Here is a 59,485-nt window from a genome sequence, read left to right as displayed (position 1 = left end):
ATTAGGTCCGAGAGTTTTACAATATGCTCCCTACAGTAGATTCGTCCTCTCCAGATCCGGAGATCCTGATTCGAGGGGTCAGGGTGAAAATTGGGCCCGAGGTAATGTAATCTATGAGATGGAAAATGTCCCAGGCGATGAGATGCTTGCCAAGGACCACGAAGGTAATGGTCCTTGGTTGGTATCTATGCCGGTTTCGGAGAACAAGAGGCATAAGGTCACTTGGGTTAATAGCCGGACCGGGATCAAGAGTAGCTACTTTTCGATTGACCCTCGCAGGTGGCTGAAGCTTGTGTCTCGGCGAATTCACCCCTCGAGCAACACAACTATTGTTACCTAACCCCGAGCATTTGTGGTGGCTTGTGTGATGGGAGGGGTGCCGGAGAATGTGGGGAGGCAGGTGATCCTTGAGTGGAAGGCTTTTCTAGCTAATCCAGGTTCGAGTTTGATATTTCCTTCCCTTATTACTATGATGTGCAGGCGAGCCCAGGTGCCTAGGGATCCCACTGATAACATAGTCAACACAAATGTTGACTTTAACCCACTAAGAGTGAAGGTGTTGAGAAGCCGAAATAAGAGAAGAAAGTTTGATTCTGATGATGATATTGACGATGATCAGGAGGAGTGTGGGGATAGGGCTAGCCCTTCATAGCCTCCGGCTCTCGGACCATTTGAGCATATTGAGACAGAAATGGCAGCCATGAAGAGTATGATATTGGGCTTATCCCGGCCTTCCATAGAGGCTGGTTTATCTAGTGCTGCTGCAGGGTGGAGTGGCTTCACTCCGGATGAGGTAAATAAATACATGGATGCTCAGACAAAGATGTAGGAGTCAATAGACACTTTGCAGGGCGTCTATGTTTCTATGGCTGAGAACCAGGGAAACCTCCGAGCGGACCTTGAGAAGGAGAAGCAGAAGTGGCGGTCTAGGGACAAGTTATTTTCCCGAATGTGGAAGGGCATCAAGAGCCTTTTAAAGGCTTTGGACCCCAAGGCGAAGCTCCCCAAGGTGACCAAGGACGACACCCAGCAATTCTCCTTTTTAAGCCGGTCCGAGCTAGACAGTGACTCTTCCAACAGCTCTGGAAATGGTGGTCATAAGGTGACGAGCCGGAACAAGGTGGTGGCCTATCCCCCCCCCCCCCCCCCCCTCCTTTAAGCATGGTTTCCATCACCCATGTAGGGCCTTTATTTCAAACAATGGTTTATTTGTTTTGGGTTTTTTTGGTTGGATGTTTCGTACAATTTCTTTTATTCTTTTCCGTATTTGTTTTTGGATAACTATGTTTTAGTACTGAATGGCCCATGCCGTCATTGGGCTAGGTGCTTTTATAAAGTAGTTGTGTTTGGAATTTCTTGTTTTTCTTTGAGTTTTGCAAGAATTGTACAGGTTGAGAAAATGTGAAACAAGGGATCAGGTCACTGGAAAATGTTGACCGCTGCAGCGGTGGGTTTCTTGTTATAGTGAATTCGGTGTGGTGAATCAGGCTTCACAACAGTGAGAATTTGAAAACATGAAGGCCCGCTGTAGCTGACTTAGTTCCGCTACGGCGAACCCGCTATGGCAGTGCATACACCGCTGCGGTGAGGTCTATGAATCAATGGGCATTTTTCTACTGCCCAACATGATTGTGCAACACAAGGAACTCATTGTATATCAACGTAACATACATGCATAATTCACAAATCATCGATAAGACCGCACCGCTAGATACCAATTGGAATCGACCAGATACCAATTGGGATCATCCAAATATCAATTGGATTCAACTTAGAGATGAAACCGACTGAGGTAGCACGATGGGAAAGAAAGAAAGATAGTTTCCTACATGCCCCATCACCTCCCGTGGATGGGTACAGACGTCATCGTACCACACCAAGAGACTCTACTAGACATTGCTCTTGTACTCGTGAGACCGGTAACTAGAGCTCTGAAACACACTGTCACGACCCAAATTACAGACCGTAAACCCTCACCAACCAACCCATTATTGAAACTCATTTTTTCATTCAATAGCTGATAATCATAAACATAAAGTGAGAAAACATAAGTGATACTCTTTATAAAATTAGAGCTTATAATTTCCGGACCTAATCTAGACGTATACAAGAGTTTCTACAATAAAGAGGAATAAACATAAATTAAAACGACACAACTTCTTCCTTAGAATGAGATGCACAGAAGATGTCTGCCACTCCGATCTATGAAACCTTAAGTAATAACTTGAAACACATCTACACTCGAAAAGGATGTAGCAAGAGTAGTATCAGTACACAACGCGTACTGGTAAGTATTATAGGTCGACTAAGATTAGTTCACGCAATACGGTATAAAATCAATCAGAATAAACAGATAGGTACAGTCGTAATGCCTTTTTAAATCCTACCCATACTTACACTGCTATGACATAAACATGCTCACATCCCATTACTATGTCAACGCAACACTAGGAAGTAAGGACCAATAGACAATAAACAGTAACATTCAAGACAGACTCCTCGACCAGCAAAAACCACAGCAATTTATGAAGGACAAACCTCAACCTCCATATCAACAGACACAAAGTGGGACCACTAATTCCTACCTCTTTCCTCCTTAATTTAACAGACTCCTAATTTGACAAATAGACACAACAACATGATGGCCCACGTCAGACATTAGCCAATAATCACTTATCAACTACAAGTAATGCTAAGTGTTAACAATATAACCAATGAAGGTATCTCAACCGTACTTCCAGACCTTAATCATGCTAAATGGAATCACTCCGACACCCCCTTCCCATATTAGTCAACGGATCCATGAATTTACCGTAAACACAACCGCTCAACTATAAGAACAAATCAATTATGTAATCACAAGAATGAGTTATGATTCAATGTACTACAGCCAAGACGAGTCTCTTTTCTATTACATGAATGGAAGTAAGTAAAATGTAATGCAACCCTAGTTAGTATCACATACGTACATACATGCTAGATGGTATTATTTGCCCAAATAGCCATGACCTGTTGGGGAACCATGGTGTCTATGGACCACTCGCTCTGGAACTGCCCTCGAATCACGAGCCCTTAGCTAGGCCACATTCTCGCCTCCTGTCAAATGTGTCTTTTCGTATATATATACACATATTCTGTTTCTCATCACAAAGCGTATTTCACGTATCTCCAGTTCATCAGTAATATGAAATATGATCATCCAACAATATCAATATCAAGATCACAAGGCATCATGCCACAAGTCATAACAAGACCCAAATAACTCTGTTCATTACTCATGTCACGACCCAACCCCGTAGGTCGTGACTAGCGCCCGAGCTGGGCACCCATACACACACAATAACAGAAACAGCACACAATAACTTATACATATACAGAGGTCAAACGTCAGACCGTAGTTAGTATAATCAGATCTTACACATACAGAATAGTAATACGTCGCCCCTAAAATTGTCACAAACACATACATACATACCGTAGTCATAACTACCAGCAGAGGATACATATACGAAGATCAGACGCCGTCTCAAACCGACGCACATAGCATACACACCACACATAAGCCGGTAAGGCTATCATAATACAGGGGGACGTCCAAAACACAAACCACACAGACACAACTGTATAATAACTGCCCACAACCCACACATATGTCTACAGACCTCTAAGAGTCATAACAGAATCATATGACGGGACAGGGCCCCGTCGTACCCCTGAATAGATGTATACATATGCATCGGAAGAGTCTGTCCCAAAACATAGGCTCCGGGACAAGGGAGCGCTCCAAGATGTACCGAACAGGAGTCCTAAGCTGGTGGACCATCCAAATAAGTATCTGTACCGCGCGGTACGAAACGTGCCCCCCCCGAAGAAAGCGGGGTCGCACGGGAATATGTACTGAGTATGCAAAGCACGAAATACGAAAAACGAGGTCATAACCGAAGTAGGGAGTACAGAAAGTGAGCATAATAATCAGAATACCAAAGTGTTTGCATCTGAAATACAAATCGTATAGACGAGGTACAAAAGACAAATATAATAATCAGAATGCCAAAATTCTTAGCTTCCTTTTGAAAACATTTCTTGTTCATATATGCAGAAAATAGAACATATCATATTACCGAGGCGTCGGCTCCGATCCATTTAATCGATGTGCGATTCGCCTAAACCAATGTGGGATTCGCCCCACCATTGGGTTTGCCCCACCACCGGCCCTGATATCAACTGATCAAATGGTGTATCATAATCAGAATGTCAAAATACTTACTCCCGAATATAAATCATGCATGTCAATATCACATATCATATGCACACATATCGTGTCCCGGCCCTCTAGTGAGGGACTCGATCAATAAGATCATATCATCATCATATTATCATATCACATACCACATATGGTCCGTAATGGGACCCGACGGACAGAACATGGTCGCCCCTCCTATCTCGGGCGCCATAACACATCATACTTCGGAAGGTTGCATATCTCCAAACACATCATACTCCGTATCACATCATACTTCGAAAACACATCATACTTCGGAAACACATCATACTTCGGAATATAGCATAGTGCGCACGATAACATACCGGCCCGGGACTCGATGAAAGAGGTAATAACAGAATGCACGAGCAGAATCATAAGTAACCATATGCATAAAAATCATTATTACAAACTCACCAGAATAATCAAAGCGAACTATTATTTTAAAACCAAGACAATAGTCAAATCAAGTTTCCTCCGAATGTCACTCGGGAACATATCAAATAGAGCTTTCGAATTCATAGTCATGTATCAAAATCATATACAAAATCCTCATTTCAGACTCGGCAAATAAGTATATAATCATACTCGGGGGTCGGAAAGATAGTCATATTAAACTCTTTTAAAAAGTCGTTAGCACTATACAAAGAAAAGTCGCGGGACCCACGGACGAGCGTCAACCCAATCCGGGCCGGCCTATGAAAGTTAAAGTCATTATACGTTATAGAATCACTTACGAGCATATCAAAGCAATCCGGTTCTGTTTATGAAAGTTACGGACGTTCGTAGTTACAGAATCTTTTACAACAAAATCTCTTTACGCAACTTTTGAAATCCAATCATACTAAGACATAAGGACCATAATCCGACCGTATTAAAATACGAACATCAAGAAATGAATAAGACTCATATGTATGCTCGGATCACAGGAATGGAATTGCCCCAAGACTCGTAACGTATCATAGCTTAACCATATCTAAGACATGCCAAAAGAAGGAAAGGTAAGCTTTACATACCTCGTCTGCTCCCTACGCTAATCCAAATTTAAGTCTCGGACCTTCCAAGATCTACAATAATGTCATTGGGCATCGAACATTAGCCATAGGCACTTAGGAATCCAATTCTAAGCCAGCACTTTATTTACAGAAATTTGGGCAGCACTTCCCCTATAAGTTCAACAACCCCGAGAATTCAACTCGGCCAATATTATCAACAACAATACCAACAACCATTCCAACAACATCAACAAGCAATTCAAAACGCATTCTAACATTAGTAATTCTTTTCCATATAATTCGACGGCATTTCATTTACATTCAAATCAACACATATAATCAATCCAACATCATTACTCACGCGTTCAAATACCAACCCGAAACCATTCAAACAAGATTCAAGACACTTCAAACAATCCGCACAATATTCAAAACAACCCATCCAATACTCCACTCCACCCGAAACTAACCCAAACCCGAAACAACAACACAACACATTTCTTTCTTCCAAATTCATGAACTATACCAATAATTCACACGTTAATAACATTATTCTCATGAATGCAAGAAACTACCTTAAAATTCCATTAACTTCTATGACAAGCCACAAACAACTATAACTTCACTTGAATCATTAAACCTTCATTTTCAACATAGAATCCACAACAACAACAACAACCAAGCATGCTAAATACAATTTGTTCTTCACTTCTACACAACACACACATACACGGCCAAGTCCAACATACCAATCTTTCATGAATTTCATCCTTTTCCACACACTACAACATGCATAAACCATCCATAACATATAAAAACAAGATTAAACCTTACATTTTCCACTTAGTTCTTCACTTGGCTAGGGTTGGTGCTTTGAACTAACACTTGTTCTTGCTACTCCAACAACTACTCCATGTTGATTAGGACCTTCCAATGAGTTGAAAAGCTAGAAGAAAATATTTTTTGCTCAATTTTTCTTGGCTCCAATTTTCAAGCCGGCCTGTACCCGAATTCTCCTCTCTCTTTCTCCATGTTTCTCCAAGCTTCTAAGTGTGGAAAAGATGACTAAATGACTTGCTTGGTCATCTATTATGCCATATATAATTCATCCAAATGTCCCATGGCCCACACATGGCTTGGATGAATTTAATTTGGCCAAGCCATGGGTGGTACCCCACTTGTGCCACATGGCCACTTTGGCTATGTCATGAAAAATAATTAACTTTTCATAATTCACTTTTAACCTCAAATTTTTCCTTAATATTCCATACCAATAGAATCATAAGCAACTTATGCCTTAAAACAAAATCGAAGGTCAAAAGTCTCAACCTCGTATCCCGAAATAGTCTTGTCCTTAACTTTTCATGGTTAACTCGGATTATCCCAAGGTACAAAATACGGGATATAACAACTCACACACATATGAAATCCTCTAAATCACGACACAAATATTCTAATGAAGACACATGAAATTTCTATATGAGTCACCCCGGCCATTGGTACAACAAGCTCTATAATGATTAACTCAGTACATATGCGAATTCCCACTTTCTAACTTTATCGCTCTAAGAACATAAACGCTACCATATCCCCTTAAGATTAACAATTATTCACCTTGGTCCAACTACTCACTCAATGGCGACAAGCTCACGTAATTCAACAATGAACACCAATATATCTAAGGTCCAACCGAACTCCGTGTTCGAAGACCTAATTATGCTTTCTCCCATCAATTCTATAGCGTATATATTACACACTAATCAAAGTCTAACTTAAGTAAACTATAACCTACCTCGAGGTTGAGCAGCTGCCACGAACCATTATGGAGTCTTCATCATTTTCTTCTAAATTCAGAGACCACGACGGGGTAGTCTTGCTCAGGTCTCTATGTGTTCTATCCAAAAATTCTCCCAAGTGACGGCTTAGAGAAAGTTTGGTGGAACAGTGAGATTAATCCCGTAATAGGGTTTTTAACCAGGTATGGTCCGCTCGGACCGCTGCAGCGGTCTGCTTGTTCACTATGGCGGACTAGCTACGGCGATCTAGGCCTGCAACATTTTAACTCCTACCAATTTGATCACGATATAACAAATATGCACGAAAAACTTCCCTGTGGACTAATTTTATAACAAGAAACTTGGTTTTCATACCCGGGCTGTGGAAGGTCCAATAACAACCAGGCGGGTCATTACAGTTTCGTAGGTTTACCAAGATAAAGCCACTCGAGTTCTATGATATGCCTGTGAGGATGCGTACGAGGTTCTTTTTGATTTTCATGAGAGGCTCCACAAGTTGGTGTGGTAAAGTCACACGGTGTTGATTATGTTTCTTTATAGTTGCATGGGGACGCAAAGATATACTGGTGGTCTTATATGGATTGTCGACCAGCTGGGTCACCTCCTTTGATTTGGATTCAGTTTTATCAGATCTTCCTGGAGAAGTATGTCCCCAGGACTCTGAGAGATAGGAGGAGAGATGAGTTAAATGGTTTGGAGCAGAGAGGGATGTTTTTCTATCACTAAGTATGAGTACATATTCCACTCCTTAGCCCATTATGCAGTTAAGTTACTTCCCACCAAGGCGGAGAGGGTGAGGAGTTTTGTCAAGGGGTTGGTGCCTCCATTGAAGCTGGCCGCCTTACAGCTAGTGTCTTCTGGATCTTCCTTCTAGTCTGTGGCTGATCATGTTACTGAGGTTGAGTATGCAAAGATTTAGGCTCATGGTAGAGGTGAGGACAAGAGGATGCACCGGTTTGGAAATTTCAGTGGTCTTCTTCTAGAGTTGGGGGCTATTCTGGCAAGAGTTTTTAGCATCATTCTAGCCACCCTATTCAGTTAGCATTGCAGGTTCTAGCCGATGGTATTTTTGGTTATAGTGGGTTAAGTTCTGGATAAATTTTACGAGGTTCCCATCCTCGACTTGCAGATTGTGAAGGGTATTCAGGTTCTTCTATATCCGTTTCACAGCCCAGGTTGTTCAATGGTTGCTATGAGTACCGAGACCCAGGGAATTTCGCGAGAAATTGTCCCAGACACAGACAGAGTGGGACTCCACAGGATTTCTGATTTCAGACTCCAGGACCTTCGGTTAGTAGAGGCGGTTCTTCAGGTGGGAGTGGTGCTCAGCCTAGTAGAGGCGGCTATCAGTATGGAAGAAGTGGTCACCAACCTGGTAGGGGCAGTCCTCAAATAGCGAGAGGTAAAGCTCAGTCAAGTCAGGGTGGTCGTGGAAGCACACAGTCTGAGGGCGGAAGAGTTCATTGTTATGATTTCCCTGGCAGGCCAGAGCAGAGGCTTCCGATGTTATTAGCACATGCACTATTTTAGTCTATCATCGGGCAACGTCAATATTATTTGATTCCGGCTAAACTGTCTCTTATGTGTCTATATATTTATCTATGGGTTTGGATATGATTTGTGATTTACTTGACGTGCCTATTTATATGTCTACTTTAGTCAGAGATTTTATGGTGGTAGATCGATTCTATCGGTCTCATACAGTTACTTTTATGGGTTATGGTACATGGATAGACTTGGTGATACTCGATATGTTAGATTTTGATTTTATCTTGGGCATGAGTTGGTTGTCTCTTTAGCACACGATTTTAGACTGTCATGCCAAGACAGTCACGTTAGCTATGCCTGGCATTCCGAGATCAGAGTGGAAGGGTACTCCTAGCCCTGCTCCTAAGAAGATTATATCGTTCCTTTGGGCGAAGAAGTTGGGTGTTTGGCTTACTTGGTACATATCCGGGATACGAGTGCAGATACCCTTCTTTGGAGTCGGTACCAGTAGTTAGTAAGTTCACGGAGGTCTTTCCCACAGACTTAGCTAATATGCCACTTGATCGTGATATTCATTTCTATATCGATTTGGAGACAGGCACTCAACCTATTTCTATCCCACCGTATCGTATGGCTCCAGCAGAGTTGAGGGAGAAGAAGGAGCAGTAGCAAGACCTGTTGAGTAGGGGATTCATTAGACCTAGTGTTTCCCCTTGGGGTGCTCTCGTTTTGTTTGTGAAGAAGAAGAATGGTTCTATGAGGATGTGTATCTACTATGAGTAGTTGAACAAGGTTACCATTCAGAACAAGTATCTGATACCCCATATTGATGACTTATTTGATCAGGGGTGCGTCAGTCTTTTCTATGATTGACTTGAGATTAGGCTACCACCAGTTAAAGATTTGAGCCGAGGTTATTGGTTATTATGAGTTCTTGGTGATGTTTTAGCGATTACCAATGCCCCCGCAACGTTCAATTTGATGAATGAAATTTTCAAGCCCTACTTGGATTCGTTCATTATTGTCTTCATTGATGACATTCTGGTGTACTCTCGTAGTAAGGAAGACCATGAGAAGCATTTGAGGATAGTTCTTGGGTTGCTGAAAGTGAAGAAGTTTTATGCTAAATTTTCTAAGTGTGAGTTCTAGCTCAGTTTTGCGGCATTTTTGGGACATGTTATGTCTAAGGATGGGATTATTGTTGATCCCAAGAAGATTAAGGTAGTTAGATATTGGGCTAAGCCTACTTCGGTGATTAAGATTCAGCGATTTGTGGGCTTAGCGAGTTACTATAGTCAGTTCGTGAAGGAGTTCTCATCTATTGCTTCCCATTTGACTCGTTTAACTCAGCAAAATGTGCCCTTTCAGTGGTCCGATGAGTGTGAGGAGAGCTTTCCAAAGATCAAGTCTTTATTAACTTCAGCTTCGCTGTTTATTGTGATATTTCTCATATTGGTTTGGGTTGTGTGTTGATGTAAGAGGGTAAGATGATCGTGTATGCTTCGAGGCAGTTGAAGGTCCAGGAGAAGAACTACCCCATTCATGACTTAGAGTTGGCGGCGGTGGTATTTCTTTGAAGATTTGGAGAGATTACCTTTATGGAGTCCATTGTGAGGTATTCACGGATCATCGTAGTCTTCAACATGTGTTCAATTAGAGGGATCTAAATTGGAGGCAGCGTAGGTCGATGGAGTTGCTCAAGGATTATGATATCACCATTCTTTATCATCCGGGCAAGGCTAATGTGGTAGCTGATGCATTGAGCCGTAAAGCAATGAGTATTGGTAGCTTGGCGCGCTTGATTGTTAGGGAGTGTCCCTTAGCTATGGAGATTCAGCTTTTGGCTAACAGTATGGTGAGGCTCGATAGTTCAAAACCTGGCAGGATTCTAGCTTGTGTTGAGGCGAGATCATCGCTTTTGGAGCAGATTAAGGCCTAAAAGTTTGAGGATATTAAATTGTGCAAGATTCGAGATAAAGTATTGAGTGGAGAAACTAAGGAGGCTCTTCTTGATGACGAGGGTGTTCTGAGGATAAGGGGCGCATTTGTGTTCCTAGCGTTGGTGGTCTGATTAAGTTGATTTTGGAGTAGGTTCACAGTTCCAGATAATCCATTCATCTTGGTGCTACAAAGATGTATCGCGACTTGACACAACATTATTTATGGGGTAGGATAAAGAGGGACATAGTGGATTTCATTTCCCAGTGTTTGAATTGCTAGCAAGTTAAGTATGAGCATCAGTGATCGGATTGTGTGACTCAGAGGATTCCCATTCTTGAGTGGAAGTGGGAGAGGATAGCTCTGGATTTCGTGGTCTATCGAAGACTTTGGGCAAGTTTGATGCTATTTGGGTTATTGTGGATAGGTTGACTAAGTCCGCGCACTTCATTCCAGTTCAGACAACCTACAACTCGACATGTTGGTGTGGTGGCTTATGAGTTGGCTCTGCCACCAGGCTTAGCGGGTGTTCACCCGGTGTTTCATGTTTCTATGTTGAAAAAGTATCATTTTAACGGGTCTTATATCATCCAGTGGGACTCGGTGTTGTTCGATCAGAATTTGTCCTTTGAGGAGGAGTCAGTAATGATATTGGATAGGCAAGTGAGAAAGTTGAGATCAAAAGAGATAGCTTCAATGAAGGTACAGTGGAAGCACCGTCCAGTTGAGGAAGATACCTAGGAGACCGAGGCCGATATGCGTAGTAAATATCCTCGGCGTTTTACTGATTCAAGTACTTTCCTTCTCCATCTCTCTTTCCATTTGAGGATGAACAATTGTTTAATTGGTATCTGATGTAACGACCCATTTGGTCGTTTAGGCTTTTTTGACCCGCAGGGGTGGGTGGCATGGTTCCTGAAGTAGTCCGAAGCTTCTTGATGGAATTTGAGGAACTTAGGAACCTTTTAAGTTGAATGAGAGTCTTGAAGGAATTTCAAGAATTTAAAAGCCTTTAAGTTAAATAAGTGGAAAAGAGTTGACCAATAGTTGACTTTTGGGTAAACAAGTCTTTTTGAGATTTTTGTCGATTCTATTAGTTCCGGAGGGTTGATTATAACTTGGTAGGGTGTTTGGTTTGGTTCCTGAGGCACTCGAGAATCACAATACAGGAACCATACCACTGAATATCTCGTCGAGCAAACAACTTATCACTATAGAGACCTCTCGCACAACAGTTCCTTCTCAAATTTGTACTAGGCTCATTGTATACCATTATTCTGTCCAAGTAACTGTTCTCAGAAAATATCATCAAATCCACTAGGAAATCCTAACAAAGCTCGGTAAGTTATCTTACCTCGAATCTCAGCCGAAACGCATCGAATCTTTAAATATCTTCCTAGAAATATAACCATAGACCATTAAGCTTAACTCGAACCATGCTGACCCTGAATAAATGCACAACTCTCGAAAACCACCAATAATCATTAGAGCTGACTTCGAGTTTTGAAACCAATCACAGCCATACCACGCATAACAAATCATGTCCATCACTTTCGACTCCACAAGTAGAGTCCTATCCCAATTATCAACTTAGTACCGAAGATCTTACGATGTCGAACATCATGTTTCTAAACTTTTACCTAATACGCGAATCTGATACAACCCCGAACTTTTCGGTGCACACCTTAAGCTTCATATAGTAATTATATAACCATCGAACCTCTTAAAGTATCACCTCGATATGCTCGTAAATTCCCCAAAGGTACCCAATCCTACACTGCTACTCGAAATCTCACGCAATTTCCCCCAAGTCTTTAAAGCTCTTACCCAAACTGTCCAGTCAATATTACTTGCAAGCATACTGTATTACCACGAGCAAGGTTCCACCCGAAAATATAATTTTGGTCCTCACCTGAGAGGAATTCCATAATCCTTTCTCTTAAAGCACGCAGACTTATTAACTGTAGAAGGTTATGAACTTTCCCAACGGTGTACTACCAAGTCATTTCTTATAAGCCTTAATATGTCGGTCCACTGAAATTTGCTTCTCACTCGTCGCTGCTCACGAACCTCACAGAACTCTATCATATCACATAGTCCATTCCTGCAGACTTCCTTCTTAAGCTCAAGCAACAATCACATCCCAATTGGAATGTGGTGGAAATGACACCACGATCCATACTGGCCCAAGAAATCTCGATTCACAATCAACTATACTTTTCCTCGACTCGTCAATTTCCCAATTTATAATCAATTCACGATTATCAATACCGTAGTCAATCCTCGAATCCACTCAATCGAATACCGTATAATCATAAGTTCTGCAAGCTAGCCGAATCAATCCGGGAGATAGGGTCATACCACACACTCTGCACATTAGAGTTTCCTTAACGCTTACAACTCAAAATTGAACACTCTCTAAATCTAGCGTATCACACAACAATATTACTAATATCCTTATGTATCTCACTGGAGCTTCCTTGCCCGAATTGCCTTACTCAATTTATGAAATGTTATCCCGAACTTAACTCAGTCAACCCATCGTCGATCTACCTTTTCAAGTATCTAGGTTTACTAATCCCTTACCCAAACCCTTAACATTGCTAGTCTTCGAAGAATCACCTCAACTATCGAATCTGAATACCTTTAACCACTTTCACGATTATATTTTTTTATTGAATCACCTAAGCCGAGTAATAACACCATTAGTAGAGGGATCTAGCCAATTTTTACACAATGAAAACAAGGTTCCCAACCTTAGTCCACCATTGACCTCTTTTAGTCTATGACATAACCGAACATACCAACTTATCCATAAACTCTCAAGCCCACTCTACACTGTAGAATCGCAACCAAGCTCTCACAAACCTTAATCTCCTGAACCCGATAGCAAGATGCCTCATTGTAATCCTTCAGTTCCAGTATTTCATTTCAAAACACTTTTATCACTATCAACCAACAAATGCTCAATTCCACTCGATCCTCTAAACTAATCGTCCATTTAAGCCAAACGAACCCCCCAAAGAATATCCAATTTCCTCAAATCTAAGGGAAACAACCAGTAACTCCTTAAGTCATTAACTCATCACATACGCCCATATTTGAAGTCATTTCCATCAGACGATTACTAACTCCTCAGAATTCTACAACCCAGTCAATTTACCGATCAAACGATGTGTCTATAGCATTCACTTAATAACCAAGCAGTCTTTTAACATCATCAAGCTTATATCAAGAAATAACTTTTTACACCAGTCGCAACCTTATCCCGACAACCATACCAGATACCAATTTTTTCCTTCCCAATCTCTCGAAAAGTACTCATGTCCAAGGTACTCTACGAAGTCTTGCTTCGCTACGTGTTTTCCACCAAAGTCTTCCTTCATGTCCTTATTGTCAACTTCTTTTCTTTATTACACGCGATCACAATACGTTGTCCACATTCGATGTCATCACCAAACTTACACTTGTTCTCACATACCAAAGTCTAATACTCTATTGCTGCTGAATCATAGATCCTTCACTGGTACACCTGTGTCACGCGCATCATCATAAAATCTTGACGAAGCTAAAGTCAAACTGATCATATCATCGAGCAACCGACTATTGTTAAGCCATAATGGTACTTTGTCACTTCCGAGCAACCCAACGCTGGAACATGGAGACCCTGTAACGCTCTAAACTATCTTCCCATTTCTCACGAACTCTCACAATAATCGAGTCTAATCGCGACTCCACATAGCAATCGAGTCTAATCACGACTCCACACAATCAAAACCGCAGGCCATAACTAGTGACTGAACTGGATCACGCGTCTGAATCAAGATAACACATCTCGTACCATACCACGACACATCATAGATGAACCATTCACGTAAGAACTTAAGGACGGATTTTCATCTTCCGAGGAGGAACAAGATAAGAAGGTCCAGATACCAATTGGAATCGACTAGATACCAATTTGAATAAAGTCGCATGAGAGAATGAAAGAATTTGAAGTTCCCTAAATATCTTATAGCCTCTCGCTGATAAGTACAGAGCTCATCATACCGATCCACGAGACTCTACCATACGCGCTCTTGTATTATATACCGAGTAACTTAGGGCTATGATACCAACTTGTCACGACCCAATTTGGCTAAGCCGTGCGGGCACTTACCTTTCCCACCTCGATAAGCGAATCCTCAACCCAATGATAATAGAGACGTAAATAAATAAATCAAATAAGAGGAAGGGAATAAATCACGTAAGTCTGACGGTGGTAATATAGAGTAAGTGCGAAAATAAGAAAATACACCCAGGGACTGGTATAATCCATACAAGAGCATTTAACTAAAATCTACAAGTCTGATTATCAATAATACGTTAAATCTAAGTATGTCTTAGAATAGAAAATAAGACATAAATAAAGAAGAATCTTCAAGGCGGCGGATATCCGTGCTCACCCTGTGGACTCTAAGCAAATCTCGAAGCGACTATCGCCCAAGAAACAAGTAGATCTAACACGAAATTCTCGCATTCATAAAAGAATGTAGCAAGTGCGGATACGCACAAAATCGCCCAGTCTTTGGTAGGTATCATCGGCCGACTAAGTATAGCTAACATAATTCAGACAATAAAGGTGATAAGCAGATAAATCAACAAGTATAAGTCAATCACTATCAGAATCAAGTACACGTCATTACTTAGGTTGAAGCATCTAAACCCAAGTGTGTCAAGTCTCAATATATCCAGTCCGAAACCAACAACACAAGTAAAACACCAGATCATCACAATATAAGCCATAATGCAATGCAATGCAAAGATATAAGAATGCAAATGCAATGAAATGCTGTGTACACATGTACTCCAGATGGAAGTATCGACGTCCTAATAGCACAACCAATGGGGGACCCGCGAAGTGCATTTACTCACTCAATCCACGATTCCGGGACAATCATCGTACATCGAACTCTCACATCACTCCATACAATCCACGATTTCGGGACAGTCATCGGATATGTCACACCCCAATTTCTGTTAGGGTGTGATGGGCACCCGACCCTTATTTAGGGCCGAACGAACCCGCTGACTCACATAATACTCATAGTCACGCTGGCTTTCAAATCGTGACACAAATACATAACGAAAAATTTTCGAAGAATAATGTGCTTTTTAACTTTCTTGAATCAAATAAAATCTATAACATATGAAACTTATAATACAATGCATAATAATACATCAGCTTACATAGCCGCTTACATAACTGACATCTTATACCCACGACAATCGTTCGCAAAGTCTCTAACACGAACATGCACCCACAACACAATACTCCGACTTGGCAAAAGACTTGTGAGAAATGGAGCTCGCCAATCCCGCCGGAACATCTTCGGCCAATATCTTCATCATCTAGGTGTGCCGGCAAGATGAAAGCAACCCCAGAAAGGGGGTCGGCACGTAATATGTACCGAGTATGTAAAGGTGTGCAAGAAATTTAATCATAGTCGAAGTCACTACCGAAATAAGCTGATAAAGACCAAAAAAATCATAAGACTTGGCCTCTTTGAAAACACTTGTCATACATATGCATATATCGATGCAGGTAAAAACATATCATAATCGTATCATCATGTCCTCGTACATATATCTGCATCCACCCTCTAGTGAGGGACCGATGAGTAAAATCATCATATTCGTACACGTATAGTGCCCGCCTTCCGACGAGGACGCAAGTAAAATCATATCATCATCATGCATGCATATACATATACATATACCGTGCAGAAAGCCTACAGTGGCTGGGACCCTAAGGAATAGCGTGTCCCGGCCACATTGGAGTGAACTCGGTAAATAATCATACCATCACATACACATCCGGGCCCTTCGTGGACTCGATCGTGCCGGCCCTTTTGGGACTCGGTGAGTAATCATATCATCATATATCGTACCCGGCCCTTTCGGGACGCGTGAATAACGCAAAGAAATGTGCACGAATACGTGCCGGCCGGGACTCGGTGAAGAGGCATACCGAGCTTACACGAGCAGTGAGAAACCATATGCACATAAATCATTCCATGGACTCAATGAAGTAATCAAATCGAAGCATCATTTTGAAAGTCCGGACAATGGTTATATCAAATGGCTTCCGGACATTACTCGGAAATATATCATATGTCATAAGCATATCAAAGTGTCGTAGAGATCATAACCGTACATCAAATCAATCGGAGCCCGCCTCGGAAGGTTTCGAACATTATTCACTTTAGGACCTTTTACGAACAAATCGAAGCGATCCGAGCCCTTATGTGAAAGTTACGGACGTTCGTAGTTTCGGAGTCGTTTAGGACTATACAACGTAAACCTCGGGGCCCACGGATGTGCACCATACCAATCTGGCCCGCACATGAAAGTTAAAGTCATTACGAGTCGTAGAATCATTTGTGAGCGTATTAAAGCAATCCGATTTTGTTCACGAAAGTTACGGACGTTTTTAGACATAGGATCTTTTAGGAACAAAATTCTTTATACAACGTTTGAAATCCAAACATACATAAGACTTAAGGACCATATGAAGAATGTTACATCATGAAGCAAATAAAAATCATATACATACTCGGGACGTAAGAGCGGAGTTACCCCAAGCACAAATCATATCATACCTTAATTGCGCTAAGACATGCCAAAGAAGGAAAGAGTAAGCCTTACATACCTTAGTCGCTTCCTACGCTAATCCAAACTTGAGTCTCGACTTCTCACGATCTACAATAATGTCATTAGGTATCAACCATTAGCCATAACACTTGAGAATCCAATTCCAAATTAACACTTTGTCTACAAAAATTCGGCAAAGATTTCCCCATAACTTCAACATCCCCAGGAATTCAACTCAAGCCAAATCAACAACAACCAAACCAACAACCATACCAACAATATCCATAAGTGATTCAAACGCATTCTCGACATCAATAATTCCTTTCTACACAATTCGACAACATTTCATTTATATTCAAATAAACTACATATGATCAATTCAATACCAATGCTCTCAAGTTCAAATACCAATCCAAGGTCATTCAATTAAGATTCAAGAACACTACCAACACCTTTCTTTCTTCCTCATTCATAAATTATGTCAACAAATCCATACATTATCATTATCATTTTCATCAATTCAAGCAACTATATTAAAATCACATTACGTTCTAAATCAGCCCACAACAATTACGACTTCCATTTGGATCATCAAACCTTCATTTTCATTACATAATCCACAACAAACAACAACAAAATTTCGCATAAAATTTGTTCCACACTTTTACACCACACTATATATCCACCGCCACCCAACACAACACCCTAACTTCATGAACTTCATTCTTTTCTACATATCACAACATGCATAAACACCCATAAAACATGTAAGGAAGATTGAACCTACCTTTTTCCCTTCAACTTGTCTCCTGCTAGTGACTACCATTTGCAAGAACGAACGATTTTCTTGTTCCAACAACTGCTCCACGTCGACGAGGACCTTCCAATTAGTGGGAAAGCATGAAGAAATTTATTTTTCTTGAGCAAGACTTGAGGGACCATTCGGCCAGCCCCCTTGGCCGACTCTCTCTTCTCTCTTTTCTTCATGTTTCTTCATTTTTCTAGAGGGACAAAAGATCTACTTGTCTTATTTTTTTCATCACATGTCCATATATATATATATATATGTAGGGGTGGCCGGTTGTGCCCCTTGTATTTTTCTCAACTTTTCTTCAATTTTCTAGAATTAACTTAAGTGGCCCAAGGATGAATTCTTCTTGTCTTGTATGGTCTCAAATTATATACATGTGTTCATACATGCCCTTCTACAAATATAAAATGAAACATGGCCCCTTGATGGCTTGAAACCATTGGCTAGCCATGTGTGGGTCCCGGCCACATGGCTAGTTGTGGCTATTTTATGAAATAATTTATTTCCACTCTTGACCCTTAATTTTCCTTATTCCAATTTACCCATAACGCTCCATACCAACAAAAGGAATATGCAACTTATGCATTCTTAACAAAACCGGAAAAAAAAATGACCTTGCCCTTAACTTTCCGCCGCTAACTCGGAATATCCAAATGTACAAAATGCGAGGTATAACAGGATATTGGACTACTCACATCACTCGCACATAATCCACGATTCCAGGATAACAATCAAATATTGAACTACTCACATCACTCTAAACGCAACTCATTCTCAACATCACAAACAGCTTCATATCAAGTATCATCAATGTATCAGCAATATATCATGAGAGATGTGAATGTGTGCGATGTATGAGTCAACATGAATAATCAGATCAATATCACAAGTACCAAGCATGGGTACGCCAACAATATCATAAAAGACTACGCAAGTCATATGGAATACTATCCTTGTAATCAATGCTAACAAGTGAGGCATCACAATATCATGAACAAGATATCTCAATAGTCTCCAATATACTATCACTATGCGGCATCAAGCCCACGGCAATAGAACAAATCAATCACACAATGGGGTAGCTAGCCCCAATCACACAACTGGCCCAACCTAAGACAATATCCAACCCAACTTCATACCCGAAGGTTTACATGCTTTCTCCGATAATATCATTTAAATATATGGTTCGCTATAAGAAGTCTCACCAAGGGTAAGCCATAACCTACCTGGATGGCCGAACAACAATGACACCAACAATCACTCCTTAGCCTTCCCTTTCCGCTGAGCCTCAAGATCAACAAAGTCTATTTATATTCAAAATCTAGATTAGAAATCATAAAGATCGATACCTATATTGCTATCATTCAAATTGGGTCAAAACTAACCCTAGAATTTGGGGAAGCCCACAAGGGCAAAACGGGAAATTCGGGGGAAAATTATCCAATTAAACACTAACTAATCAAAACTCATCAACCAATTGCTAAATTTACTCAAGGATTCATCCAATTTCGAAATCCAAGCAAAACCTCCAATTTTGGGTAAAAACCCTAACTCTTAAATCTCACAAATTTGCCACAAATAATGAAAGAATCATGTTTATATAGTTACTACTCAACAAATCCATGCTTAATCAAGCTTAATCCACTAACAAATTAGTGTTTTATGATTAACAACTTATTCAAGAAAGAAACCCAAAAACCCTCTCTTATTCTCCAAGTTCTATGGAGTTACTAGCTTGAATTCTTACTTAGGAAAGGTAATGGAAGAGATTGAGATTAGAGAACCTACCCTCAAGAGAAATCTGACCAAACCCTTCTCAAATTGCCTCCAATATTCTAAGGAAATATAATATAAGGAATGGGAGGACATAAGGGTTTCCAAAGGCTTTTAAATCAAAAAACGCCGTCGGCCGTTTTTGTGGTCAATAGGCCGCCATACAAGCAATTGGGCATACCGTACACCAGAAAATTCTGGTGTCTTCCAAACTTGAAATCAACACCCAGAACCTCCCGGACATAAATCAAATATGCAGATATACATAAAAACGTGCTACGAACGCACTCGTGGTCTCAGAATTCCCAACAAAGATCTCGTTGACCGAGTCAACCCCCGATACCATAATTCCAACTTCCCAACCCAAGTCCCAAAATGCATTCGAGTGCATTGGGAACCAAATCAGATATGCACACAAGTTTTATTTGACCATTCGGACCTCTTGAAATCGACGAATTTTTGAAAAAGGTATGTTTACCCAAAAGTCAACTTTGAGTCAACTCTTTTTCGCTTTAAGCCCAAATTTTACAAAAAGTCCCCGAATCAAGTTTAAACACATGTCAACGGTCCCTTCGAGTCAAAAGTGAGCTAACTAAACTAGAGAAAGGGTCAAAAAGGCCAGAAATGCAATAATAATCAAACGGGTCGTTACACTGCAACTCCAGGTACCCACTTCCTTCCCCATTTGTTTTCTTTTTAGGTGGAGGTATTCGTCTCTCTAAAATCTTCGGAGGAGGGTTCCACAATTCTTCAGTTGACACCGGAAAGATTGGGTCTGCATATGCAAGCATGTATGACTCTACCTAATAATACGAAGAAGAGTACTCGTAAATCATCTTTCCATATTTATCCCTGAATTTATTTCTAAGCTATGCCATAGCATATGAACAAGGTATTTTGTCCAAGTCAAACTCTCGACACGAACATGTTTTTCTTCGTAGATCGGCCATTGAGATCTCACTTTACCCGGTGATGGTGAACGTGTTTTTATCTATTCGATGGACCAATAACTTATTTCCCAGATTCGTGTTAGTCATTATTTTCTTTTCAGCTGAAGGGACAAAGATAGTTGTTAAGTTGACGTATGTCAACCGCCTCTCATGGAATATTTCTAACCATCTCATATTTATAGCATCGAATAGGGCAGTAATTGAGTTAACAGACTCCGCATATTTGAGGTTAATACATCATACCTGAAATATAAAAGCAAAAAATTATCAAGAATCTAGAATACAAACGACTGCAGGCCCCCAACAACTATTGCAGTTGTGGAACAAATGTCTTTAATTGTCCCATAACTACTGCAGTTGCCGGAACAACTGTTGAAGTTGTCGGCACAACTGTTGCAGTAGTTCCAAAAACTGCAATAATTGTTGGGGACCTGCAATATTTGAATTTGAACCAGTAAGATAGTTTACTTGTTCCCTGGGAAGTATGCTCTACTCCATTTATGAAAGCCAACATTCTCAAGATAATCAACGCCTTATGATATATCTGATTTGTTCAAAATGGTCATTGAACACATCTCTTCGGTATGATTTTGTTGCATGATAAAAATGTCCAAGGAAATATCCACAACGAAATTCTCTTCTTGCATTTTCAGCAAGATGCCTCGTGCAACATCTGTGGTGTACATAAGAGTAAATCTTTGATACCATTTTTCCTATGCTTGGATGCCTATCATAAATGATGCACAACTCCGCAGTATGGGGGACTATGTCTAGTAATTGCTCAAAAAAGTATTCATATGAAGCATCACACTCTTTATCTACTACACAAAATGCAATAGGAAAAATATATGATTTTTATGTATCTTGTACTATAGTAGATAGAAAAACACCCTCGTAAAGACCTCTTAAGAATGTCCCATCAATGGCTAAGACTTTTCTCATATGCACAAATCCCCTAATCCAAGATCCATAAGATACAAAGAAACATTTGAACCTCCTTTTGTCATCAACCTTCAACTATGTCTTGCTTCCTTCATTTACAACCCTAAGTATATAACAGTAACATCTAGAAATACATACCCATGGGCAGGTGTCCCTCTTGTCATAGCCTAAGATCTTACTAGCCTTTAAGGACTTCTAGTAACTAATCTTACAACCTAGTTCAGCTTGAGTTGTATTTCTTATTTCTTTTATGGATAGACCTTTTCCATTCAAGAACCTATGGCCTATGTATTGTACAATGACGTCCGCTGAAGCATGTAGATGATGTATTGTAAGATGTTGAGCCTCACATGAGTGAATGTTGGGGTAAATGACAATTTCAAATCTATCACAACTTTTAAGCTTCGTAGCTCGCAACCACCAATCACAACCTGGATCTACACATCTAACACAATATACATCTTGATTATTCTTCACTGGTTTGAATCTTTGATCTTTCTTCACGGAAGCAAGCTTCAACAAACTAATTAATTTGTGTTTGTCCTTGAAAGTTTTATACTTATAAAAACCCGTGTTGTCATCATCTACGTGGCTGCCTTATGTTGGTATAGGATGTTGTGTAGCTCCTTCATTTATCAGAATATCCATTGTCACAAGATGCTCTTCATCATCTGTCATATTTGGTTCCACTTGCACTGAATTTCTTCCCGCTACCATCTTTTCAACCACAAATAACCTTAGAATGGGCTTGTTTGGATCATAAAAATAAAACCTCAAATCAAGATCATTCCTTATTGAAGCAGGACCTTCCTTTTGCTTTTCAGCAAAGCCGAGCATGTAACTAATGGAAAAATCATCTTTATCACAACTTAACCCAAACCTAGAAACGATTACCTCAATCAACTCATTATACATAGCATCCATGCTTACCTTTATCGGTACTATCTCACGACTTTTCGAATGCCAAGTATAACGAGTAGGATTCTCCACCCATGCTCGATGTAAATCAGCTCCTATTATTATTTGGTCTCCCATTGATGGTCACAATACCTAAGATATCACAAAAACACATATTTCAGTGGTTTTACAAAAGAGAGATTCATCAAACAACTTCAGCATTAGTAAAGAACTTGATTACATGTCCCTACACCTCTTTAGTTGTCCCACAACCATCGACAGTTGTAGGACAACTTTATTAGTTTTGGGGGACAACTTCTGTAATTATTCAACTATTTATTCCAACAACTAATAAGCTGTTCCACAATTTTACTAGTTGTCCTAATAGCAAATCAATTGATCAACAACTAAACACAATTGTTCCAACAACTAATAAATTGTTCCACAATTTTACTAGTTGTCCTAATAGCAAATCAATTGATCAACAACTAAACACAGTTGTCAGACAACTTTAGTAGTTGTTGGGATAACTTCTATAATTGTCTAACTATTTATTGCGACAACTACAAAAGTTGTTCCACTATTGAATTAGCTATCCTAGCAACTATTCAGTAGTCCAACAACTACACACAGTTGTCGGGCAACTGTAGTAGTTGTTAGGGAAACTTTTGTATTTGTCAAACAGATGTTCAACTGTTTCTTGAAACAACTTTTATGGTTGTCCGAACAACTACGAAAGTTGTTGACAAAAACAACAAGATTGGGTTCGCTAAATCCAGCTAAAGAATGGAAAAAAATTAATCTTTTTCACGTACCAATAATTAATGAATGGTCCTTTCAAGTAATTCAAGCTCAAGAACAAAGCAAATGCAGTCCAACAGACCCAATAATATTTTGATATTCTTTTTCCACAATTTTTTGTCTACAAATCTTCTCAACAAAAACACAAATACAATCTTGGATCTACTATTTAGAAATGTTTGGGAGAGTTAGATTCCTAAAGAAGAAGAAGGAGGAGGAAGATAGGATGAACATCAATGGCTTGAGACATGGCGGGTAGGTTTGTTTACATGTTTTGATAATTTTAGTTATTTTGAGGTAATAAATGTGGAGGTAAAAGTATAAACGGAAAAAAGTTTGAGGGTTGCTGAAAAAAGGTTTCTTAATGAAGTTTGACCTCATTAACATTAATTATTTACTTGTCACTTCTATCCAATATTTAAAACTTGAAGGACTCCCACTCAATTGACAAACTCATTTGTCCCTTTTAATTCAATGTCCCGTCTAGATGTGCATTCTCAAAGATGGGGGCTTTACTTGCCAGTTGAGGCCAAGTTTGAGTGACCATCCATGTATTATACCGAACAAAATCTCTTCAACTACCTCTACTGCCCAAGATATCTATGCCATAACCGAGTACAAAAGTTTGTGCTTTTCCAACTTATTGTCCTCAAGACTTGAACGAAGGCTAAAACCTGCATCAGGACGAAAAATTGATGACGCTTGGCAATCAGTCTAGCAACAGTTTTAGTCATTGTCGCTAACATTACTAGGTTCATACATTGGTCATGCCCTGATTAACTGTATATTAAAATTAGACTAACAAGTCATTGGGCCGTGCATAGATGTGCATTCTCAAAGATGGGGGCTTTACTTGCCAGTTGAGGCCAAGTTTGAGTGTCCATCTATGTATTATACCGAACAAAATCTCTTCAACTACCTCTACTGCCCAAGATATCTATGCCATAACCGAGTACAAAAGTTTGTGCTTTTCCAACTTATTGTCCTCAAGACTTGAACGAAGGCTAAAACTTGCATCAAGACCAAAAATTGATGACGCTTGGGCAATCAGTTTAGCAACAGTTTTAATCATTGTCGCTAACATTACTAGGTTCATACATTGGTCACACCCTGATTAACTGTATATCAAAATTAGACTAACAAGTCATTGGGCCGTGCATAGCATGGGCAACATCCCACTAGTTAAGTTAATATTATTAAAGAAGCGGATGATAGTGTTAAAAATCAGACTTTATTAGATGATAGTGTTAAAAATCAGACTTCATTATATTATCGTTATTTTTGCCTACCAGATACATGTGTACAAAACTAACACAGCCTTAAATGAAGCAGTATGAATAGTAGAAATACATATAGTTAATCTCAACTTAGTCGACAATGAAACATACTTGATAGTTAGATTCATGTATACAAAATATAACTTAGCTTTAGTATCAATGTTTCTCAACAATCAAGCTACACATATAAAAGTTTGATTGTCAATTTTTAAAGTTTCAAACTTGTCCTAAATAACCCCAAGTCTCTCGAGTCTCAAGTATTCAAGTTTTCCAGGCACTTTTCTATATAGTGTTAAGATCACTTTCCTTCACGAATATCCCATGAAAACCATAAGGCACGCGACGAGGCAATTTCACAACCGCCACAATTTCAAGATTTTGAGATTTGGCATCCATCACCAAGAAACTCGATTCTCTTGTGCTCTCATTATGCATATAACACACCACATAGCCATCATCTTCATCAGCTGATTCAAATTTAAAGAAGTAAATAGATGAACAAGCTAAAAGAATTCAACATATAATATATATACATTAAATAATTTATTTGATCTATCTATTAGTATAAATGTTCTGATGAAGGGGTGTCAATTGACTTCCTTTGGACAAATGTGGCTCCCCTACTATCTCAATTACTTCAACGTGACAAAAATAGGTGTGCATTACTATTACAGCGAATAAAATTAAGTTACTTTAGTTAGACGAGAAAATGATATTGCAGTTACTTTGTTGTTATATAGTGACTAAAATAGTAAAATCCAGTGACCTTAGGTGGCATTAACCTGAATATAATAAATAAATATAATGATTGATTGTATAACAAAATTTTACCGGCGAATCCATTGTTAGGGTCCTTTGCCACAAAGAAGGGCTCGCTACTAAAACAGTCTGGTCCAAAAATTCTTGTGGCCACTATGCAATCACGATGATCAATATCTGATATGGATAAATCCAATTTTACCACACCTTTTGCCTTTGGCGAAGGATTTCCAATAGCTGCATACATGTACCTTAAAATAAGGAAAAAATTGCAGCTGTTATAAACATCATCCAGAAAAACAACAAGATTTGAATTGTGGTGTATAACTTTATAGACAGAGTATGTTCTCGGCCTCTTAAACTTATCAAGAATTTTATTTAGACATTCAAACTGTGAGCAGTTTCAGTTCCGATTGAGCACTTGAATACATGATAAAGTGTAACACTTTTCTGCTCAAATTTTTGAAAATGATTTTGTGCGTTTTCTTTAACTATCCATTGCAAAGATAAGTTAATCACTAAAAATATGTCACCTCATTTAATTATACGTATTAGCCTCAATAAACTGTAAAACCTCACGTCTGTTACAATTGAGGCTGATGTGTATAATTAAAGGATGTAATATATCTAATGTTGTTAACTTATCTACTTACTAGGCGCTTGAAAACACACGCAAAAGCTTTTCCAAAATTTGAGGCGAAAGTGCCTAATAGGAACACTTTATTATGTGTTCAAGTGCTCAATTGGAACATACCCTCGTTCAAGTTATATCTAAATAAAATTCACTGGCAAGTTTAAGGGGTTTTCACTCTTTTTTTTTTAAAAAAAAAGACCCCTAACTTAGAGAGAGTTTAACTTTTGTACGGTGACAATGTATAAATTTGATTAGAAAATAGTACCCCCTCCGTCTTAAGTTAAGTATCTTAGTTTGAGTAGATGCAAAATTTAACAAATTAAGGAAGAATTTTAGATTTTATGGTCTTAAACAAGCCACGTAGAATCACTACAAGAAAGTATAGAAATTGCAACAGCTCTTTTGGCAACAAAAATAATATAGTTGGCAAAAGTCAATATTTGGCAACAACTTAGTTTTATTGTTGGCATATATGATGAATCTTTTAAAAATGAATTTTTTTTGTTGCCAAAAATTTAATTTTGTTGCCATATAGTATTGACTATTGTTGCAAAAAGTACTTTTGGCAACTAAAAAAAAAGAGTTGTTGCACGTCGTTGCAATAACAGCCGTTGGAAAAAGTTTATGCAACAACAACAAAAAAATATTATTGCCAAAAGTATTTTTTGCAACAATAACCTATCTATGGCAATAAAAAAAAAAAAATGTTGTTGCCAAATGTCTTCTTCCTTGTAGTGAATATTAGAATCAGAGAGTTACCAAATATACAAAGAGAAATTCTTATTGAAACAGATTAAAAGAAAATTAAGACCGTTAAATTGAAACGTAGAGAATAGTATAAAGTTGAGGGGGGAAATGGGAAAGAAAAGCAAAACAAGACATCTTAACCAGATATAAATAAAATTTGAGAGAACATTTCCTGCTATACGTCAACTTAACTTTATAGTTTATAAAGCTAGACTAGATACTGCGAACCAAAGCTAAATTCTTTTTCTTTACATGGATGTACACTGAAGTTGTAAAAATATATACTCCTTCCGTCTCAAAAAGATTGTCCTCTTTTGACTTGACACAAAGTTTAAAAAATAAAGTAAGACTTTTGAAATGTGTGGTCCAAAATAAGTCTTAGATATTTGTGTGACTGTACATCATCTCATAAGGTTAAATTGTTTTTAAATTTAGAAAGGGGACAATCTTTTTGGAACAGACTAATAAGGAAAGGAGGACAATCTTTTTGGGACGGAAGGAGTATTATATTATCAGTGAAGAGTAATTGAAAAGAATGTTCATCCTCTTGATTCTTGAATGTGGTCCGGAAGAAATATAAATCATAAATTATTAACTGTACGTACTTGTTCTTTTTCCCAACATAAGCCGGGTTGATACTTGCCAAGTCAAGATTCCTCGTCGACACTGGATATCTTCTTACCATTCTCGTCTTCAAGTCTATCTTTACTTTTTCAATTGATGCATGGATCAAATCCAATCTTTCCATAAAGTGGTCTACTGATATTGTGTTCGGAGCAATCACTACTATTGTATCACCATCATCTTCTTCCCATGCATTAATTGCATGTATCATATTAAACCCTGGCACTTCGAACCACTTCATTTCTGACTCATCCCTCGCGTAACGAGGAATCACCCCCAGGCGAGGCACTTTTTTCGAGTTGTAACCCACCGGTGAGCCACGGGTAATGAGGGCACAAGGGTTCATTTCTATTTGTATGTCAGGAAATATGGCATAATTTTTTGTGATGGCAAAGTCATGAACAAAAGATGGATTTGTCATGGAAAAAATTGGTACATCGCGACTTTTGGTCCCGTTAGGGTCAATTCTAAAATAAGTTAAAAATGGAGATATTGGACCGTAACGAAAAGCAAAAGCCTCGCCAGTGTTTGGATCAATTTTGGGATGTGCTGTCATATTCATAGAAAGATTTCCATCAAAATCATGGCGACCAATTGTTATGATATCACCGTTTGGGGCTAATTTTATACCATAAGGAAGATCAGATTCACAAAGAGCAAATAAATTGCCTCCAAATAGAGCCAAGCTAGTATTTGCAAGGCCAATACCATTGCTGGGATCGAATTGACCAAATTTTGTCCTAGCTATAGACACTGCTCCACGAGTCACAGAGGAAATACGGCTATTAAAGTTAGAAAAGAGATTCGGAATGATTGAAAGCCCAGCTTCTTTTTCTATCAAGTACTTGTAAGTTTTGACATAACGGCTACAAAATATCGCTTTGCCTTGAGAAATTCTAGTAGAGTGAAGCATTCCATCACCATCAAAGAAATGAAGAGGTCCACGAGGAAGATATTGTGGATTTGGACCATTTCTAATGTAAACTCCGTCGAGACACGATGGAAGGGAGCCTTTTACCACCTCGCATTCTGTCGGAGGAAGTTCGTCCACAGGAGCAAAGTTGTCAGAGAGAGTATATTTTGGACCAACGGAAGGATGGAAAGGAGGATCGATGAAAGTGTCGATGAAATTGTCGCATGCATTCAAGATAACTGCGGGAAATGAAGGTTTCAATAAGGGTTTTCTTGGAGGTTTATTATGTTGTTTAGATGATGAACTTTTTGTAAAGGCTTGCGGAGATGTGATATATGAAGATGTTTTAGGGTTTACTGATGAAAAGGATGGACTATTAGGAGAAAGCAGAGTTTTGGGGTGTGGTAATAATGTACTAGAAGTGAAGGCATTCATAGTTTGTAGTCTATTTAGAAGATCAAAGGATAGTAGTAGCAGAGGAAAAAAAAAAAGGCAAGAAAAAAGAGTGAACTTAGAGTAGCAGTATATTACGTTTTTTAAGACTTCCTTTGATAAAGGAAATTAAGTCGCATGATAGATTCTACATATATAGGGTGAGGTGTAAGATGAAGAAAAAGACTATTCATCTAAACACCAAATCATGGGAACAACTATCTGATAAATTCTACCCAAAACAGAAAACAATATTAGCATCTGCCAATTAACTTACATATAATAATACTGTAAGTTTTTACATTATCAGTAAAATTGTACTTACTGTAGTAAATTGTTACTTTTGTAGAAGCTAACTAATTATATTCCACTTATTGTATACAATTATTTGTCATTATCGACCAAGTAATAACAATTACACTATCAATGCGGAAATTAAACTCTAAAATTTAACCGTTGTGTGTGGTTGTGAAAATAAAGAAATGTCGAACCACCTAAATTTGTCTCGACTTGTATGAGTTTGTTTATTCATTCAAATGAATTAATGATCTGTTAATTCTGGTCTATCTGTGGCAAATTGGAAACTATGGAAAAAGTCAATAAGCACAGAGAAATTCAACCACTTAAAATTTTGAACAGATGTTATGAATCTATATAGAGGCCAGCATTTTACTTCCTTCACTAGAAAGCAATGTCCTTTTTGTTATACTAGTTTTAGCATAAGTGCGTTACACGTGTCAATAAATTATAAATTCTATATAAAAAAAATATATAGTAAAATAGCAATGAACGTCAAAATAGATGCAACATTCATTTAAATGACAAATTATTGTTATTACATTGACCCAAATGTTGTGTTTGACGCATCTAACCTAATATCTCTTTATAGCTATAATTTAATTAAATTGTGTTAAAAGTAAAAAAGATAACTTTGTAAAATTCAAAACATAAATAAAATAAGGTTAAAACCAATCCCTTATTTTTGTTTGATAAACAACAAAGATAGGTTTCGCGTGATAAAAATAGTTAAAATGCTAATAAGGTATTCTCCTCTTTTATTTACTCTAGGAGATTTTGGACCTAACAATAATTTGATTCCTTCTAAAAAAGATAATTCTCCCTTCTTCTTCTTTTCCTTTTTTGATAGATTTCTCTCTTATTTAACTTAGAATTTAGGAATCGAAGACAATTTAATTCCACTTTGAAAAATTATTTTTCATTTATTTATGATAGGAATTTTAGCACTGTATTTTCTTACTTTTTCTAAATTGGTTATTTCTACTTTAGAAAAATGAGTTCGCCAGCTAACTTTTTCAGACATAAGTTCTTTTATTTAACTTAGACATAACTTACACTTTACTATATTTACAAACATGTGTTTTACAAAATAATATGATATTTTATTATTTGTAGAGAGAAAAACTCCTACACTAAAAATAAATGGGCAGGGATCAAAATTTGACCCCTACACAAAATAATGTGCCATGTATATTATCAAAAGCAATAATAATTATTTTAATCATATATTATATTACATAGTTCAAATATTTAGCTGAATTCGATGTCCTAAATATTAAGGAAGTAATTAATTTGGATTCCTGATTTTTATTCCCAAAACCTTGCATTTAAAATGAGCTAGTATTTGGATACATATTTTTTGCTAGAAAATAAAGTACCCCAATCTTTGTTTCTAACTCGGAACCAGAACAAATAACAATTTTTCAATACTTATCTACAAATTTTAGTGTTATCCTTTGACCCTGAACATTTTCATTCATCTGCAAGAATTTTTAGTTATTTTTTCTCCCTTAAATTTGTTTTCACCCCCTACAACCTTTTTCATTTATGCTTTTTGAAATATTAAGTTTCAATTTCCTTTTCATTACTTTACTTGGTACTGTTTTTTATTTTTTATTTGTATCTGACACTATTAGGTAAAATGAATTCTTTGTTTGGCCCAAGTTGCCTAAGTGAATTGATATAATGAGGTTAATATCTAGTTTGGGAATCGGAAACAACCCTTCTATCTCCAATGATAGGGTAAGGTCTACGTATACTCTATCCTTTTTAGATCCTACTTGTGGGATTAAACTAGGTATTTGTTTTTGTAATATCTAGTTAGGGTGACAATTTTGTAAAATAATTAGTTTGTACTTTGAAAATATCTTACCCAAAAACAATTGATTTGAATACGTAGGCGATTACGATAAAAAAGTAGTAACTAACTTTAGACAAATATTTCTAACGATTTTGAAAAAAAAAAAAAAAAAAGCTCTAACCTTTCTTTACCTTCAACTTGTGATATACTGATAGACAAGGCCTTTGATGTAGCAAGGTAGGAGAAAATCAGCCGGACGTGTTAGAAAAATTATCCCATGAACAGCCAGATCTCTGGAAAAATAAGAAACAACAAAATCATCAATGGCACATCTTCCTACCATGTCCTTAATTAACATATGTAAAGTATAAAATAATTGTATAATTCAAAAGAATAAAATTTAAAAAGAGAAAACTATTGAGATGTGTAGCATGTGTATACCCTATGCTATCAAACCTCTTATTAATTCTTGGGTGATGCCCATCAAAATCATGGCCAGTGATCTATGGTCGTCGCAACAATATCCGATCATCTTCACCAGATTTGGATGTCGAAGCTGCCCCAAATAGTTCATTTCTGCCTAAAAAGAGAAGTTAAAATAAGAGTTTTTGCACATATTCACGGCAAACTTTAGTAGCGACTTAAAAATTGAAGTAAACCTCTTACTAATTTTTGGGCGACGCCCATTAAAATCATGGCCAGTAATCCATGATCGTCCTCGCAGTAATATCCTATCAGCATCATCAGATTTGGATGTCGAAGCTGTCCCAAATAGTTCATATCTTTCGGGAGAAAAAAAAAAAAGTTAAAATAAGAGTTTTGGCAATTTTGCTAGCATGTTCACCGCAAACTTTAGTAATAACTTAATATTTTGAGTATTATGTATTCTAGCAAATCTGGTAAAAAAGACAAACTAAACTAATATTCCGTCATGCTAAGCGGATGGTGAGGGTAATTATCTCAATGTTTTCAATTGATGTAACAAATCATAAAGGAACCCAACAAATAGTTACAACACAGGCCATATTCGTTTTTCCTTGAGTTATAAACCCACTACTAACTGAAAATAGTTTCCAGCCAACCTTCCCACTTCTTCCTTTATCGTTTTATCCCTCTCTTCCCTTTTTAGTTTGCATACCTTAATTTTACACTTCTTAAAGGAATGCTTGCGCCGTAATATTACAATTAGTCGTAATAGATTCAAATAAGGAAAAAATTTAATGGCAAATTAAAAGACTCCTAAACCTAAAAGGATTTGAAGTATTAAATAATTAAATAATAATTGAGGAAAATAGCAAATGACGATTTTGTCTATTGTGGAGACTTTTAATGAAGGGTAAAAAGTTCAAACAATATTTCTAAGGCCCTTCGTGCTTTTAATATAGTATAGATTTACTAAAAAATGTTATTTTCAAATACTTGTTGGTTTAAGGAATTGAAAAAGAATTATTTATCTTTCTTCTTTAGCAATAATTGTTCTATACATAAGAGGTACGTAAATAAAGTTCACTTTATCATTGAAAATAGATTGATATAGCCTTAAATTAAATAATTAATAAGGATAAATTAATCAAATCGTTCTGGTTATTTATATATTTTTAAAAAAGCATGTAAAAGCTTGCCATGTCAACCAAAATGAGAACGGAGAAAGTAATTTTACTGTTGTTAATAAGAGAAAATTGGAGTGGGACAAGGATAATTCCTAACTCTTAATTTTAGCATTTGGGCTCCCCTTTTTACAATGTTTTGGCAACATCACGACAACAAATATGTTAGGTAAGTTTCATCAAAACTATATATTTGAGTTGGCCAAAGGGGATGAAAGAAAAATGAAAACTTTCTTAATTATTCATAACAACGAAAAATGTATGGTTGTGTGAAATTTTCCTATAGTTTGGCAAGGAAAAGGAAGTAACGTCAAGAAGCTAATTTAATACGATATGATTTTGTCAAATGCGTATTAGGTTTTAACTTTCGGCGATGCTCATTGTCCCCATTAAGATATAGCATGAGATAAGACATAATTTCATATTTTTCTTAATAGTGATCGCTACGCATTAATTAATTTATAGAAGCTATAATTTTGAATTCAAATAGGGTAAAGTCTGTGTACATTCTATCCTTCTTAGATTTCATTTGTGGGATTATACTGGGAATGTTGTTGTTGTTGATAATCTTGAATTCAAGTATGTTTGGTATGAATAAAAATACAGTCATCAATCTTCTCTAGACGATGTCGTTTGTCTAGATATTTTTTTGTCGTTATTGCGGATATTATAGAGACCATGAAAAATCGGTTCCCAAAACAAGACCGTTATAGTGAAAATATTGTTATACAGAATTGTTATTATAGAACAGTTTGATTGTATTTAAAACTTATGAGTGACAGCTACTTTTATAAATACTAATAATTTCATAGAACTCCTCTTAAGCTTGGCTTCATAACACTAACCTCCCTGTGATTTACAATATTGTGCTTACCTTCCTTATATTAATTTTTTTTACAACAGTTCTTTTAACTTAAAAATATTGATATTTGGCACAAATATCGATATTTAACGTCACCTTACCTCTTGTTCTTAGTACTTTAATCGCATTTTCTATGATTGAATAGTTATATCCGTGCTTATGTTGGGTTGTTTTGTGTGTCTAGGTACAATGAGGACAAATGATAAGAACCGGAGAAATTTTGGGTGAATTTGGAGGTAATTATGTGTGCACGAGTCAATGAGAGGATCTCGCAACACTTAGAAGATTTTTTGGACAACTAAAGGAAGATGGGCGTTAGGCCCGCGTCGCGCAGAAGGCAAACATACGTTAGACCCGCGTCGCGGGTAGTAGACGTGAAAAACAGCTGCAGACCAAAGCAAAATCAAAAATCTCAGAGTATACCCGTGTTGCACATGCGACGCAGGTGTAACGCGAGCGGACTGGTAGTTCTCCCGTTTTGATTAGGATTTGGTCTAATTATTTTTTTGTTTTAAACCCTAGACTATAAATAGACGTTTTATTAATTGTTAATGACGTGCTGGGATTTTTGCTAAGACTTGTAAGCCGTCATCTTTACTTTCTCTCTAGGTTTATTGTATTTTCTTCTTTTTAACCCCAGATTATTCATGAATTCTTCTTCATCTAGAATCATGAGTAGGAAACTTCTTACTTCTAGGGTTGTGGCGAAAGACATGATAGTTGATTTGACGCCAATTTCTATCAATTAAATTTTCATATTTTGGGTTGCTTATTTATTCTTGTGCTTAATTGTTTAATTACTTGATCACTAATTAGACACTATTTGTGGTGCGTGATTTGGACTTGAAAGAGGGAATTGACGTACGTAATAAGAATAAATAGAGTTTGTTCAATTTAATCGTTTCGCTACTGAGGATAGAAATATACCCTTTAGCCCTACTTAGTTGGTGATGGAGAAGTAAATGTATTTTTGTTACCTCTGGCGACTATAGAAATATAGGCGTTATAATAGCATCTACAGACTCGTGAATAGTTCGAAAGAATATCATAAAGTTATAATTAACCCATCAACTAATAACCCAGGAAATGAGATAGGTAGAATTGTCAAAAGATCAACTGGATTGTCAAAAGCCATGACCCTGAAACTTTCTCTCATCTGATAAACCTTACGGTCTTCGTCACGAGTTTCTCAGTCACAAAAACACTCATATTCAATTTTTACTTTCAATTTTAGTTTAGTCACAACAAACACTTTGATTGTCATCTTCTTGAATTGTTACAACGAAATTTGAATTAGTTGAACAGTATAAATGTGGGTTTTATTTGAGTTACTAATATCTATGAGCTATAAAACTTATTAGACCATTGAATACTAATTTCAAGCTTGAAATAATATGTTAAAAGACAAAAAACTATGAAAAAGCTTATAAATTACATTATAAATAAATATTTTTATGTATACAATATTTTTGAAATTTATACATGTAATGCCAGGTTGGTTTGATTCGATTTGACTTTTTTTAGTTAAAACCAAACCAAACCAAACCAATAATGGTCGGGTTTTTCTTTTTAAACCTAAATCACTAGTCGGATATTTTTCTCGATTTGATTGGGATTATCGACTCGGTGCGTTTTTTCGGTTCCCTTTATACACACCACTGGTCACCAATAACTAAACCCAAGTAAAAAGCTTATGATGTCAACTAAAAACCCGCACGTTAACTAGGTTTTGCTCTATAGGTGCATGTTAAGTCAAGGTTTCCTAACATAAGCCTGCCACCAGCAAAATCAGAAGATATTGAACAGTTTGTCCTTCAAATAGCTGGTCTTTAATTTTTGCGCTTCAAAATTGAACTTACGCTTAGCTGGGCATAAGTTCTTTAAGGGCCCCGACATAACTTATGGGATATTATCATCCGAAAATATAAACTTATGCCCCACAAAAAAGTTATTTGTCTTGAAGGGCTAGTACAAAAGGGCAATTCGCACAAATGCCCTATTTCGGGAGTGGTCTTTAATTTTTGCCCCTCAAATTGCTGGTCTTTTATTTTTGCCTTTCGGCACTTTAAGTGGCCGAAAATACCATTGACATTCCAAATCCCAGCAGAGTAAAAAAATATATATATATATTCAAGGCGAGATTTCATGAAAACTATGTTTATTCGGACAAAAGTTATGCCTTAAGGCAAAGTTATATAGTATGCCTTATGGCATGGTTCTGTAGAAATTAAAGTATGCCTTGTCCAAGGCATAGTTTCTATGTAACTACATACAAACTATACATTGTGACATAGTTCTGTAGAAATTAAGTTATCCTACAGCAATGTTTTAAAAGGCGAGGGCGTAAGGCGGGGCGTTTTACGTCTGCCTCAGTGAGGCGTAAGCCCCGAGGCACGGGGCGTAAGCCCCATGGGGTTTTAACTTTTAGTATTTTATAAAATGATATAATTATAATAAATACATTTAAAAAGGTGAAATAGCGTAAAATTGAAGAAAACTATAAATAAGTGATATATATATATATATATATATATATATATATATATATATATATATATATAATAGTTCTAATTAGGGCGGAGCCTATATATATATATATATATATATGCTCCACCCTCACAAAAAAACTAATTTAGAACAATCTATTATACGCTACTTACAAGTACAAGCGACCGTCTGTTACTTTTTGAGATAGAGGAAGACAAGATAAATAATTGGAAAAGAATATATTTTAGGCATTCTAGCAATAAAAAAAGGTCTTGACTTTTAAATTTAATGCTTCCTCCTTTTTAAAACATTTGAGTAATTACATGTTGACTTTTGAGAATTTGGGCATTATATTAAGGACTTATTTAACAAATTTCTTTTAGTTTGAAGAAGTTTTCGGGCTTACGCCCCAACACGCCCCAACGAAAAACTCGCCCCAAACGCCGGCGTACGCCCGAATTGTCGGCCGTACGCCTTTGGGGACTTTCGCCCCGACCCATCGCCCCGGGGCATTTTTGGTACGCCCCGCCCCAGGGCTCGCCCCGAAAACGCCTTTTAAAACACTGTCCTACAGAACTATGCCTTAAGGCATAGTTTCTTTGTAACTACATTTGTCCGGCATAGTTATGTAGGATACTACAAAACTATGCATTAAGGCATAACTTTACCCCGAACAGGCATAGTTTGATATGAAATCTCGCCTTGCGATTTTTTATTATTATTTTTCTTTTGGACTTTGCTGGGATTTTGACCAACAAATTTTTATTAAATGAGAAGTACGGCCAAAATTTAAAGACCAGCGATTCGAGGGACAAAATTAAAGACTAGTCCACATGTTTGAAAAAATGGCACAAAAGTGCAAATGGCCCGCAAAATGACCCGGAAACGTGACAACCCACCGGCCCATCGACAGGGATACTTTTCTTCAACATTATTTTATTAATGCTTAGAAACAAGATTATTCCAAACTAGCAGGTCAGAAATGCCAGTATATCATGGTATATAATTTACGGAAAAGGCTCAAATATGTTATCGAACTATCAAAAATGGCTCATTTATGTCACTCATCAATAGTTTGGCTCATTTATGCCATCAAACTATCGAAAATAGCTCATTTATGCCACTCATTAATAGTTTGACTCATTTATGCCATTGCCGTTACCAAAATGACTCATCCATGCCATTTTCATTAACGCCTTTTTTTTTACCAGGTATGACATGTGGCCTCCAATTAGAGGTCTACGTCGTTTAATTAAATCAACCCAATTTTAAATCCCAACTTAATAAAAAAATCCGACCAATACACCAGACCCACTCACAATCATCTAATTGGAGGTCACGTATCATATCTGATATTGTAAATCGTCGTTAATGAAAATGACATGAATGAGTCATTTTGGTAACGTCGATGGCATAAATGAGCCAACCTATTAATAAGTGACATAATAAGCCATTTCCGATAGTTCGATGGCATAAATGAGCCAAACTATTAACGAGTGGCATAAATGAGCCATTTCCGATAGTTCGATGGCATATTTGAGCCTTTTCCGTATAATTTATACACTTGGTGTGTTCCAAAGGAAATTTTAATTATTGCACACCATATAGTAAAAGTAGAATGTAATAGACCTCTTGAACACCAATAAGAGCCTCTTCACAATATTTCATATGGACAATACAAAAAAATATATGCCGGAACTGATCACCATAAATTAAACTGGCTAACACATCGTCAATGGCCAGTTGTAGGAATTGTTTACCCCTCTATAATCTATACTTTTTTCCCTCTGAAAAAAACTGATATCACTTCATTTATATACGAGGACAAGGTGCTGTTCATGGAAATCCATCTGCACATATAAGATACATTCTATGTTATCCAAATAACAAAAAGGGCTAATATATGCAACCGTGATAAGATCCCAAAACCATAGTATTTTTAAGTAACCATTAAATACTTGGATAAAATATAACATCAAGGGAGTGTTCGGTAGGAAGGAAAATGTTTTCCTGAAATACTTTTTTGAAAGACGGAGTTTTCTGGTGTTTGGTGAGTAATTAGCAAAAATTATAGTCCCAAGAGCATTTATATATAATCTAGCAAAACACTATACAACAACAACAACATACCCAGTGAGTCCCACAATGTGGGGTCTAGGGAGGGTAGATTGTACGCAGACCTTACCCCTACCTTAGGTAGGGAGGCTGTATCCGGAAGACCCTCGGCTCAATAAAAAGCATAGGAAAGGTTAGATACGGGTAAACAATTCAAAACAATTATGAAAGTGAAAACAACGAAAGTGAATAAGCCATGATAAACCATTCTGTGCAAACAGATACTCGCAGAAATCAAGGGACAAGAAACTAAAGATCAATGCGACTACTCGCAAGAAAGGATAAACGCGACTAGCCTACTAGCCTTCTACCCCGATCCGAGTCCTCCATACCCTCCTATCTAAGGTCGTCCCTGTGAAGTCGGGCGAAGATGCGCCATGTCCGTCTAATCACCTCTCCCCGAATCACTTTTTCGGCCTACCTCTACCTCTTAAATCGTTCCATAGCCAGCCGCTCGCACCTCCGCACTGGGGCATTTGTGTCTCTCCGCATCACATGCCCAAATGACAGATTTAGGATGGGGATGGTGGGGAGGGGGCAGGCAGGAGTGGGTATCAGGAGTGGGAGGGGTTGGGTTGGAGGGTGGGAAGAAGTCAATCAGCAACTTGTTTTCTCACCAAAACATTTTGACCAACCAAACATGGCAAAATTGAAAAACAATCTCCATACCAAACACAGTCTGATACCATCAACTCCCATAAGAAAGATTTTGTCATGCAAGTAACATCAAACATTCAAAAATTGCAGAAACTCATATAATTCAATTTCATCAACCCATGCTTCACTGACCATCTGAATGAAATTTGCATGTTGCTAGTATAAGAAGAAAATTATCTGATTTATCTTGCAAATACATACCAAATAGCTAGTTAGCTAACTTTCAATAATTCATACTACACAGTACACACCCAGCCAATAGTAGCTACGGGTTTTGCTAAATCATTTCGCCGGGAAACTACTCAAGCAAATTTCAAAGATACATATAGGTATTAGCATGCCAGAACAAGTTACTAAAATGATACACCAAATTTGGTTTTGTGATTCCAACAACTTAGCAGATACTCTGTTGTTCTCATTAATAAAGTTCACTTCATGAAGCCAAACTTTTCAAAGAGGAATTTGTAATTCAGCCGAAGTGATACCTTCTAGTTTGACATGCCTTTCCAGTTCCAAGATAAATTTGTATCTCCATAAGGCCTGCATAAAGGGGAGCTCAAATCAAAGTCCCGACTAAAGGCTGCACAACAATGATTTAATGGGATGTATAACCTCTTAGTATCAGTAACCAGAGCAAGGTTAACAACTCTGAGCACATTTTACAGAAAAATATACTAATTATTTGCAGTGAGGAAGATTTAAAACCATCTTGATGACATGGAAATAAAAAAACTAAAAGCTAGCAATATGTTTTTTTTTTTTGCAGACTAAAAATCTAGCAATATGTTAAGTTGTCAGCCACTCAGCAAGCAATATTCTTTATTGAGCTGGGACTAGTAAATTGGCAGCCCTTCTCCAGCATACTGTAATTGCTTGGTTCTTCACGGGCAACCAATAGTTACATATATGCAAAATTTTGTTTATTGTCACAGAAGGCAAATTTTAACGAACTTCAAGTTTTACCGATCGTATCACTCAAATCAATAGTTTGTACTGAAAATCCTATAGAGGTATTCAGGTGGGTTACATATAACGAAGCTGCCACAGAATTCAGATTGGATATGGTCTTGTTCTCTGCCAGACCTAGTTCATCACTCAAATAATTAGTATTTATACTTTGTGCAAATGCAATTGGCAACCCAATAAGGTTTTTGCAGCCACAGCAAATGACTCAAGTTCTAAGGCCGGGCCTAATAGTAAAGAAATTTCAACTGGTCACAAAGACATGGGCAAACGTTTTGGCAAAAAATGGAAGCAAAAGACCGCCCTTCCCTCCACCCCTACCCCCCAAAAAGAAAACCATCATGCAGCACATGAAGTACAATTGCTTAATCCATACTATGAAATCCCTACAGCGGAACTCCAGCTTTTTCAAAATTGTAATTATTAAATCAGGTGTTCCGAGCAGAAGTCAAGGCCTTAGAAAGGCTGTAAATCTGCATGAAGATCGTCCATGGAGAACTCATAATGAGGGTTGTTGAACCATATAATCTGCGATGGAAATTTGAACTGCTGGAAACATCTTCTAACCCTCTGAAAATGAACATCCATTTGCTTCAGTGGTGGACCAACCGTTTTCCAGAAAATGAGCTTGGGAAAAAAACATATCAGAAGGTATACCCACTTAAAAATTTCAGCACTGGTTGTAGACTTTCTATCATCAACGTGTTAGTTCTGAACTTTGGTCATAATAATGAAACCCAATGCAAACACTCATCCCCCTGCCCCGACCTCAATTTTTTTTTTTTTTTTTTTTTAAAGGTACCCCCACCTCAAATATACAATTATGATTCAAAGTTTTGGGTAAAACCACGATATATCAGTCATAAGTACAAGGTAAGCCTTTTCCCTTTTTATTTATTTTTTTCTTTTGTGGATAACAACATGTCATCTTGCCCTTCTGATATTATTGGCATAAGGGTGGCCGAGTAAGTTACCTATAACTTTATCTGAACATATAATATACAGAATAGAATCCTAAAAAAGAATTCATCTTTTTTTTCTAGATCAGGTAAAAGTATTTTCATTCATAAACATGGTCAAAACAGCCGTTTACAAAGAGTATACCAAAATGTAAAGATCTACAAAACGAAATGATTCTCTACAAACTCCACCCAATCGTCTATACAAGAGGGAACTTTCTCTGTACACCAAAAGAAAATAAGGGAACGGAGACTAGTCCTCAATTGAGAGAAGCTCGACTCCACTCCTTCAAAAGCTCTCCTATTTCTCTCTCTCTAAACAACCCACATTAAAGCAAGTGGGACCACGTTCCAAGCCTTTCGTCTTCTCCTCCTACTCCTGCTCTTCCAGCTAAACATCAATTCTTTCACAGTTGTTGGCATCACTCATGGAGTGCCAAACCACCTGAACATATCCCACCGTAACCTCATAGTCCACCAGCAATGTAGAAGAAGATGATCCACGTCCTCGCCCGCCTCTTTGCACATATAACACCAACTGACACAAACATCCTTCCGCTTTCTAAGATTTTCCGTTGTCAGAATCACCCCTCTAACAGCTAGCCAAGTGAAGAAACACACCATCCTCGGCACTGTTGGAATCCATATAGCATTACATGCAAAAACATGCTCCTCCCTAACCAAAAGTTTCTCGTGGAAAGACTTCATGGAGAACAATCCATTGTTCACTAGATCCCACCGCCAAACATCAGGAAAATCAGACAAATTGACTTGCCTATGTAGTAAGGCTAGAAGTCTCTGCAACTCAGCCACTTCCCAATCAAGGAATTCCCTTCTACATCTCAAATCCCAAAAAGTCTCTCCACCTTGTGTCCTCCTAATTTGTTGAATTGTCAAGTAACTCTGAAATTCATCTTTCAGAATTAAGTCCCCACACCATCAATATCCCCAAAACTTTATTATCCTCCCGTCTCCGACGTTGAATGAGATGTTTTCGAAGAAATCATCCCATCCCTTCAATATATTCCTCCACAAACCACAACCAAAAGGCAAAGTAATACCTCTAGTTCTCCACCCTCCTCCCGTAATCTCATATTAATCTGCTATCACCCCCCCCCCCCCCCACAACGCTTGTACCTCCACTGCGAATCTCCAAAGCCGTTTGCCCAGTAAGGGATTATTATACTTGATTTTAGTTCCAAGATTCATTCCAAAAGGTGGGTGATGTTACAACTGGTTGTTGTTGAACATAATCTCTCTTTAACAGCTTGTTTGGATGGTTGTTACCTATTGTATTGTGTTGTTAGGTTAAAAACAATGTTTGTTTTGATTGTTACTTAAATTTTAATGTATCCTCTCGTTAAAGCCCATCGTTATGTAACGATAAAAAGTCCAATTTTATGTAACGACCGATTTGGTGTGATCGCGTTATTACCTTTTTTTCTGATTTGTCTTTCCTTATTGTCTATTAATCATAGTTTATCGTTTACTGTATCTTTTTATGATAGCTCTACACCGCACCCTACTTTTCTTGTAGGTTTATCTTTCAAATTACTGATGTCTAACATTATGTAATGACAGGAAACAATAACAACAACAACAACAAGCCCAGTATAATCCCACCATGTGGGGTCTGGGGAGGGTAGAGTGTACGCAGACCTAACCCCCACCTTGAAAGGTAGGGCGGCTGTTTCCGAAAGACCCTCGACAAAAGAGAGGAAAACAAGACAAAAGGTCAAATAGGGCCAAGCATATCGAAAACAATATGAAAACAAGGAATAACAAAAGCGACAAAGTCAGTAGAACGATCGGAAAGAAAGGAGGATTAACTACTATAGATAAATAAGATAATCAAAATACAAACGGCCCAACAAATATAAGACAATCAAATGCGTAAATCAAATGGCAATAAACAAATGAGCAAAACTACAACACTATAGTGAAAGGATAAGCCACCTAGCCTTCTATCCTAATCCGAGTCCTCCACAACCTCCTATCTAAGGTCATCTCCTCGGTGAAATGTAAACCCACCGTATCCCGCCTAATCACCTCTCCCCAATACTTAACCGGCCTCCCTTTACCTCTCCTAAAACCGTCCATAGCCAACCTCTCACACCTCCGCACTGGAGCATCTGCGTCTCTCCTCTTCACATGCCCAAACCATCTCAGCCTCGCTTCCCGCATCTTGTCCTCCACCGATGCCACTCCCACCTTATCTCGGATATCTTCATTCCTAATTCTATCCCTCCTAGTGTGCTCACACATCCACCGTAGCATTCGCATTTCCGCGACTTTTATCTTCTGAACGTGAAATTTCTTCGGGCCAACACTCCGCCGCCGTGATCAAAGTCGGTCTAACCACCACTTTGTAGAACTTGCCTTTAAGTTTTGGTGGCACTTTCTTATCACACGGACTTTCGAGCGCGAGCCTCCATTTCATCCACCCTGCACCAATACGATGTGAAACATCGTCGTCGATATCCCCATCTCCCTGTATAATAGACCCAAGATACTTGAAACTTTCTTTCTTTTGAATGGCCTGGATACCAAGCCTTACTTCCTCGTCGACCTCGCGGCACGCCACCGAACTCGCACTCCAAGTATTCTCGTCTCTTGGTCCTACCACAATTTAAATCCTTTAGACTCCAACATCCGTCTCCAGCCCTCCAAACCTCATCGTTAACTCGTCATGTAGTCCGTCAATCGTGACTATGTCATCCGCGAACAACATACACCAAGGCACCTCACCTTGTATTTGTCGCGTCAATTCATCTCTCACCAAGGCGAATAGAAACGGCAAGAGCCGATCCTCATTTAACCCCATCGAATGTGAGAAAGTGCTCCGAGTCTCCTCCTACCATCCTTACCCCGGTCTTAGCTCCATCATACATGTCCTTTATCGCTCTAAAGGTATACCAGGTACACCTTTAGCCTCCAAGCATCTCCACAGGACCTCTCGGCACTTTGTCGTAGGCCTTTTCTAGTGTCAATGAATACCATGCAAGTCCCTCTTCTCGCTCCCTATCGCTCCACTAATCTCCTTACAATATGAATGGCTTCGTAGTCGAGCGCCCTCGTTACGAATCCAAATCGGTTCTTCCGAAATAGACACACCTCTCCTCACCCTCATTTCCACCACCCTTTCCCACACTTTCATAGTATGACTTAGCAAACATCTTTGATACCTCTATAGTTGTTGCCTTTGAATGTCTCCCTTGTTCTTGTACACGGGGAATATTATACACCACCTATTCTTCCGGCAGCCTTCATTGCTCTTGAAAATGACATTAAACAACTCAGCCACTCCAAGCCTACCCTGCTTGCATTCTTCCAAAATTCCCCAGGAATCTCGTCAGGACCGGTCGCTCTTCCCCTACGCATCCTACGAAAAGCTCCCTTAACCTCCTCAACCTTTATACTCCTACAATATCCAAAGTCGCGACGCCTATCAGAGTGTTCCAAGTCTCCCAACACAATGTCTGTGTCCCCTCCTTCGTTCAAGAGTTCATGAAAGTATAACGCCATCTCTCGTCTAATGCGGGCTTCCGTGCCTCAACACTTGGCCATCCTCGTCCTTGATGCACTTCACTGATCCGCCGCGCGTGCCTCTCTCTCTCTCGCCTTGGCGAGCGAAATAGCTTCTTATCCCCACCCTACGTCCTCTGTTCGCATAAAGGCGTTCGAAAGGCGCAGCTTTTAGCCGCCGAAACTCGCCAACTTCGCCTCCTTTCGCCATCTTATACTTTTCCCCGTTCGTCCGCTTCTTCTTCGTCATCCTTGCTATCTACCAACTTCACATACGCTCGCTTTCGCTTCTACCTTCCCCTTGGACTTTCCATTCCACCACCAAATCCCCGCCGGTGCACCACGGCGGCCTCGTGAGACCCCAATAACCTCTCTAGCCGCTTCACTCACGAAACCGGCCGTCCCCATCCCACATCTTGCCGCATCCCCCTACTATCCCACGCTCCCATAGCGATCAACTTCTCCCTCATCTCTAGGGCACTAGACAGAGTCAAACTCCCCCACCTAATCCTCGGTCGGTCATCCACGACCCTCTCCTTCTTCTTCCTTCTTATCTCTAAATCCATCACCAATAGCTTATGTTGGGTCGTAAGATTCTCACTCGGTATGACCTTGCAGTCCTTACAGAGGCCTTCTTATTTCCCGCCTTTAATGACAGGAAACAATACAATATATCCAAATGTTGTATTCATCAAAACAATACAGGACAATACGATACAACACAATAAGATATAATACAATACATTATGAAACAATATGTAACAACCATCCAAACAAAGTGTAATCTTCTAGTAACTTAACAATCACTATTCTAAAATAATGTGTATGATTGGCTTTTCTTTGTTGCAATTAATATCCCAAGATCAATTTGATGAACGTTAAATTTGCTACTGGTTGTTAGTTAACTTAAAACACTAAATTCAAAGAGAACAATATATTTCAAATCTTTCCCTCTCAATCACTTTACATCCTTGGAACCTTCATCGAAACTTTTTTTCTCTAGCTAATTTATGCGTGCTCAACCCCCAGGAAGGTACCTCCATCGCATTTTTACGTAATACGCTTTCTTTTATAGTGTGTTAAAAAAAAGAATGGCATTTTTCTCTTTTGGAAACTATTTAGTAGTATCTCAATTTTACCCTTAGTGACATGACTTGGTGACATAACATGGTGGGATCCAACTGATATAAAAGTTTATTCTTTTATAAGGAGAGAGAAAATGAAAAGGCTTGTGGAAATCTCACCATCACTCATTTAAAAAGATAATTTTGATATTTTGCATATATTTGGCTAAGTTGTTAAAAAGTCTCTTTAATTTCTTAAACTTCGAGCCCAGTAAAACACTTAACACATAAAATGGGATGGAGGAGTGATCAACCATTTTCTCCTGGGTTGATCAGGGAGAAACCACGATATGTTACTGCAATTCTTCAACTAGTCTATGCTTCTTAGGGGAAGAAAAAGGATAATTTATAACTGTTTGTGATGCTAATAGAACCTTGCCTGCAAAAAAGTGGTTGAATTTATAACCAAGTTCTTCATTTTTTTCTGGACCTATCTGTAAGTTTGGGGTGGACAGTCATATCTAGTAGAAAAAGGGTGAAAGACACCAGGAACTATACTAAGAGAAGCGCCTGCTGTGAGAAGTCAAAGGGGCATACGCTCCTAGAGGGACTGTTGGACTAGATTAGGTCAATGGGTCAATAGGATATTGTGTTTCTGCTTCCTCTATAATTACTTAGCTAATCTCAAATTCTCAACAGTAGGCTACTCTAATGTTCTTGCTAGTGAATGAAAGTCTTCTCTCTCTCTCTCTCTCTCTCTCTCTCTCTCTCTAACTCTATCTTCCCCCACTTAAACTCTCAAGAATAGAAACTGACAAATATTACCAAGAAAGTTGATTTTACTAGTATAACTGGCAACCAGTTTCTTGTTATTGTGCTTCAGATACATCTTAATGCAAAACAGCATTCTCTGCAAATTTGCTTCGTAGATAGTCAAGAGGAAAACATAGAAATCTGTTTTTTCACATTTCCTGCAGGGAAGGGGCAGGGAAGAGGGGTAGGAAGGGTGCCTTCACTGTACAGCATGAAGCATATATGAATAAAGAACAGAATTTTGGCACATATATGAGGGTCTCATGAAGAATTAATTTGTATATTGGCCCACATAAAGGTTTACCTTGGATTTTTCACATGAAGTAACAAGAAGACAAAAGCGAGGAAGATAAATGAAGAACCAACAGCAACGTAGGACATCCCAAGGAAGTTATTCCGACCTCCCAGCCAGCTGGTTGTTGAAAGAACAAGTTTCTTCCTTCCACCGAAACTATACGTGTTGTAGTTGTTAACAAGATTCACCATAATTAAGTCATCTTCCTCTAAGTCCACTTCAATTCTTCCATATAACTTACGGAAGGTAGGAAGAGCAGCAGTACGCATCCATACAATGAGATCCTCCTGATCACTTAGCTGATTGATTCCATCAATCCATTCCAAAGAGGAAATAAGATCCATGAAAAAGGACACATTAGAGAAAAGAGTTAAATAGAAGTCAAATCCATATACTTGAAAGAGAAGACAAGAGACACAATGTCAAAGTCATAATTTATGCTTAAATCATTGAAACTAATCCGTAACAAACAAAGTGCTAAAATTCCAATCCTTAAAAAAGGATTCAGAAATCAAAACAAAAAAAGTGATATAAAGACTCGGGTCATGACCGCAACATCTCAAGGACCACATCTAAGAATGAAACCTAGCAAGAATTTTCAAGTTCAGTGTTATTATTTTTGTACTGTAAATCAAGACACTGCATTAGACCAAACAGAGATGTGAAAATTTTACTAAGCAGCCTCACAACAAGCGGCCGGGAATCTAATATAGAGAGCATGAGAGCTTTCAATGATCAGTATTTGGTCTTAGTGGTGACTCATGTACACGTTCATCCAGGAAAATATTCAAATTTATCAAAAATGATTACTTATTTTCAATTTTTCAGTTTTTGTCCATCTTCTTTAGTCTAGGATTCAAGAAGAGATATCGACTCTAAAATGAAGTGCCGCTCCTTAATTTGTATGCCTTGATTTAACTTTCAATTTTATAAGCACTTTCATATGTTTCATTTAACAGTAAAGAATAATCAGAGTTGCTGCATCTGTCAAAGGCCTTACAGGAATGTTAGGGTCCAATGTTGCACCACCAATTAGAGACCCGCTCTGGAAATTGAACGGATAAACATTTTTCCCAAATTTGTGTTCACGATCACTCCTCCAAGCAATATTTTTCCTGTTGACTTTTATAGCATCTGCCCCACGGAAGAAGGAATATGTGTCGTTAAACAAGCTCCATGCAATCAAACCACAAGGAACAATTGGGAGACCATTGTTTTCTCCTTCGGGATTGCAAGAACTCGTATCATTGTATGTTAATCCGTGTAAAAGCTGTTTATCACTTCTGCTTTTGACATACCTGGATTGAAAGGACCAAGCTAGGTCAGGAAAGAACAATTTGCAGTGATCGATAACAAAATGGACTTCAGACAGAGGAAAAAGTGATGCTAAATGCAAACAACACTCCAACAACAACATACCCAGTTGAATCCCACAGTGTGGGGTCTGGGGAGGGTTAAGTGTACGCAGACCTTACCCCGACCTTGGGAGGTAGGGAGGCTGTTTCCGAAAGACCCTCGGCTAAAAAAAAAACAAGGGAAAACAAGGGAAAAGAGTCAGATACAGACAAGCAAATCAAAGCAATGCGAAAATGAGAAATAACAAGAGCAAAGAAGTCATGAAAATGCAAACAACACTCCAAAAAAAAAAAAATGAGGAATAGAAACTAAATGGTACAACTAGTACATAATACGATAAGAATATGACATAACTGAGAAAAGCATCTATATTACATACATATAAAATAAAGAGAGGAGAGAGGAACTTATAAATCTTGAGATAATCAACTAATTAAATGCCAGTATTTCCAATCTTTCATGATTACCAGCGAAAATTGGTACTTGAAAAAGAAAAATAAAACCAAGGAGTTATTACCTTCTGTGGTTCTGGTAATAGTTATCGAGTTGATAATAGATGTAAATTGGAGCTTTCATATTTTGGGGCACCTGCACAAAGACAATTTCAAACACAAAACAAATCAATGAAGAGGATAAAGAAAAAATTTCAACTAGAGATGATCGCTACAATCATGGAAATTCGATCACAAGTAAAAGCAAAAGGCAAAGTTTGGCCGTGTCTGCAGAAAAAAGATGGAATGATGCAGTCAGCAGTATACTGCTGGATGAGCGATGAACAATATACAGATTGAATGGCACGATGTCAACAAGGAATAAACTCTATCCCCAGCGATACAAGTGAGAAGAGAATTTTCTTTTAGTAGTTATCTTCTTTTTATAAGTAAATTTAGAAGAATTATTTGTGTGATGCACAAAACTCAGTTCAAGATTCAAAAGATGGTAGAAAACATAGTTTCACAAAGTTTTGAACTCTGTCCAAATGTATGTCAGAAGACCTGGTGAAATAACATTCCCAGATGCATAAGATAGGTTACCTCACGTTAACAATGCAAGAGCTGGCTCCCTTAGATTTTAATAAGGTAACTGAAGTTCCATTTAATCTAATTTGTTTTAAAATTTTCATAATACATATGATGCAAGCATGCACTGACATGTGAATGTATGATAACATAAAACATATATGTTATTTGTAAAAGTCACTTTTTTCGAATTCAAAATTTCTTATGGAAATGTAAGCTTACATTGAAGATCTAGCGCAACTGATTAAGATCACCACCACAGTGCTGTTTTAGGTCAAATATGATTTGCCAGCAGTTTTCTGGATATTTTATTACCGAAAAGATTTCCTATAATTTGAAACCAGTGGTTCCCTTTTTCATTGAAAGAAATTACAAGAGTTTGGGTTATATATTTCAATTAGAGGAAAAGGACATCCAACTCTTCCTTGTTCAACAAAGAACTTCCATAAATTATACAGTTTCTTGTTTTATTTTCTTGTGGTATGTAAAGCTCTTTCAAAAGGAAAAGAAAAAAGAAAGAGCATTTTTTAAATACGCACTTTATCATACATCAGCTAAGAATGCTGCCATTGATGCTTTTTCTGAATAACTTTGTGTTTATCTGTCACATAACCTGATTGCCTATACAATAATATGTTATTATTTAATAAATGACAATATACTGTATTTGCGTAGAGTTGTCCCATATTTTCTTACTTTTTAATCCACAAATCAATAGTTTGTACTGCACAACTTAAAAAAAATATGATCTCAACCCTACCATAAGAAACCTCTGATATTACCTTCCATGATTCTTATTTTAATTTTTAAGCATACGTGTGTGTGTGTAAAACAAATATATACTAGGTTAGCATTGTTTGTTTTCTTATAATTAGTTTAATTATCACACAAAACTCATAAGAAGATGTTTATTAGTTTTATATTATATTTTGACAAAGTTTTTCATGGGTTTTGCCGATGGGCTCAATTAGGTCAAAATGGACTGAGTTAATAAATGAGCGGGTCATTAACCTGCTCAAACTTGAGTGGGCTGGGCTCTGTGTGTGTGTTTTGGTTGGGGGGGGGGGGGGGGTATCATATTACTTTTGCCACCCTACATACACACACACATGTTCTTTGTACAGAATCTATGGGTAATTCTGTAATGATTTCTCAATACTACTATTATTTGACAAATACCAGATAGACTGGTACCAGTTAGATGAAATATCACAGGTGAATCAGTTTGAACAGGGGTTGTATAAGATTGTCTCAAGAAATATTATCCCCTTTAACATTTAGAAAATTCATATCAGAATTGATTTCCTATACACAGAATTAGAAGCCAGCAGATTACTAATGCTGTCTCAATAGCCAAATGAAAGACTGTGTGCTATGTTAAACGAAGGGAAACAGGGGTTGATACATAAACAGAATATCAAATACTCTTATTGAGGAACCAAAATTTTCCTTTTCCTTTAGAAAGAAAGAAGGGAAAAAATAATACTTCTCCACGCTTGTCATCCAGAATTTCCCAATAATAGTATTTCATACTATATAAGGTATTATAAGTAAATTATTATGATAAACTTTACTGATAACTTCATAAAAAGTAATACTAACCCGTCATTAACAATGTAAAAAAAAGGTGGATATTAATCAAAAAAAAAAAAAGAAAAGAAAACTATGTAATAAAAAAATCATAATATCCATGTATAAAACTTAAATCCAAAGCATATATATACCGCCAGGGGTGGATGTAGCCTTTTGACCACGAATCATCTGAACCCATAACGTTCGGTATGGAATATAAATATATATGTAAAAACACTCTCGAAATCTCAACATTTATTAGATTCGAATTCATAATTTTGATAATACAATGAGTTTAATGCTGCGAATCATGACGTTGAACCCATTAAATTTAAATCCTAGATCGGCCTCTGCCTACCGCTCCCCTATGCAGAACAACCCTAACTTTTATCAGAGAAAATCACTAATGCAGGCAACAAGGAACATCACTGAAAACGCTAATACTAATCAAGACGAGAAAAAGTTCCCAGTCTATAATATCTCTTAGTGAGCAAAGTTTGATAGCTAATAAGTGCTTCCACCCTCTTCTCAACCCCAACAAGTTTAACTAATTCAGTGACTCTTTTTTTCTCACGCTGTCCCAGTTCCACAGGCACTGGAAGTGTAGCCCTCCCTACCACTACCTCACCCGTAGACGTTCCTGGATCGTCATAGAAATATTCGCGAACCACCATCAACTTCAATTTCTGACCAATAGGATAGCTACTGAAACAGATCTCAATATCCTGATTCCACTCTGGCACTGGCTTTCCAATTTTCCTCCTTGTGCTGAACTCTCTCCCGCTCCCATCGCTCACGATCACGATATAAATCCCCTTCGAAGAATAGGGGAAAGTGTCGTTCAGTCGATTAATACATGAAGCTTCTTTGATTGAAACCTTAATCACATACTCTTCTTCCCAATTACTGTTGTCGCCATTGTAGTAGATGTTATCGTTGAATCTTCTACGTATAGCTGTTATATCATCGTGATCGAATGTTCTTGGATGGTATAAACTTCCTCTTGAAAAATCCATGAAGGAATTATAATTAATCGAGAGAGGAGAAAAGAAAGAGATGGAGAGAGACTTCTTTAGGTATTTGGTCTATATATAGTATTGGACTTTTATAAAGGAAAGGTTTTAATAGTTAGACTACGAATCCAATTAAGGTAATAAGCCTGTCTCTTAAAAATGAGTACACGTCTCAGGATGTGGAGACGGTTTACAACCAGGGGAACTGGAGAACCAATATATAATAAGAGGCATGCTTGAATGTGAACTCATAACCCATAATGAAACGTTACCTTTAAGTAACGTGTACAATTCTTGGAAACTGAGCTATCTTTGATGTAAGCAACTTTTTGGCTCTTGAAACTATCTGGCACACAATCTGTATCATATCTGTCAACAATCTCAACAACCTGCAAATGCTTTTCTGATCAGCCTTTATGCCAAACCTATAGATCAGGAACGGAGGAACAACAGATTATGCAGACAGATTAATAAATTCTCTAATCAACAGAAATGCAAAATCTTACACTTTCAGAAGCATAAAGACAGAGCAGTCCAATTGGAATAAAAACGACGCCAATCAAGAAAAACATTGAAATGACCTGTTAAGAGGATGTCGTCAGAGAAGTAGAATGCCCTGTCAATTTAGAAAAGAAATGTGAATTTCAGATAAAGACTTCTTCTCAGTTAGTTACCCATGACGGTGTCAGTACAGGTTTACACGCTGGGAGATTTTGTTGTGTAAACTGATATACAGCTGCAAATGTGAGAAAGAAACATGCCAATATTTAGCCTCTACTTCTGAATTTTATAGGTTATGAAGCAGATAGAGCGCATTACACTCAGCTTGAGAGATAATCTTGAGAGAAATGAAGAAGATCAACCGGAAACTGCTGATAATAACAATTATAATATTAACAACAACAACAACTACAAAGAAGAAATCAACTAGATGAGTATCAATCAATATAGAACAAAAGCTTAACTGAAATAATCATAACTTGATATTTTCATTAAAGATGCATCAGTTATCCCAATGTCACAATCACTTAACCAATTCTATTTCATAGAGAGATGGCATAATGAACTCCTAAACTCACATATTCCCCGCCTTATATGCTTATTTTAAAGAAACAGACATACCAAAACTCTAGTGACAACTGACAACGGCAATACCTTAAGTATGTGAAGTACAACTGGAATCTATGTTTCAAAGAAGGCTACTAGAGGGTGTTTGGATTGGCTTTTATTAAGTAGCTTATAAGCTAAAAGCTAAAAGCCATCCCCAACTTTTAACTTTTAGCTTATTTTCGTACTTTTTTGGCCTAAAAGTAGGTGCTTAAATCACTTCTCACATTTCCCAAACACCATAAAGAGTTTAAAAGCTATTTTGGCCAAAAAGCACTTAAAAAAAGCCAATCCAAACACCTTCTTACACTACTGAGGAAGCTTATTTAATCCCGTAAGTTGACCAAAAAACAGAATTTATAACCAACAGATAGACACACCAAACTCTTTACTTGGAAGGGACCACTACATCTCGCATCATGGAAAATCACTCTCACGTGCTCGTATTCCACTGACAAAAAACAATTACTTTGAGTTTATGTCTTAACATTATTGTAAAAATCAAGCAAGTCCTCTGGTATAGACAATGAGCTTCAATTTTCTTCACCTAACTACTTATTAAATGTGTCCATACTAGTAATGTTACTTGATTAATAGTTTTTCCTAAGGTCTCTACAAGAGTTGGATGAACTCCCATTTTAAAGGTCTTGATAGATACAAGAAGGATGGCATAAGATCACCACCCTAATTCAGATTGATCATATCCTCATAAGTCCTTCCCAGCTCATCTAAGGTTCGATCAATTCCAGAAATAACTAATAGCCATCCCAAACCACAACCCTAAACAATGCTGAGAATTAATATCTGTCAAGACCACCCAAAGTACCATCAGCATAACATCAGCAACACCCACAAAAGAGACATTTCAAGTATTGTGAAAACACAAGAAGTAATTTTTTCTAGTTTAACAACTGCAGTAGCAATTACTATTTTCTGATTATTTTCTTCAAATCTACTCGTTAAAGAACCTAGTACACTGAGAGAGAAAATTCTATCCATAAGAGCTTTTGCTTCTTCTTTGTTTTGTTGGTTTTATTTTATAATATTCATGATGGCAACTTATTCTGATCTATAATATCATCAAGCTCATATTTCATCTGCACTCTCCACCACTCATAATGAATAAACTTGAGGACTTCCCCAGTTTTTTTCCTTGCTGAGATCTTTACTGTTGCTTTTGAATATCTTTGAAAATTATAGTAGCTGCAAATTCTCTCAACTTGTGTTATATCATATTATCCGGTGTATTAGTAGCAAAATTCTCTTTTCCATTATGGATAGCAATAGTTTGGCCGATCATTGTGGGTACTGGGTATAATGGTCGATGCCTGTCACCAAGTTATTATTAAATCTTTCTGCTCTTTGTTGTCATGTCTTACTTGAATCAAAGGAGCTTTCTTTCCTCAATAATCTTGATTAGTAATTTGACCTATCATATACCAATTCACTTAAACCCTTCAGCCAAACTCTTCGCAGAATTTAACTATCACAGAAAACCTGGCTCATGGGATTAACTGAATCGTTCTGCACTTTGAACTTACCATTATTCAAATGTCGCCGAACTGGACGGGAACGAGATTCTACAGATTGTGCACCATTTCCTGACAAAGTACTGGCTCCCTCCACATCCATTCGATCAAATTATAAAGGAGCGTCCAACCAATGATTGAAACGCCAGTAGATTCTTTACTCAAGAACCTGCAGCTGGGGCAAAAAATCTACACATAGTAAATTTTACATTCGAATTTCCACTAGGGTGTGTTTGGTATGGAGGAAAATACTTTCCAGAAAATGTTTATCAATTTTTCATGTTTGGTTGGTCAAAATTTTTAACATTTTCTTTAAGAAAACAAGTTCCTTAAAAATAAGTAAAATGACTTCCCTAGTGAAAGTCCTCCCGAGGTAGGGGTAAGGTCTGCATACACACTACCCTCCCCAGACCTGGCACGTAGGGTTATAGGGATTATCTTTGGGTATATTGTTGTTGTTATTGACTTCCCTAGTGAAAGTAGGGACAAAAAGTTCCATAGTGGTATTCCACATTGATTGTCTCTTCCCACCCTACAACACATCCCACCCCCACCCCCCATTAGCCCCCACCACCCCCACACCCCTACCCCTACCCCTATCCCCACCCCCACCCCCATCCTCCATAGTGTTTGCCTAGATTATATATAAATGTTTTTGCTTACATACCAAATGAGAAAATAAGAAACCCACTTATTTTGTAGGAAAACATTTTCCTTCATACCAAACACCCCCCAATCTCGAGGCATCATTTGGCTGCTGAGAGAAATCCATAAAGGGTTTAAGTGAATTGAGCAAATTTACAAATCCAAACAAATATTAACTACACTAAAGAGTGAAAAAGTTGAATTCTAATAGTACCAGTTTCAAAAATAGAAAAAGAGTGAAAAAGTTGAATTCTTGGAACTCGTCTGTTATACCCTTGGTGGGCAGAAAATAGAACTGTGATCCAAGCATTCAAACTGGGACTTCTAAATTTACCAAACAGCTAAATTCAAAAGAACAATTATATGATATTGAGCTACAAAATCAAGATTCTAGTTCAATTAAGGTCGCGCTAAAACATAGTAGGAAAATTTGAACATTGCAATTGAAAGGTGTTAAATTTCTTAGCTGTGAACTAGGTATTTGGAAAATTGAACTAATACAATGTTTGAATAACTCTGAATTCAAATTTATATGGGGAAACATTAATCACATTAAAGAGTAAAAAACGTTGAATTCGTTGGACCCATCTGTACTATCCTTGGTGGGCAAATTGTGATCCAACCATCAAGCTGAAACTTCTTAAGTTTTACCAAAAAAACTAATTTCAAAAGATTAACCATATACTATTGAGCTAAGAAATCGTGTTTCTAGTTCAATTAAGATCTCTCTAACACATAGTGGAAAAAAATTGAACATTGCAATCCAAAGAAGGTGCTAAAATTCAAACAGCTAAATTCAAAAGATTAACCATATGATATTGTGCTACAAATTCAAGATTCGATTGGAAAAAATTGAACATTCCAATTTAAAAGACCTGCGAACTCGGTATTTTGGAAAATTAAACTACTATAATGGTTGAATAACTCCTAATTCAAATTTTTATGGGGAAAAATTAATCACATTGAAGACTTAAAAAAGTGGAACCCATTTGTTCTATTCTTAGTGGGTAGAAAATAAACTGTGATCCAAGAATTCAAGCTGGGACTTTTGATTTACCAAACAACTAATTTCAAAAGATTTAACATATGGTATTGAACTACAAATTCAAGATTCTAGTTCAGTTAAGATGGATACAAAACATAGTGGGGGAAAATTGAACATTGCAATTAAAACAAGGTGTTAAAATTCTTACCGGTGAACTTAGTACAAAAAATTAATCACAATAGAAGTGTGATCCAATCATTCAAGCTGGGACTAAATTTACCAAAACAGCTAATTTAAAAATATCAACCATATGCTATTGAACTACAAAATCAAGATTCTAGTTCAATTAAGATCGCTACAAAATATAGTGGAATGGAATGAAGGTATTAAAATTCTTACCTGAGAACAAAGGTATTTTGGAAAATTGAACTAGTAGTACAATGGTTGATAACTGCGATTTTTCGAATTTATAAGGGGAAAAAATTGGATGATTTTGAATAGAAGTTTAGTAGTAATTGAGGGAATGTGAGAGATTGCTTTTGACAAAAGAAAAGCACTGTGACAAAGGGGGGTAATACGCATTTATACGTTTCGACCAAAGAGGTGTTGTAAGTCTCCGATTCAAAGTCTTCCTTTCCCGTCCTATTGTTTCCAAAAGGAAAAGACATAAGGGTAAACAACACATTTCAACTATCATCTACACTCTTCATTTTATATAAAAATATTACCAAATATTATTCACATGGATAAATAATATCATAATGATTCCTACATAAAAATTAAAATAAACTATTTGTTTTAAAAAAAACTGAAAAATAATATTTTTTGTAAAAAATATCAAAAATTATAGAAAATAAAAAAAAATAGTTTAAAAAATGAAAAGTTATTTAAAAAATAATAAGAAGAAAACGGATTATTTAGTTTTCACATTTATTTTTTTTAAAATCAACTTTTTCATTTTTTAAATCATTTTTTTTCTGATTTTCTAAATTTTTTTATATTTTTTGACAAAAATTATTTTTTTCATATTTTTTTTAAAAATGCTGATTTTTTTAAAAAAATTAATGCAATTTTTTTACAGGTTTTTTATAAAAAAAATATTGTTTTTTAATTTTCATGTAGGTGCCACCATAGCATTACTTATGTCATGTGGACAATTTTTACAATTTTTTTGAGAAAATTTCAGCTTCACTTGTCTTTTGAAGAGTGAGTATACACATTTAGTTCAGGTGTATTTTGCAAACAAGATAGTGATAGTTTAGGTAGTTTTCTCAACCTTATGATAGTTTAAGTATAAAATTAAAAAAAAAATGATAGTTAGGGTGTGTTTTTGACCCTTATCTCAAAAGAAAAAGTCATTTTTCCAAAACTTATTTTTTTCTTCCTACTCGGTGTCATATGATAATATTCGTGTTTTTCTCAAGAAAAATTATACCATTAAAATCAGATTAAATGCACTTATCAAATTCTCCCACACTTAAATCTTTACCCGACCTCGAGGAAACAATTTAAAAGATTGACGCAAAAATAAACTTCGCTCCCTTTTTTTAATATTTTATTTTCACACATTAATAACTTTTTGAAAATTAAGGACATCACCTAACATTTCAAATTCTTTTGGACATTTAAGAGCTTACTGTGTTTACACCTTCATTTTTACTCTCCAAATATTACTGCTAGAATTCTTTGATGTTCACAAAAATAAGAATGTTAGAATCAATTATTTACAATAAATCATAGGCTTGCCCTTTTTGTCAATCTCCACTAAGGTAGATAAATGCTGATTTCGAAATCTTTTAGGACTTTTATTGGCTTGTAATATTAGGCTGCGGGCTGGTAGGATATAGGAATATCTTAGAGTGACTTGAGTTTGCTTGATTTTTTTTTTTTTAAAGGATAACTTTGTGTAAGGGTCATAGTCGATCACGAGGGTTCCAATTGCCATCCATCCTTTTACTGCAAAAAAAAAAAAAAAAAAAAAAGGAGTACACATATATTCTTCTTGTTGCTATTTTTTTCTTTTTCAAATACACAAATATATGATTATTATTTTTTATATATTTTTTGCTTTTTTTTCTAGAGCTTCATAGGTACCCCAAATCTTTTCGCATCATATATCGTCCATTCTGTCATTCTACTTCTAAATTTTAATTCAAGCTAGGAAAAACAACGGAAGGAATGTGAAATATATCTCTAATGAGAAATATCTCTCTCTCTCTTTTTTCTTTTTCTTTTTTTTTTTTTTTTTTTTTTTGTATCATACAAAGTGGTGTTCGTAATGACGAGATATTTATATATATATTGGCTTTGGATTACGAGCTTTGAATGAAAATAAAGGGTATTATAGCTCAAAATTTGGACACTGTGGATAGTATTCATTTGGTGGGTATAACAAAGGCTCAATCGGTCCAAAAACAGCCTAATTCATTTCCCAAAATCAACATTTTTCTAGGATTTCGCCTCGACCAACAATAGGGGCAAGTTCTAGTTATTTGTTGTCTTGATTCTCATATGTCTTAATTTTCCAAATGTCAAAGATTCATTTCTGTAGAATATTTGCATTTGCAAATATAGAGGCATAAAAGTAGAAGTCTGCAAAACTCCAATAAAATTAGAATGTTCACATTGTGTTTGTCCAAAACTTATGATAGTTATTCATGTGCAAGTATTTTGTAAAGTACTTTTCATATAGAACTTCTTTTTTTTTTCAAACAAAGACAACAATGCAAGAAAAAAATATAAAGACAATTTTTTTTGCATCTGCACTATTAAGTTTTGCATTATCTTATTTGAAAGCTGAAGACACCAACTGAGTACTTTTACATCTGCACTATTAAGTTTTGCATTATCTTATTTGAAAGCTGAAGACACAAACGGAGTACTTTTGCATCTGCACAATGAACAATGCTAAAGATGGAAGAAAAAATTACCAAGTGCAGATGGATTAAAGTTTTTTTTATTATCACTTTGGAAAACTGAACACAAACATAAAGTTTTTTTTTTTTTCTGCACATTGTGTGATGCATCATCTGGAGATGGACAAAACATTGCATTACATTTAAAACTTACATAAAAACATAGCTTTTGATAGTAAGAACAAACAGATGAGATTGTAACTTATTAAATGCCAAAACATTCCAATTAGATTGTCTAAAATATTTGCATAATATGTAAAGTTTTTTTTTCTTTTCATTCCAACAGTTGAAAGCCAAAACAAAATCAAGCTTTGGACAATGAGAACAAGCAGTTGAGCTTTTAACATACTGGAAAAAAAAAAAAAAAAGAATGCCTAAAACTTTTACACGCGTCACTATCGTCATGAGAGTCTGGCATTACATAATGAAAACAATAGGTAGGACCTACCTTAAAGCAGCGCCATCATTTTTTTAGGCTATTTACAAGCTGCATTTAGGGCACCTCCGACCCATTGCACCATTTTTTGCATCAAAATTATGCAAATTAACTCCAATTCATTGCACCATTTTTTACACCAAAAAAGAATATTCCTATTATATTCTTCTCTCTCTTTTATATTATATTGTTTTCTTTTACTTAAATTTTATTTTTAATTTCATAAAAAAATTCTTTCTTTTTTTTTCTTTTTTACATATCCATCCCATGTAATTCATAATCCTTTGTTATATAATCATTTAATATAAAATTATTTTATACCATAAAATTTTAAATAATATAAATTGTAAGCAAATATTATACGTTATACATATTAATGGATAATTTAAATAAAAGTGAAATCATTGATAAAATATAATTAAATAAATACTATTACATTAAGGTAGAATTTATTTTAATTTCTACATAAATATTCAACTTTCATGATTAGTACGTTGCTCCCATAAATGCTCTACTAATGCATTACGAAGTGCAAAATGAGCATTAGAAAGTTGAGCATTGTTATAATTTTCTAAATTATTATGTTGTTTAATGTATTTTCAATTTTAATGTATTGAACATTGTTATGTTATTGATCATTGTGTTGTTATTGAACATTGTGTTATATGTTCGAAATTATTATGTTATTGAACATTGTGTTATTTATTAACAACATATTATATTTTATATTTGCACTTTTCATTTTTGTGATGGTTATATTTTTTATACAATTATAACTTATAATAAAATTAA

The 59,485-nt window shown here is 36.9% G+C and overlaps 2 protein-coding genes across 10 annotated transcripts; both read right to left on the bottom strand.

Annotated features, from left to right (window-relative positions):
• Positions 1 to 23,832: 23,832 nt before the first annotated feature.
• LOC132055622 (probable carotenoid cleavage dioxygenase 4, chloroplastic) lies at positions 23,833 to 30,492 on the bottom strand. The gene is made up of 3 exons (XM_059447543.1): positions 27,308 to 30,492; positions 25,394 to 25,572; positions 23,833 to 25,029 (listed from the first exon to the last, which is right to left on the bottom strand). The coding sequence occupies exons 1-3, from the start codon at positions 28,672 to 28,674 to the stop codon at positions 24,845 to 24,847; spliced, it is 1,731 nt and encodes a 576-aa protein (XP_059303526.1). The 5' UTR covers positions 28,675 to 30,492; the 3' UTR covers positions 23,833 to 24,844.
• Positions 30,493 to 37,295: 6,803 nt separating this feature from the next.
• Positions 37,296 to 56,038, bottom strand: LOC132055573 (putative ALA-interacting subunit 2). 9 transcript variants are annotated; one of them, XM_059447474.1, is made up of 10 exons: positions 55,742 to 56,037; positions 53,725 to 53,901; positions 51,751 to 51,812; positions 51,583 to 51,657; positions 51,349 to 51,465; positions 47,990 to 48,060; positions 47,117 to 47,414; positions 46,126 to 46,415; positions 38,983 to 39,037; positions 37,296 to 37,575 (listed from the first exon to the last, which is right to left on the bottom strand). In XM_059447474.1, the coding sequence occupies exons 2-9, from the start codon at positions 53,813 to 53,815 to the stop codon at positions 38,986 to 38,988; spliced, it is 1,056 nt and encodes a 351-aa protein (XP_059303457.1). In that variant the 5' UTR covers positions 53,816 to 53,901; positions 55,742 to 56,037; the 3' UTR covers positions 37,296 to 37,575; positions 38,983 to 38,985. The 9 variants fall into 9 exon arrangements, with proteins under 9 accessions (XP_059303457.1, XP_059303449.1, XP_059303466.1 ...); XM_059447466.1 differs by having other exon boundaries at positions 53,725 to 53,887; XM_059447483.1 differs by having other exon boundaries at positions 53,725 to 53,881.
• Positions 56,039 to 59,485: the final 3,447 nt, after the last annotated feature.

The sequence above is a fragment of the Lycium ferocissimum genome, chromosome 1 (assembly GCF_029784015.1).
Source record: "Lycium ferocissimum isolate CSIRO_LF1 chromosome 1, AGI_CSIRO_Lferr_CH_V1, whole genome shotgun sequence".
Taxonomy (NCBI): domain Eukaryota; kingdom Viridiplantae; phylum Streptophyta; class Magnoliopsida; order Solanales; family Solanaceae; genus Lycium; species Lycium ferocissimum.
Note: the sequence above shows the minus strand (reverse complement) of the source record. Positions and strands in the feature narration are given on the sequence as shown.

Bases quoted from the DNA above. Each gene is read 5' to 3' on its own strand.
- LOC132055573 (XM_059447492.1), bottom strand. From the start codon at position 53,815: ATGGATGTGGAGGGAGCCAGTACTTTGTCAGGAAATGGTGCACAATCT. The intron at 51,658-51,750 runs GTAACTAACTGA...TCCTCTTAACAG, and splicing joins CTGTACTGACACCGTCATGG to GTCATTTCAATGTTTTTCTT. The intron at 39,038-46,125 runs GTAAACCTTTAT...CCCTTTATGCAG, and splicing joins CTTCATGTGAAAAATCCAAG to GCCTTATGGAGATACAAATT.
- LOC132055622 (XM_059447543.1), bottom strand. From the start codon at position 28,674: ATGAATGCCTTCACTTCTAGTACATTATTACCACACCCCAAAACTCTG. The intron at 25,573-27,307 runs GTACGTACAGTT...CCTTATTTTAAG, and splicing joins TATGTTGGGAAAAAGAACAA to GTACATGTATGCAGCTATTG. The intron at 25,030-25,393 runs GTAAAATTTTGT...AATTTGAATCAG, and splicing joins CCCTAACAATGGATTCGCCG to CTGATGAAGATGATGGCTAT.